The sequence below is a fragment of the Hylobates moloch genome, unplaced genomic scaffold (genome assembly GCF_009828535.3).
Source record: "Hylobates moloch isolate HMO894 unplaced genomic scaffold, HMol_V3 SCAFFOLD_13, whole genome shotgun sequence".
Taxonomy (NCBI): domain Eukaryota; kingdom Metazoa; phylum Chordata; class Mammalia; order Primates; family Hylobatidae; genus Hylobates; species Hylobates moloch.
This window is the reverse complement of record NW_026652288.1, coordinates 86,255,341-86,327,429: the sequence shown is the minus strand read 5'-3', so window position 1 is coordinate 86,327,429 and position 72,089 is coordinate 86,255,341. Positions and strand designations below refer to the sequence as shown.

General features: G+C 36.2%; 1 long non-coding RNA gene across 1 annotated transcript; it reads left to right on the top strand.

Annotated features, from left to right (window-relative positions):
• The first annotated feature begins 19,711 nt into the window (after positions 1 to 19,711).
• LOC116480987 (uncharacterized) lies at positions 19,712 to 55,335 on the top strand. Its single transcript, XR_004251397.2, has 3 exons — positions 19,712 to 19,817; positions 20,727 to 20,917; positions 54,797 to 55,335. It is a non-coding gene; the product is annotated as an uncharacterized LOC116480987 (long non-coding RNA).
• The last annotated feature ends 16,754 nt before the right edge of the window (positions 55,336 to 72,089 follow it).

Here is a 72,089-nt window from a genome sequence, read left to right as displayed (position 1 = left end):
TGTGTATTTTTTGAGAAGGTGTATATTATTTATAGTGTTTTCTCTGGAAAAAATAATTATTCCTAGTTAAATAGAGTAAATACATATTATTTCCTACTTTAAACTCAAATTCCTGTGTTCATATTTTATGAAAAGGTAGCAACTAAGAAAACAAAGCTCTGAACAACTTGCTACCTGTAGAGAAATTTATAGCATTTGTACTTATTAGTTACCAAAAAGAAAAAGGTAATAAATCTGCTATTTCCTTGTTTGTCAGAGGCCAAGGGAAAAGAGCTTCATTAGCATATTTGTCAGGCAGATGTGAAATGAGGCAGAAAACTGCTAGAACAATTGGGAGAAATCTAGAATATGAAGTTCCAGCACAAACTTAGATGGCTTCTAACTATGTGAAGGTTTGAACAGCAACTTCTGACATAGAAAAATAACCACAGCAAAAAGAAGTGAGGGAAAATTATGAACATGGTAATGTGAAAAACAATGATAGAATCTTTGCAATTTAGATTGGCCTTTGAGATGTGCCATATTGCATAGTTTAATTTTGGAAGGTCAATTAAGCAGAGTTAATTGCCTCTGTTAAGTTGGATAGTCAACAAGGTTTGTTCAAATGCTTGGTGCACTTTAGGTTTCAGAATTACAACACAAAATTTGTTTCTTCTTAGAATTGACCTGATAGATGGGAGCCACAAATGTTTCCATAAATGTCTTCTGTCTGGTGTTATATAGTCTGGTAAATGCTGGTAATCCCAGCACTTTGGGATGCTGAGGCAGGCGGATCACGAGGTCAGGAGCTCAAGACCAGTCTGGCAAACATGGTAAAACCCCATCTCTACTAAAAATACAAATATTAGCTGGGCATGGTGGCACACGCCTGTAATCCCAGCTACTCAGGAGGCTCAGGCAGGATAATCACTTGAACCCAGGAGGCGGAGGTTGCAGTGAGGTGAGATCATGACACTGGACTCTAGCCTGGGTGACAGAGTGAGACTCCATCTAGAAATTAAAAAAAAGAAGTTTGGACAAGAAATGGAGGAAAGAAATTCAACGATAGATCAATTAGGACCAAAGGTGGAGGAAGTTTTTAAAATTGTACTTTAGAAAGGGAGATAATTTGTTTGTGTTATAAATTGAAGAGTTGGAACCAGTATAAAGCGAGACATGAAATTTTATAAAGATTAATGACTTATTTAAAAAGACCTCTCCAAACCAAGGAGGGATACAAAGATGCTGAAACAACTGGTAAAACAAGAATTCTAAGATGTTATGTGTCACTTCTGCATCCACCCCAGCCATAAATAATTTTCTGCTGCCCATACAATAAAAAGAAAATATTTACTGACAGGATAAAGATACCTCGTGACAAAGCCTCTTGGGTATAATACTCCTAGTTATAAGTTGCAGAACAATGCTTATGTTTTGTATAGCTAATTGCTAAAAGTCTGTAATGAAAACCAAGCTTACAGTAGTTCAACACATAGAAATTAAAAATAAATGAGTCTTGTAACTTTGCCTTTTGGTTTTGTTTGTTGGCTTTTTACTTAAAATAATGATTTTAAGAGGTGATGGATGACTGTCCACATCTATTTCTATTTGGCCTAGAACAATTAATCTGCTATAAGTCTTTTGACTCTTAATGCTCTCCATGATAGGGAGTCCCATCGAGGGACAGGGTGGTCGTGGGGCAGGTAGCCAAGCCATCCTGGCAACTCTATGGGACAAAATAAAGATTTGCTGGCCTTTGATGTTGCTTCTGGCAAATCTTGGCCAGAAGCGGGAGCATGTAAACCAAAAATAAAATTACATTTAAGAAATCCATTGGTTTGGTCCAGAAAGGTGGAACAACTCACAGCTGGAGGGTGGGGGGATGCTTCCAGCTTATAGGTGTATTTTTACATTTTCTGGTTGACAAGTGGCAGAGTTTATATATTGAACTAAAAGTTCAGGTTATATATTTGCATTTCCACTCTCCCCCACCCCGCCTTCCCGGGCCAACCATCTGAATGGACATCCTTCATTAAGGGATCTTTTAAAATTTAACCTGAGAGACTGTTTCAGGCCATGACTGGAAGTGGGGGTTGGACATGCCTCATTATACCTCTCTGGCATTAACAGCAACACAGACTTTAAGTCTGATAAGTCTGATAAGAAACAAGAAACATTTTATAGTCTATTCTCTCTGAAGTCTTTTATCTGAAGGGTTCCTTTGCAAATAAGAACTTGGATCTCCATAATCCTTTATCTTAATCAAGACTTTTCTTTCTGTTGATCCTGGGTCTTTAAACTCTGCCACTTGTCAACCAGAAAATGTAAAAATTCACCTATAGGCTGGAAGCATCCCCCCACCCTCCAGCTGTGAGTTGTTTCACCTTTCTGGACCAAACCAATGTATTTCTTAAATGTAAAAATTGACTGAAGTCTCATGCCTTCCTAAAATGTATAAAACCGAGCTGCACCCAGACCACCTGGGGCACATGTTCTCCTGAGGGCTGTGTCACGGGCCATGGTCACTCATCTTTGGCTCAGAATAAATCTCTTCAATATATAAAAAAAAGCTATCAAGGAGGCAGTAGTAGATGGGATTAAGGATTCAGAGGTCATTTAAATTTAAGTGCTTGTTCACTAATATTCTGATTTTCTATTTTCTGGCAAAATAGTAGGATACACTTCTTCATCCTTAGGAGTACACACTTCTTCATCCTTAGGAGCACAGAAGAATTTGCCATAGAACGTGCCAGTCAATAAAATGTTAGTGAAAGTGATATGTATCACTACCAGTTATGATTTGCCTTCTTCTCAACCTTCTGCCAGAATGCCTCATCATGGTTGAGATGATGACGTCACCGTTAGCTGGAGTCACTGAGCAAGAATGGTGTGAAGCAAGCTCAAGGCTGGCCTACTAAGGTCTACAAACTGAATCTAATGTCTGAGAAAGTGAGAAAAGATCCGCCATGACTTGTCATGCTGTAAATGCCCTGCCTGTGCCTTTCACTACAATTTTAGGAAATGTGAAAAATACATGGAAGAAATGAGTGGATGGATTGTGACTAGTTGTGAAAGACTATGTTGCATGTCATGTAGCAGGAGCAAGAAACAAACCTTTGTTGTTTTAGGCTTCTAAAATTGTAACGTTGCTTGTTTACTATAGCAGGATCCAGCCTGCCTTGACTGACACATTAGATAATATAAATCATTCATGCTTAAGTATTATTGATTTATTGGGTCTTTCCCACATCAAGCCAGGCAATAATTGCAGCTCTAAAACAGAATATACATAAAAATCAAAATCGATTCTTTTTTTTTAAGATGGAGTGTCCCTCTGTTGCCTGGGCTGGAGTGCAGTGCCATGATCTCAACTCACTGCAACTTTAGCCTCCTGAGTTCAAGCGATTCTCCTGCCTCAGCCTCCTGAGTAGCTGGGATTACAGGTGTGCGCCACCAAGCCCAGCTAATTTTTGCATTTTAGTAGAGATGGGGTTTCACCATGTTGTTCAGGCTGGTCTCGAACTCTTGACCTCGTGTTCCACCCACCTCAGCCTCCCAAAGTGTTGGGATTACAGGTGTGAGTCATTGCACCCGGCCAAGATCTATTATTTTAAAGTACATTCAAGTTGATGTGTGATGAAGGGTGTGTGTGTGTGTGTGTGTTTCTGTGTATACTTAAACAAATTTTACATAGTAATAGATTCCTATACACATATTTCACTTAACAGTATATTGTAAAACCACTGCATATCACTGCAAAGAAATCTGACATTATGAACTCAATTTATTCAACCATTTTTATATTAATGGACCTTGATGTTGATTTAAATTTCTTCTAGTATGAACAATATTGTTATGACCATCCTTTACATGATTTTTTTGTGTACACATGTAAATACATCATTTGAATGTTATTTTAGGTGGAATTTCTGAATCAAAGGTATATGCATTTAAAATTTTAGATGTTACTCAATTGTATGCCATAAAAGTGCAATGTATAAGAATACTTGTTCCTACCAATATTACCAACATAGTACATTACCTGCTGTATTTTCATCTTTGAAAAACTAGTTTACAATAATAGAATTTTCATTCTAGAGTAGTTGGTATTTCTTTTGTCCTTAAAGCTAAACATCCTTTAATATTATTTAAATCCTTATGCATTGCTTTCCTGTGATCTGTGTATACTCTTTGTCCATTTTTAGGTAACATTTGCCTTTTTCTTGATCATTTAAAATATATATTTTATTTTATTTTATTTTTTTCTGAGACAGGGTCTCACTCTGTTGCCCAGGCTGGAGTGCAGTAGTACAGTCTCAGCTCACTGCAGCCTCCTGGGTTCAAGCGATCCTTGTGTCTCAGCCTCCCAAGTATCTGGGACTACAGACGTGCACCACCATGACCAGCTAATTTTTGTATTTTTAGTAGAGAAGGGGCTTCAGCATGTTTGCCAGGCTGGTCTCGAACTCCTGGCCTCAAGTGATCCACCCACCTCCTCCTCCCAAAGTGCTGGGATTATAGGAGTGAGCCACTGCACTTGGCCTAAAATGTATTTCTATATATTAGGGAACTCAGTCCTATGTCATAAAATTTTAAATTGTTTACTCCAAATATTATTTTTACTTTCACTTCAATTTATGATCATTTTTGTCATATAGAAATATCAAATTTTTATGCAGTATTCAAATCTATTTTATCTTATTGCTTATGCATATCAGTTAACTTCTTCACTTCTAGTTTATAGGAGTAAAAATTTTTAATTTTTTTTCTAGCATGTCTATAACTTCATTTATATATTTTAGTCTTTACTCCATTTGGAATTTATCATTGTCTGATGTAAGGTAAGAGATAAGGCTCCAACTCAATTGGGTTGAATTAGTGTTGTTTTTGTCTCTTATTGGTAAAACTGCATATGGTTTATCTAAAATATATATATTAAAATACCAGATTAATATTACTACAAATGATTTATCATTTTGGGAAATTTATGAACATTATTTGTTTTAGACAGAGGTTGCTGAAAGTAATCAGGTGAGAATTCAGTTCAAGCAAACAAATTACTTAATTTTAATATAACAAAAGCATTGACTTAACTCTGGAGAATGCATCAGCTAACTGTAGTTCCCTGCTCAGACATACTTAACGATATATTCCTTGATGAGTAATTCTTTCCTTGATGAGCTGTATTAAGTTTTTAAATGATATTAATCAAAATCTCTCAAAGTCTTGAGGACCTGGAAACTAAAACTACTTCAGAAAACTGGTCAGAAGATACTCTTATTTTGGTAATCAATGAGTTATCAGAAGTGACCTGTGGAACTTTTGCTAGGGTAAGATAACTTTTTATGAATGTAGTCTCAGTTAAGGCAAGCCAGAGCAATTCATGATATGCAATTGAATGTCTCTATTGATATTGGCTTCCTTAGAATATTTTAAAATAAACGTTTAATTTGAGGCCAGGTTTAGGATTACAGAATTATTGTGAAGACAGTACAGAAGGTTCATTAACTGAAACTCGTACTTTATTCAGATTTCTTGTTTTTCCCTAATGTCCTTTTTCTGTTCCAGGATCCCACCCAGAATACCACATCACACTTAGTCATGATGAATCTTTATTTCTTTTTGGTTGCGATGCTTAGAATTTCCTTTGTTTGATGACCTTGAGAATTTGAGGATCATTGGTAAGGTCTTCTGTAAAATGTCCCATAATTGGGATTTGTCTGATGTTTTTCTGATGGTTAGACTTGGGTAATATGCCTTTGTGAGAAAACCACAGATATAAAATGCCATTCTCTTCATATTACATCAATATGGCTTATCACTATTGATGTTAACCTTGGTCACTTGGCTCATGGCAATATTTGTCAGGTTTCTCTTCTGTAAATTTATAGTCAGCCCTTCATATCTGTGGTTTCCTGCAGATTCAACCAACCACAGATAAAAAATGTTCAGACAAAAAAAGCACCAGCAACAATAAAAAATAACGATACAACAATAAAAAGTAATACAAGTAAAAGCAATATAGTATAACAACAATTTACATAGCATCCACATTGTATTAGGTATTATAAGTAATCTAGAGATCATTTAAAGTATGTGAGAGGATGTGTGTAGTTTATATGCAAATATTATGCCTTTTTATATACGGGAATTGGGCAGCATTGGATTTTGGTATCCATGAGGTCCTGGAACCAATCCCTTGTGGATAACAAGTGATGGTGGTGGTTCTTTTTTTTCCACTTTCATATGCTACTCTTTGAAAGAAAGTCACTATGTGCAACCCACCCTTAAGGAGTGGGTAGTTATGCTCAGCCTCCTTAATGGTGAGCATCTACATACATTATTTGGGGTTCCTCTACATATATTTGTTAGTTTTTGTTTATTTATTTATTCAAATAATTGATTTACATCAGCATAAACTCATGGATATTATTTTATACTTTGGGCTATAATTCAATACTAATTTGGTTTACTTTATTACTCAAATTATTCCAGGTTTGGCCACTGGGACCTTTTTCCGTTGGTTTCTATATCCCTTTGACATAACTACATCATTGTCTTTTGTTTCTTTGTTTGTTTGGGTACTACAAAATGCTCAAGGCCCTTCTAGTATAAACTTACCCCTGTCCTAGAATCAGCCATTTCTCTAGGGAGTTCTGGTTCCTTTGATTAAAGACTGATGTTAGAAATCAAGGTTTGGATACTAGGTCTGTTCTTTGCTACTGTGGTCTCCTTCCTTCCAGGCCTTCTTAGCTGACCGAGCAAGGAAACCTATGTATGTATATGAATGGACATGTATCTATAAATATTTCCATATGTAGATATCTTTATTAAGCTAACAATTGATTCATATTGATGTCTCCAACTCTAATTCATTACTATATGGGCCTCCTTCCCTTGCTTATCTTTAACCTCCCTTTCCATCATCCACTTGGCTCACCATCCATCAACCATTTACATAATTGTTCATTTCCAATATAAGTGTATATTGGCTTAAGAATTATTAACCTGTAGCTTTGTAGGAATCAGTTCTATCAATGGAAGTACAGTGCTGACTATAGTTCCTTTATTCTTTCCAAAATTACTTAGGTCAGCACTGTATTCCACTACCCCCTTTAGTAAGGTTGATTCCATCCTGTTATTCCCCAATCTCTTAAATGAGTTTTTTAAAATTTACATACATTAAGGCTTACTCCTTGTGTTGTAAATTTCTCTGGATTTGATAAATGTTTAATGTCTTATATTCAGAATTATTGTATTATACAGAATAGTTTTACATCCTAAAAAATATCCTATGCTTCACCTATTGAATTCCCCTCTGCCACTGAACTCCTGGCAAATATTGATCCATTTATTGCCTGCGTTCTACTTTTTCCAGAATGTCATAAAATTGAAATCATACAGTATATAGCTTTTCTATATTAACTTTTCCACTTAGCAGTGTATATTTAAAATTCATTCAAGTCCTTATGTGAATTTGTAGCTTATTTCCTTTTATTGCTGAGTAACATTCCTTTTTATGGGTGACTACGGTTTATCCGTTCACCTGTTAGAGATCATCTTGGTTGCTTCCACTTTTTGGTGATTGTGAATAAAATTGCTGTCATCATTTACATTCAGGTTTTTGCATGGACAGGAGATTTCAAATCAATTGGATAAGTACTGAAGAGTGCAATTGCGAGATCATATGGTAAAACTATATTTGGTGTTGTAAGAAATCACAATGGTCATCCAAAGCAGCTGCACCATTTTGCATTCTGAATAGCAATGATTGAAAGAGTTGTTGTTGCTCTCCACCCTTACCAGGAATTGGTACTGTCAGTTCAGATATTAGTCTTTCTAATGAATCTATAGTGGTATCTCATTTTTGTTTTAATTTACAATTCTCTAATGACAAATTATCTTTTCCTATGCTTTTTGTTATCGGTATATCTCATTTGGTAAGGTTTCTAATCATATTTTATGCCCATTTAAAAAAATAATTTCAACTTTTATCTTAGATTCATGGGGTACAGTGCAGGTTTGTTCCATGGATACATTCAGCGATGATAAGGTTTGGGGTAGAAATGATCCCATCACCCAGGTAGTGAGCTTAGTATCCAATAGGTAGTTTTTCAGCCCTTGCCCCACCCTTCCCCCTTTAACAGTCCCTAGTGTCTATTGCTGTCAACTTTACATGCCCTAGTACCCAATCTTTAGTTTCCATTTACAAGTGAGAACATGTGGCATTTAGGTTTCTGTTCCTGCATTAATTGTCTTAGGATAATGGCCTCTATCTGCATCCATGTTTTTGCAAAGGACATGATTTTGTTGTTTTTTTAATGTATGCTCATTTTTAAAATTGTGTTGTTTGTTTTCTTATTGTTGAAATTTTCGTATATTTTTAAATACAAGTCCAATGTCAGAGTTTTGCAAATAGTCTCTTCAAGTCATTGGCTTCTTTTTGCATTGTTTTGACGGTGTCTATCACAGAGGAATTCTTAATTTTAATGAAGTCCAACTTACCAAATTTTCCTTTCACAGATAATGTTAATGGTATTATATTTAAAATCTCATCACCAAACCTGAGATCATGTAGATTTTTCTGCTGTTTCCTTCAAGAAATTTTAAAGCTTTAAATTTTACATTTAGATTTACAATCCATTTTGACTTCATTTTTGTGAAAGGTATAAGTCTGTATCTGGATTCATTTTCTGTGGTGTGTGCACATTCCGTTGTTCCAGCACTATATTTTTAAAAAAGAATACCCTTTATCCATTGAATTGTTTTTGCTACTTTGTCAAAAACCAGTTGACTGTATTTGTGTGGCTCTATCTGCGCTTTCTTTTTTGCTCCATTGAACTGTGCGTCTATTCTTTTGCCAAGATCACAGTCTGTGTTACTGTGGTCTTATGCAAGCCTTGACATTTGATAATGCAAGTCTTCTAGGTTTGTTCTTCTTCAGTACTGTGCTGGCTACACTGGGGTCTTTTGCTTTTCCATATAAACTTCAGAATCAGTTTGTTGGTTTCTGGAAAATAGTTTGTTGGGATTCTAATTGGGATTGCATTAAATCTATAGATCAAGTTGGGATGGCTTGGTATCTTCATAATATTGATCTTCTAATCCATAAACATAGAATATCTCTCCATTTATTTACGTCTTCTTTGATTACTTTCATAGAGTTTTGTTGTTTTATACATATAGCTCTCATATATATTGTTAGACATACACCTATTTGATTTTGGGAAGTGCTAACATAAATGATATTATTTTTTAAATTTTAAATTTCAATTATTCATTGCTGGTTGTGATGGTCAGAAAAATGGCCTCCAAAGATGTCAATGTCTTAATGCCCTGAATCTGTGAATATTTAACCTTAAATTGCAAAATGCACTTTGCAGATGTGATTAAGGATTTTGACATGGGGAGATTATCCTGGCTTATCTTGGTGGATCCAGTGTAATCATTAGGATACTTACAAGAGCGAGGCAGAAGAGTCAGAATCAGAAAAGGAGATGTAATGATGGAAAGAGAGTCCAGAGAATCAAAGAAAGCTTTGCAGATGTGGTGCTCCTCATTCAGAAAATAGGTTGAGTCCATGAGCCACAAAATGCAGGTGGCCTCTAGGAACTGAAAAAGGCAAGTAGATGGATTTTTCTGTAGCGTCCCCAGAAGGAATGCAGCCTTGCTAACACCTTGATTTTAGCTCATCTAAAACAATTTCATACTTTCACCCTCCAGAACTGTAAGAAGATACATTCGTATTGTTTTAAGTCACTGCATTTGGGGTAATTTGTATACATATGTATAGGAAAGCATTTGTCTTTTGTATATTAACCTCATATCCTGTGTCATTGCCAGACTCACTTACTGGTTTCAGGAGTTTTGTTGTTGTTGATTTTTTTGGATTTTCAGTATAGACAATCATGTCATCTGTAAACAGAAAGAGTTTTATTTTTTCCTTTCTGATCTATATATGTCTTATTCTATTTGGGCTGCTAGAGCAAGATATCATGAAGTGTGTATCTTACAAACAACAGAAATTTATTTCTCAGCTCTAAAGGATAGGAAGTCCAAGATCAAGTGCAGGCAGATTTAGTGGCTGATGAGGGCCCTCTTCCTCATCGACAGCTGTCTTCTCTCTCTACCTCACATGGTGAAAGATGTGAGAGATGTTTCTCAGGCCTCTTTTATAAGGGTACTAATCTCCCAAATGAAGGCACTGTCTCCATGATCTAAATCACCTCTCAAAGGCCCCACCTCCCAATATTTTCACCTTAGGAGTGAGGATTTCAATATATGAATTTTGAGGGGATATAAACATTTAGACCATGGCAATATACCTTTTATTTCTGTTTCTTGCCTTATTGAACTAGCTAGGACTTTCAGTACAATATTGAATAGGAGTGTTAAGAAAGGACATCTTTGTCTTGTTCCTGAGCTTAGGGAGAAATTGACCAGTTTCTTACCTTTAAGTATAATGTTAACCGTGGGTTTATTGTAGCCTCATTCTTTCTCAAATTAAGGGAGTTTCTTTCTATTTTTAGTTTGGTGAGAGTTCTAATCATGATTTGATGCTGGATTTTGTCAAACGTTTTTGTGTGTTGATTTATATGGTCATATGATTTTTCTTTTGTTTGTTAATATGTTGCATTACATTGATAGATTTAAAAATTTGGAATCAGTCTTCCATACTTAGAATAAATCCAGTTTGGTCTTGGTATATAATAATTTTTATGCAATGTTGGATTTAATTTTTATACAATGTTGGATTTAATTTGCTACAATTTTGTTGAAGATTTTTGCATGTTCATGATAGATATTGTTCTTAAGGTTCAATATCAACAAAAATTTGTTGTAATGTTTTCATCTAGTTTTGGTGTTAATACAGTACTGACCTCAGAGAATGAGTTAGTAATCTTTCTCCTGCTTCTATTTTCTGGTAGCGATTTAGAGGAATTGGTATCATCAATGTTTGGTAGGATTTACTGGTGAAAACATCTGGGCCTGGTGCTTTCTTTTTCATAAAGTCATTATTTATTGTATTAACCTACTTGGGCTGCCATAAAAAATACAATAGATTGAATGGCTTTAACAATAGAAATTTGTTTTGTCCCAGTTCTGGAGGCTGGAAATCTGAAGAGAGGTTGCCAGTATGGTTAGGTTCCTGATGAGGGCTCTCTTCTGTCTTGCAGATGACTGCCTTTTCACTTCACTGTGTCCTCTTGTGGAAGAGAGGAGAAGAGAGGAGAGGAGAGGAGGGGAAGGGAGGGGAGGGGAGAGGAGAGGAGGGGAGAGGCAAGTTCTCTTGTGTTTCTTCTTACAAAGCACAAGTGCCATTATGAAGGCCCCATCCTCAGGACCTCATCTAATCCTAATTTCCTCCCGAAATTAAATCTCAAATGTCATCACATTGTGGTTAGGAGTCAACACATAATTGGGGGTCATGGTGAGGGTAAGTCACAAAAAATCATTCTGTAGCAATTATTGATCTTAATGGATTTAGGACTAATGCTACTTATTTCTCCAGTGAGTTTTAATAATGTGTATCTTTCAAGCAATTGTTCATTTAAATAATCAGTTTTTGGGCCAAGAATTGTTCATGCTATTTCTTTTTTTTTTAAATATCCTTGGGAACAGTAGCCATGCTCTTTAATTCATTTTTAATATTAATTGTTGTCTTCTTCCTTTTTTATAGTTACTTGGCAAAAAGTTCATAAACCTTATTGATGTTTTCAAAGAATTAGCTTAAAAAATATTTTTTGAGAAAGGGTCTTACTCTGTCACTCAGGCTGGAGTGCAGTGGTGTAATCATGGCTAACTGTATCCTTGACCTCCTGAGCTCAAGCAATCCTCCCACCTGAGTCTCCTGAGTTGCTGGGACCATTGGTGCACACCACCATGCCTGGCTATTTTTTTAAAATTTATTTTTATTTTGTAGAGACGGGGCTTCACTATGTTGCTTACTCTGGTCTCAAACTCCTGGGCTTAAGTGATCCTCCCATCTCGGCCTCTTAAAGCACTGGGATTATAGGTGTGAGCCACCATGCCAGGCCAGAATTAGCTTTTGTTTTCATTAATTTTTGCTATTGTTTTCCTATTTTCAAGTTCATTGTTCTGCTCAGATTTTTATTACTTATTTTCTCCTGTTTGCTTTTTAGACTTAGATGCTCTTTCTTCTTTAGTTTACTTATGTGGAAATTTAGGTGAGTGGGTTTGGATCTTCTTTTCTAATATATACATTTAATGCTATAAATTGTCTTCTAACTACTGCTTTGATTCAATCCCTCAAATTTTGATAAATTGTATTACAATTTTCCTTTAATTCAAATACTGTTTATTTTATCTTGAGATTTCATTGACCAGTGTTATTTAAAACTGTGTTGTAAATAACCCCATTAAAAAGGGGGCAAAAGACATTAACAGACACTCCTCAAAAGAAGACATACAAGAGGCCAATAAACATAAAAAAAGTTCAACATCATTAATCATCAAAGAAATGCAAATCAAAATCACAGTGAGGTAACATTACACACCAATCAGAATGGCTATTACTAAAAAGTCAGAAAACATATCCTAGCAAGAATGCAGACAAAAGGAAACCCTAATACAAGATTGGTGGGAATCTAAATTAGTTCAGCCACTGTTGAAAAGTCTGGATATTTCTCAAAGAACTTAAAATAGAGCTATCATTCAACCCAGCAATTCCATTACTGGGTATATATCCAAAAGAAATAAATCATTCTACGCAAAAGACATGCACATGTTTGTGGCAGCACGATTCACAGTAGAAAAGACATGGAATCAACCCAGGTGCCCATCAATGGTGGACTGGATAAAGAATATATGATATATGTACACCATGGAATATAGTATGCAATCATAAAAAAGAATGAAATCATGTTCTTTGCAGAAGTGTGGATGCAACTTGAGGCCATCATCCTATGTGAATTAATACAGAAATAGAAAAGCAAATACCACATGTTCTCACTTACAAGTGGGAGCTAAACATTGGGTACTCATGAACATAAAGATGGGAAAAATAGACACTGGAAGCTATATGGGGGTGGGAAGGGGGAAATGGTTTAAAAACCAACTACTGGCTACTATGCTCACTATCTGATTATGGGATCGTTTGTACCCCAAACCTCAGCATCATGTTGTATACCCATGTAATAAACCTGCACATGTAGTCCCCGAATCTAAAATAGAAGTAGAAATTAAAATTATAAAAAATAAATAAATAAAAGTGTGTTGATGTGGTCTTATTTCTGAGATCTCTATTCTGTTCCATTGGTCTATGTGTCTGTTTTGGTACCAGTACCATGCTGTTTTGGTTACTGTAGCCTTGTAGTACAGTTTGAAGTTGGGTAGCGTGATGCCTACAGCTTTTTTTTTTTTTCTTAGTATTGTCTTGGCTATGCAAGCTCTTTTGTGGTTCCATATAAATTTTAAGATAGTTTTTTCTAATTCTGTGAAGCATGTCAATAGTAATTTAATGGGAATAGCATTGAATCTGTAAATTACTTTGAGCAGTATGGCCATTTCATGATATTGATTCTTTCTATCCACGAGCATGCAATGTTTTTCCATTTCTTTGTGTCATCTCTTATTTCCTTGAGCAGTGGTTTGTAGCTCTCCTTGGAGAGGTCCTTCACATCCCTTTTTAGCTGTATTCCTGGGTATTTTGTTCTCTTTGTAGCAATTGTGAATGGGAGTTCATTCATGATTTGGCTCTCTGTTTGTCTATTGTTGGTGTAAAGGAATGCTTATGATTTTGCACATTGATTTTGTAGCCTAAGACTTTGCTAAAATTGCTTATCACCTTAAGGAGCTTTTGGGCTAAGAAAATGGGATTTTCTAGATATAAGATTATATCTTCTGCAAGCAGAGACAATTTGACTTCCTCTCTTCCTATTTGAGTACGCTTTATTTCTTTCTGTTGCCTGATTGCCCTGGCCAGAACTTCCAATGCTATGTTGAATAGGAGTGGTGAGAGAGGGCATCCTTTTCTTGTGCCGATTTTCAAATGGAATGCTTCCAGCTTTTGCCCATTCAGTATGATATTGGCTGTGGGTTTATCATAAATGTCTCTTATTATTTTGAGATATGTTTGATCAATAGCTAGTTTATTGAGAGTTTTTAACATGAAGGGATGTTCAATTGATTGAAGGCCTTTTCTGCATCTATTGAGATAATCATGTGGTTTTTGTCATTAGTTCTGTTTATGTGATGAATTATATTGACTGATTTGCGTATGTTGAACTAGCCTTGTATCCAAGGGAAAAAGCTGACTTGATTGTGGTAGATAAGCTTTTTGATGTGCTGCTGGAGTCAGTTTGCCAGTATTTTATTGAAGATTTTCACATTGATGTTCATCCGGGATATTGATCTTTAACAAACCTGACTAAAACAAGTAATGAGGAAAGGATTACCTATTTAATAAATAGTGCTTGGAAAACTGGCTAGCCATATTCAGAAAACTGAAATTGGACCCCTTCCTTATACCTCATACAAAAAGTTAACTCAAGATGGATAAAAGACTTAAATGTAAAACCCAAAACCATAAAAACCCTAAAAGAAAATCTGGGCACTACCATTCAGAACATAGGCGTGGGCAAAGACTTCATGACAAAAATGCCAAAGCAATTGCAATAAAAGCTAAAATTGACAAATGAGATCTAATTAAACTAAAGAGCTTCTGCACAGCAAAAGAAACTATCATCAGAGTGAACACACAACTTACAGAATGGAGGAATACTTTTGCAATCTACCCATCTGACAAACGTATAATATCCAGAATCTACAAGGAACTTAAACGCATTTACAAGAAAGAAGCAAACAACTCCATCCAAAAGTGGGCAAATGACATGAACAGACATTCTCAAAAGAAGACATTCATGTGACCAACAAACATATGAAAAAAAGCTGAACATCACTGATCATTAGAGAAATGCAAATCAAAACCACAATGAGACACCATTTGATACCAGTTAGAATGGCAATTATTAAAAAGTCAAACAGCAGATGCTGGTGAGGCTGTGGAGAAATAGGAACGCTTTTACACTGTTGGTGGGGATGTAAATTAGTTCAACCGTTGTAAAAGAAAGTGTGGCGATTCCTCGAGGATCTAGAACAAGAAATACCATTTGACCCAGCAATCCCATTACTTGGTATATACCCAAAAGAATATAAACCATTCTATTACAAAGATACATGCATGTATATATTCATTGCAGCACTATTCACAATAGCAAAGACATGGAATGAACCCAACTGCCCATCGATGATAGACTGAATATAGAGAATGTGATACATATACACAATTGAATACCATGCAGCCATAAAAAGGAATGAGATCATTCCTTTGTGGGACATGGATGAAGCTGGAAGCCATCATCCTCAGCAAACTGTCACAGGAACAGAAAACCAAACACCGCATGGTCTCACTCCTAAGTGGGAACTGAACAATGAGAACATGTGGACACAGGGAGGTGAACAACACACACTGGGGCCTGTTAAGGGAGTGCGGGGAGGGAGAGCATGAGGATAAATAGCTAATGCATGCAGGGCTTAATACCTAGGTGATGGGTTGGTAGGTGCAACAAATCACCATGGCACATGTTTTCCTATGTAAAGAACCTGCACATCCTACACATATATTCTGGAACTTTAAAAAAAGGTGTATTGTTTAATTTCCAAATATTTGATGATTTTTCAGATATCTTTCTTTCTGTTATTGATCTCTAGTTTTAATTCCCTTGTTGTCTGAGCTGATACTTTGTATGATATCTATACTTTTAAATTTGGTAAGATGTGCTTTATGGCCCAGAATGTGATCTAACCTGTTGAACATTTTGTGTGATCCAAAGAAGAAAGTATATTCTAGTGTTGTTGAATAGCAAATTCCACAAGTGCCAGTTAGAAAAAATTGACTGATATTGCTGTTTAGGTCAATTAAATCTTTACTGATTTTCTGCCTGCTTGATTATCAATTGCTGAAAGATAGATGTTTAAGTCTCCAACTATAACAGTAAGTTTGTCTATTTTGCCTTAAAGTTCTATCAGTTTTTGCCTCACATAGTTTGATGCTCTATTGTTAGGATTGTTGTGACTTTTTGGATAATCAATCCCTTTATCATTTAATCATTGCCTTGTTTATCCATGGCATTTTTTCTTATTCTGAAGTCTGCATCATCTCAAATTAATCGAGTTACTTCAGCTTTCTTTGGATCAGTGTTAGCATGGTGTATCTTTTTCCATCCCTTTACATTTATCCTATCAGAATCTTTATGTAAAGTAAATTTCTTGTATGCAACATATAGTTCAGTTCTGTTTGTTAATTCACTCTGACAATGTGTCTTTTAATTAGTATATATGGATCATTTGTCTTTAAAGTGATTATTAATATACTTGGATTAATATCAACCATGTTTTTACTGTTTTTTATTTGTTGCCAAAAGCTGTCTTTTCTGCCTTCTTTCATTTTAATTGAGCATTTTATATAATTCCATTTTCTTTTCTCTCTTAGCATATTATCTTACTTTTACAAATATTGTTAGTGGTTGTCCTAGAGTTTACAATATAAAATTTTAACAAATCTAAGTTCACCTTCAAATAAAAGTATTTCATTTCACATGTAGTCCTGATTTGTCCCTTGCATCTCTTGTGACGTTGCTGTCATTCTTCTGGTTATCCAGAAGATAGAAATTGTTATTATTATTTAGTAACAATAAATATACAATAAATAGTTATCTTTTAATCAATTAAGAATATGAAAAATAAAATATTTACTTTTTCTTTATTTATTATTCTCCCTTGCTCTTCCTTTTTAATGTAGACTAAAGTATCTGGCTTACTTAGTTTTCATTCTATCTAAAGACAATCTTTACACATTTTTTACATGATAGATATGATGGCAGTGAAGTCCCTCACTTTTTGTTTTATAAAATATTTTTCTTTATTTATGAAGGATAACGTATTTTGATATATAATTCCAGGTTTTTTTTTTCTTTTAACACTTTAAATATTTTGCTTTTTGTTACTTTATTTTAAATACTACTTGCATAGTTTCTGGTGAGAAGTCCGCTGTGATTATTATCCTTGTTCCTGTATAGGTAAAGCATTTTATTTCTTTCTGGTTACTTTCAAGATTTTCTCTTTGCATTTAGTTTTCTGCAGCTTGAATATGATATGCCTATAGATAGTTTTTGTTTTTGGAGGGAGGAGAGGGAGGTTATTTATTCTGCAGGTTATCTCTGAGCTTCCTTGATCTGTGGTTTGTTGTCTATAATTAATTTTGGAAATTTCTTGGCCATTATTGCTTCAAATATTTCTTTTGTCTTTCTTTATATTCTGGCATTCTGTAATATTACATCTTTTGAAATTGTCCCATAACTATTGGCTATTCTGTTTTATTCTGTTTGTTTGTTTGTTTTTCTTTTTCATCTTGTCTTCTCCTTGCATTTACTTCAGGAAGTTCTGCTTACGTTTCTTTAAGGTCACTGATTATTTCCTTGGGTTGAGTCTGCTGATGAGCCCATCAGATAATCTTCACCACTCTTGTTCTGTTTTAGATTTCTAACATTGCCATCAATTCACCAAAATTATCATCTAAGTCAGGAATGTCCAAGCTTTTGGCTTCCCTGGGCCACATAGAGAGAAAAAGAATTGTATTGGGCCACACGTAAAATACACTAATGATAGCTGATGAGCTTAAAAAAAAAATTGTAAAAATATTTTAAGAAAGTTTACAAATTTGTGTTGGGGCTCATTCAAAGCTGTCCTGGGCTGCATGTAGCCCGTTGGGCCGTGGATTGGACAAGCTTGATCTAAGTGTTGCTACTAGTTAGTGGTTCCAATGGCTTTTGCTCCAGATGATCTTGGCTTTGGGTTCCAGTTTGCCCTGGGACCTATGTTCTCAGATGGGTTTTTAAGAAGTCACTGATTTTCATTTTATATAGCCCAATCTAAAAATCTCTGCTCTAGAAGTTTGCACTAAAATATACTGGAAAAAAAAGATTAATTCAGAACTTTAGGATCTCTGTACCAGGAATTTAAGATTTAAAAACTCAGGAGTTGTGTGATTTTGGGGGTGAGGGGTGCACATACATCTTTCTTTTTTTAAACTGATTTAAAACTGAAATTTATCATGTCTTTCAATTATAAGCATAAGCAACAAAGCACAACAGTATTGGCAATAGCTGTAACATTGTTACCAGTGGAACTCACACATATTTTCATATTACATTTATAGTTTTTTTAAATAAAATGTCATTTATGCTAAACCCTTTGAAAAATATACTAGTTAGTAGACTCAGCACTTGATCTTATTATTTAAAGCATTAGTGAAGATGCAGACATATAACTAAACCACGAATTTGCTTAAATATTCCTTTCACTAACTATATTTTTATTTTATAACCACATTTTTATTTTAGTCTGGCGTGACCTGTACTGGACTTCTGACCTACAGAAATATAATAACCTGTTGTTTTAAGCCACTAAGTTTGTTCTACTTTGTTACAGCAGCAATACTAAACTGATACACAAAGGATCCCTGTACTTCATCAAAATATCAATGTTGTCCATGACACACAAAGAACCCAGCTGTAGTTTAATTCAGCATCACAGTCCCAACATGTTTTAAAACGTGTTTCAGGTAAAGATCTTCTTCCTTAAGGTACTTTACTGCTTCAGGCCTCTGTGGTTTGCCTCTTTCCCTAAAAATCCTTAAATGTTTGGCACCCATAAACATGAACTTGAGTTTTCAGCATTCAATTCACTCATTCATCCAACACTATTTGAGTGTCTGCTGGGTGCCAGTCATGGGGCTAAGCTCTGCAGGTACAAGGATGAATAGGACTCTGACCACATTCTCAGTATAAGGGGAAAATAAATGTGATGGAAATAAATGTTATAGAATTAAATAATTGATGATCATTAAGACACCCCAAATTTTGGCACTGAAAACAATGATTCCATCTATGTTAATAAAGGCATAAAACAATTGTAATAAATTTCTACCTTATCTCTTCCAATTTGGTTCCTAAATTTTCTAACTATGTCCATGGCTGATTATGACAGCTCAATTTTTTTTTCTGAAAACTGTGATGCATATATAAACTTAGGCACGTAACTCAAGAGTAGCTTTTAAGGAATTGATTGCCATAAGCAATCAATTGAATGTAAACTTATATCATTGAAGAATGCATATGGGTGGAAATGTTGTACTAGCAAAATCTGATGAGGAAAATGATGTATTAGAAATACAGAAGAGTGATGGCTTGTTCTGAGTATGCCTCTTAGGTTGAAATAAATTATCTTCTGTTATAATCTCAATATCCTTCAGTAAGAGTAACTCTGAAAATGTATGTTGGTGCCAAAGCAACATCACTGTGTATTCTTTATGATAATATGTTTTAAAGTAATAATCAGAAGACCATGAAACTCTTTAAACACCTGTTAGAATTAGGGAGTGGTAGAAATCTAAATTAGGCTGTTGGAATATTGCAGTATTCCTACCGGATAATAGAAAGTCCATAGGCAATTATATGAAGAGACAATTCTTGAAAAACAGAGTTGATTTTTTTCTTGGAATACACTTTCTAATTAGTTTTACTTGAGCACCTTCCTTTTTTATAGTTTGCCAAAATGTACTATCTTTTATTTACAGCTTTTGGTCCCAGGATCATTCAGCCTAGCTCATAAAAGATAACAATATTGCATTTCTAAGTACTTGCTCCTAGAATTGGCAAGTTTAGTCGAGAAAAGCTGGAATGCCATTAAAACAACACCGTCATCTTTCAATCGGTCCTTAGCTGAAGTTAAAATCCCACTCATTCTACATGATCCAGGTAAAGATCTTCTTCCTTAAGGCACTTTACTGCTTCAGGCCTCTGTGGTTTGCTTCTTTCCCTAAAAATCCTTAAATGTTTGGCACCCATAAACATTGAGTTTTCAACATTCAGTTCACTCATTCATCCAACACTATTTGATTGTCTGCTGGGTGCCAGTCATGGGGCTAAGCTCTGCAGGTACAAGGATGAATAGGACTCTGACCACATTCTCAGTATAAGAGGGAAATAAACGTGAAAAATGATAGTTATAGTACACTGTGATAAGCACTGTCATAAAACTTGGAAGATTATCACACATTGACAATTATAAAATTATGGAGATGTGTTCTCTTTTGTTGTTTTTTAAGTCCCTAAAATGTTTTATGCTTTGTCTCCCTGTATTACCATGCTGATCTGTTCATAATGCCTGTTCTTAATTAAGTCTTCTTGATAAAATGTTTTTCTCTTACTGTGCTCTTCTCTTATTTTTTCCCCATTCTTTCCATTTCTTACTGTGAACAGTGAGAAAGCATTTCTTCTCAGCCCAGTGCTACTACTTTGAGTTAGTAGAGGGTAGTGGTTAAAAATTCAGGCTCAGGGTAGAGATTACCTGCATTTGAATCTAGGTCCAGCCACTGGATAGCCTTTTAACATAGGCAAGTTATGCAAACTCACAGTGCCCAAATTTCCTCATCTGCAGAATGATGAGGAATAGCACCTATTCCACAGTGTTCTTGTTAGGATGAAATGAGATACTGTGTGTAAAGTGCTTGGCATATAATAAGCACTATGCAAATAGTGGCATTATTATTTGACAGCAGAACAGAGGCCAGCCATTTCTTCAGTTTATAATTTAGGGCCAAATAGAAATGCTATTAATAAGAAATTTATTGTTTTTATTTTGTATTGCACATGACTGCTGGGAAGCCTCTGTAGCATAGAGTGAGTAGCCCCTTAACAAGAACCAAAATGGAGGGTACGGATGAGGCTCAGATCATCACCACCTGGAGAATAGAGACGGTGCCTGAGTCACCAGGAAATCTGTCCCCTGCTCATCCCAGAATCCCCGAGCTTTGACTTTTTAAGAGAACATATGACAGATAATGCCATCTGAGAAGGTAAGCAGCAGATCTTCTAAGTGGTAGAATTGAGATTTGAATCTTCGGCTTTCTGACTTTAAAACATGTTTTGTTTTTTTTTTCCCCTCTATAAATAAAGTGTGTTCCCAATGGGACAAGGATCCAATGAATGAGTACATAGGAAAGGGACTTGTACAAGAGATGCTGTGATAAAGTGGTCTTAGCAAGAATTGGGAGCAGACATGGGAGTGTGGGATGTCATCCGCTGTCTAGGGCAATAACAATGTAGAACAGGGACGATATTTCTTAGTGGTGCTGCCATATGCTTAGATACACCCTACGCTTTGTTGGTATGAAGTAGTCTGTAAGATGATTGGTTGTTGGTAAAACTACAATCAGTATTTGCCTTTAAATTATACCATGCTGGCCGGGCGCGGTGGCTCACGCCTGTAATCCCAGCACTTTGGGAGGCCGAGGCGGGCGGATCACGAGGTCAGGAGATCGAGACCACGGTGAAACCCCGTCTCTACTAAAAATACAGAAAATTAGCCGGGCGTGGTGGCGGGCGCCTGTAGTCCCAGCTACTCGGAGAGGCTGAGGCAGGAGAATGGCGTGAACCCGGGAGGCGGAGCTTGCAGTGAGCCGAGATCGCGCCACTGCACTCCAGCCTGGGCGACAGAGCGAGACTCCGTCTCAAAAAACAAAACAAAACAAAAAAAAAATTATACCATGCTGATATTCAGTATTTACTCTGCTGGAGTGTCATATAGATTTGCTTTTTCCTCTCAATGTTGTGGCACTACATTGCCTTAAATTCTAACACATTATTAGTGTTTTAAAAGAGCCTGTCATTTTATATTCATATTAATGAAATTCTGATGTTGTTAAGGTTCACACAAGAGTGTCAAGACAAGGCAGAATTCACACAATGAGCTTCCTGCTTCCTACAATGCTCTCGGCCAAAGGGCTCTCTCCACTGGCAGGACCTTGTTACAACAACCCCACCTTCCTGCATTCCCACAGCCTGGACCCTGAGGGCTGCGTGGAGCCAGGCATGGGTTTGGGGAAGAAGCCAGGCAGGATTCTTAGCAGGAATATCAATTGTGTGAGGAGTCATAAAAACTAGAAAAGGAATGTGTTGTTCAGTAGTTAAAGATGTGCTGGGGCCTTGGTTTAACTATTTTAAACCCTTGGAAGGATTTGGAAAATGAATTGAGAGCTGGTTTGTTATTTTTGCCCTCATGGGCCTTTCTTTGTGTGTCTTTTTAACAAGCACAACAGCTTTAGAAATCCTTTCTCTAGTGATGTTTACTTCTTTTCTACTTGGGAAACATTCTAAGGCTCACAGTGGTACTTGTGGCACCCCAGCACATCTCCCCACCTCTTATCCCCCATCTCTCCCAATCTCAAAAGAGAAAATGAAAAGCTACTGACCATACCTGAAGCTTTGTCAAAACTCTTTGGCACAATTCAGTGCCTGCAAATGTTACAGGAGTGTGTGCAGATAGATGCAAAAGGGCGTTAATCAAATCAAGAGAATGCTATTCAACCGAGACTCATTTCCAGCTCTCTGTTGTGTAGTTGCCTTGAGAATAATTATGTGCAAGCACTGCTTGGATTGTATGGTGACCTGGCTAGGGGAAGAAGATTCTGGGAATAAACAGCAGCTAAGCAGCAACAGCGCTTGCCGTCTGTTTAAATAATGCTCTGTAAAATCTTCAGGTAGCCTGTCTAAACCCTGGGATTTTATTTTCTTCAGGGCTACTAACCACCTCTGTGCTACCAAACTGTACAGGAGAAGCCTTCGCATTTTATCTTTTAAAAACCTGCTTCTCACCCCTCCCTAAATACAACTACCATCACGCTTTTTCATGATTATCTCTGACTCTTTTAACATTTGCATGTGATTAGTTTTCTTTCATTATTAACTAGCCTTGAATGAATCTGTAGTCTTTTATATTTTATAGATCTTATATAAAATACATCATATTTGTTTCATAAAGATCTTGTTTTTCAACACTAATGACTGTAGATGCCTAGTTTTTGCAGCATGCTAAATCTTAATCTCAATTTTGTATCTGATTAAAATCATCTCCTTAAAAAATCAATAAAAGAAAGAACACTTTTTTTTTCCAGGTGCTCCCAGGTTGATCTTGTATAGTAGGAAGGTACAAGTGTTTACATATATTTGTCCAATCTAGAAAAATTTATTACACATTCTGATTCTGAGTGAAAATACAGAATTACTATCTTTAACTTTCAGGAAGCAAGGACTATAGTAGCATTTTTTTTTTTTTTTTTGCTAATGGAAAATCTCCATTATTCCATAATTTTTGGAGCCTATTGCCAAATTTGGTGGAGCATGAATAGAGCTCTGCTTTTATCTTTATGGTGCTTGAATCTTTGCTCTCTTTCTTGGCTTTGGAGAAGTGTACAGTTGTTTTTTCCTTCTTCTTTTCTCAGTCCTTCTCTGAAATTCTTGGATGGCTTGTCTGCCTCTGTTCACTGTTTTATGGCTTTAGAGATCAATTTTATATCTCTTGCCCTGACATCTCTCATGAGCTCCAAGTCTACATTTTCACATACCTGGTTTAATTTCCACCTTAGACTTGGCCTGTCTAACATCGACTGAGCTCACATCTTCCTCACTCCATCTTTTAGCACATTTGTGCCAAAGTTGTTTGCTGCCTCCTTTAGTCAGGCTCCAGGGGGCTTTACTAAGATTTCTATCATTTATCTTGATTGTTCCTGATTTAAAAAATCATTTAAATAATAAACTAATCTTACTTTTAATTCTAAATCTTCCTGGGTGGGTTTGAATTCAAAGGTTTATTTTGTTTATTCAAAATCCACTGTCTAAAAATTTTCACTTGTGTTGAAGTTTTATGAAAAACTGCAAAGTATGAAAAAACTTAAAAATACATACTTTCTACATGCTTAGAAGAGTCTTAGAAGTCATTTGGTAAATTACTCATTACATAGATGAAGAATTCATTATAGACTGTAGTGAGTTGGGTTTCTAGGCCCTTGGTGAAGCTTTGCTTCTACTAAATATAATGAGAAAAGTATGGTTGTTAATGAATTACAAATTCCACATCTCTGTGTACATTCATCTTTATTTCTTCATTCATAACATTTTGAATCTTCAGACCTATGAGAGGAGCATCTTTTGGGAATTATATGCTTTATATTTGCAAAAGTCCATTTCTAAAAGTCTGACTTGAGTTTAATATAACTTGAGTATATTGCTTTCATTCAGAGAACATGTGTCTTTGGGCCTCATCACATGTTTCTTGTGTAGAGTCACTGCCTCAGACCTGTCACACGGCCAGTCTCAAATCATTAGCCAAGTCCAAGTTTTGCAATAACCAACCCATTAATAGTGACACAATAATGGGAATTTAGCAGCAACATAAATTATTTTAGATTGATCAAATCACATGTTATGAACACATTAAAAAAAGAAATGCTGTTCCACTTTTAGAATGACCTTATTATGTGATGAAAAAGGACCTGAAGAGAATGTGGGCGCTGCTAACTTCTAGAAGTAAGGAAAGTACACTTAGATATGGGCATAATTTTTGGTGAGCTGAAATTCCTGTCCACAAACTAATAAAATTTGATTCATTTCTCTAAATGATCATCTCTAAATAGATCTATACAATACTAAGTACGTACTGGCTTATATGGCTGTAGTTACTCATAGTTATTTGAAATGAGCCTGTGGTGATGGTTTGAGGCTAATATAATTATTTTCTTCCACTGTGGGCAAGGTATAAATCCTCCAGGACTTCTGAAATGCCCTTTTATACCCCTTTCAGGAAGGTAAAATGATTGCTTTATCAAATCCATGTCTGTAGGAATTATATTTCTATGTATGCTATTTGATCTAATAAGATCAAATAGCACTTTTTATGGAGCAACTTGTCTCAGTCTTCATTTATCTTAAGAGGAAGGAGTTATAAAGACTACGGTGGGGACATTTCACTTGGTTTGCACACTATTGGTAAAAGGATAAATGTTAAAAGAGGATATAATCATGACTTATACAAATACGAAATAGATACATGTCAAAAATTTTATTTCACTCACTAATTAGTGAAGGAACTGGAAAAGTTGTTAAAACTGGTTGCTACAAAGGAGAATTTAAACAGCCAACTAATACACAAGCTCTTCAGAAAGGCTGATTTAAATTTGCTTAATAGATGCAAAACTAGCTTCTTCAACAGTGGGAGAGGGAAGTCAATTGAATTTCCACTGGACAGAGTTTATTTGCATGCCTCTAACCAAGAATTATTTGCATTGCTATCAGTTTTCTGCAGGTTAATGTCTACCTTTACAGAATTATAAAATAGCTGAAGACAATGAAAAGCACAAACTTCACAAAATTAGATAACCTTGGGTGTGTTCTAAACAATGCATTGTTTTGCATTAATGACACCCTTAGTAACTTTTGGTCTACTTCATTAGCTTTCCCAGTTTTTCCCTACAGAGTGCCCTCTTCTTTTGGCTTTAATTTTTTCAATGATTTTGGGGAAGGTAACACCCAATTTGTGTTTCAGAATAATTTTTATTATCTCTGCTTAAGCCTTTTGTTCCCTTTTCTTCAAGTCCAGCTTAGGCAACTCAGTCATCAACGTGTCCTTGAGAAGAGCATATCCCCAAATTGGAAAATAATCCTGTAGGGCATCTGAACATAACCACATTTGGCTTACTTGGTGAAGCAGTTGTCTGAATAGAATAAAACTGGCTTGGAACAGGCGAGCGTTAGACATTTTAAAATGCATTTTAAGAAACATTAATTTTGGGCCTTTTTGCTTACCATATTTATTTGCTATTTTTTTTTTGTTTGTTTTTTGAGACAGGGTCTTGCTCTGTCACTCAGACTGGAGTTCAGTGGCACAATCATGGCTTACTGCAGCCTCTACCTCCTGGGCTCAAGCAATCCTCCCACTTCAGTTTCTTGAGTAGCTGGGACTACAAGTGTGTGCCACCATGCCAAGCTAATTTTTAATTTTTTTGCAAAGATAGGGGTCTCACTATGTTGCCCAAGCTGGACTTGAACACCTAGGCTCAAGCAATCTTCCCACCTTGACCTCCCAAAATGTTGGGATTATAGGCATGAACCACCATAGCCACCATACACTGCTATGCATTTTAGAGTAGTTAATACAACTGTGACAAATTACAGTGGGAGGTAAATCAATTAATATTGTGAAACATTAGCAAAAATTTAAGGTCATATGGTCCAAGCATCTAAACAGTTCTATTGTTACTTCACTAATGAATTAATTCATTTATTCACTAAATCAGAAGCTCGGTAAAGGCAATAACTTCATCTGTTTTGTTCCCTGTTGCCTCCCCAAAGCCTTGCACAGTGTTGGAGGCATAGTATATTTGTGATATACACTTACCCAGTGAAATTTTAAGAGTAATTTATTAACCACCTACTCTTTGTCTGACACTATGATAGGTGCTGGGGATTAAAAATAAATATATAATGTGCATTATGATTAATATTTTAGAAAAGTTCATCATCTTTTATTGGATCTTTTCCCCAAAGGAATTTGTCCTTGATGAGAGAATTTTAGGCATTATGGCAGACTAACTGGAGAACAGTCTGAGTTTTCCCCAAATCACACCATATAGGTAGGTTTCTTTTGAATGTGTGCTTAATATTATCTCTAGTGGGATCTCCTCAAGCAGTATGCTTGGTGTCACCCACATAGGGACATTGGAGGTTGCTGAGATATAGACCACTGGCTTCAATAGCTGCAGTTCTTCAAGTTCTCCTAGCAACCCTTCACCATGTTTCTGAGCCTGATCAGAGATTCTTCCTCTTATAGCAGCCTAAGAAGAATAGTCACCACTACCAATTAGTATGTGCCAGAATCTAGGCTAAGTACTTTGTAACTTTTATCTTATTTAATCCTTATACCTACCCTATGGAGTAGGTGAGAAGTTAAGGATTATGATTTCAATAATGCAGCTAGTGAGTGGCAGGGTTAGGACAGGATTTGAGGTCTGCCTGAAGTCAAAGACCATACACTTGGAACTGTGTAGCCTCAATATCTAGAACTGATGTGATGAGAATATGGGTGAGTCTATGTTGAGTGTTTTTGGGTCTACATGAGTGGAAGTGAGAGAAGCAGGAATTTTTTTCCTTCCTTCATGATGCAATAAAGAAAAAATGTGCATTATCCATTTTTGCTCTGCTGTAGACTTCTCTCTGTCTAGGCTCCTGTACAATGAAAAATTGCATAGTGACTCTGACAATGGAATCAATACTTCTATTAGCTGCAACATGCAATTTGAAGGTTCAGAAGGTGATTGAATTATGTTTTGTGGAATTATTATCCTCCATTGGTAGAGCATGTGCTGCCATAGCGGGACTGAGTTTTTCAAATGTGTCTAGACCCCAGAGAGGTCAGCCTTTCATACAATGGCATTTTGACCCTCTCTTCCACCCTCAGCCTGAAGAGTTCTGAAATAGGTGCTGTCTGCCCATAAATCATCCTTCAGATCTTTGTATTTACAGGACAGCTTGGCATTTTTCTTCTCTCCATCTTTCAAAATTTCTAATACCCTTAATGTTTGATTTTTTCCCTCAGAATTTTCTTCTCCTAAAATGTCTACATTTTGGCTTCCTTTAGTTTCGTTTCCAATTTTGAACTCAGTGTGCTCCTCTGAAATCATTTCCCTCCTTCTAATTAACCTGACTCCATTACACACACATTCCCTATTCTTAGCTTCATTGTATCATCTACATAAATTACTAAAGTTATTTCAGCTTTATCTCAGACCTCCTTTAACACCTACTCTTCAGAATTCTTGGTTTCTTGCCATTATCCCTGATTAGCCTTAAATCTCTCTCCTTTTCTTTTCTTTTCTCTTCTCTCTTCTCTCTTCCCTCCTTTTCTTTTTCTTCTTTCTCTTTCTTTTTCTTTTTCTTTTTGATGGAGTCTTTCTCTGTCACCCAGGCTGGAATGCAGTGGCACGATCTCGGCTCACTGCAACCTCTGCCTCCTGGGTTCAAGCAATTCTCCTTGCCTCAGCCTCCCTAGTAGCTGGGATTACAGGCACATGCCACCATCCCAGGCTAATTTTTGTATTTTTTTAGTAGAGACGGGGTTTCACCATGTTGGCCAGGCTGGTCTCGAATTCCTGACCTTGTGATCCACCTGCCTCAGCCTCCCAAAGTGTTGGGATTACAGGCGTGAGCCACCGCGCCCTCAAATTCTTTTGATTATCTCTTTCTAATGTCCCACTAATGTGAACTGAGGGAAAAAAAAAAAAAAGAATGTGTGGAAAGCTAGAATAAATTCTATAAACATTTATATAGTCATTTAGTTTTTAAAAACAGACTCTACCCAACTTTGTTGGTCTAAGTTCTAAAAGGTCCCTTTGGGGTAAAAAATAACTACATAGCATATTATAGCAAAATAACTGTTTTAAGAGTTTAATTTTCAAGTTTTATTTGATCTGTGACTATTTCAGTGCAATAGTTTATGTATGCTCCTTTAGTTTTAACTTTTTATTGTAGAAAATTTTAAAAATATACAAAAATAGGATAGTATTAACTGCCATGTAGCTGTCACTTAGTTTTAACTATTTATAACTCATGACCAATCTCATTCTATTTACTTCCTCCTTCCCCTTGAAGTGTTTGGAAACAAATTCCAAACATCGTATCATTTTATATAAGTATTTCAGTATGTATTGCTAAAGGAAAAGCAGCACTTTGGGAAAAATTATAACTACAACTAAACATTTTCTTAAAGATCATCAAGTAATAGCCAATGTTCTAATGTCCTTGTCTCATTTATTTTACAGTTTGTTTGTTTCAATCAAAATCAAGTTCATGAATTGGATTGGTTGCTATATTTTGTGTCTTTTTAATATGTAGACTCTCATCTCTTTATTGCCATCAATTTATTTATTGTAGAAGTCAAATTATTTGCTTTATGGTGTTGCCAACAGTTTGGATTTTGTTGATTGTATTCCTGTGGTGTGTTAAATGTATTGCTTTATCATTTGTATTTTCTCTAAATTGGTGATCTGATTCAGATCACCGTAACTAGATTCAGGTTTGACTTCTTGGGAAGGTTACTTCATAGGCAGTATTGTGTACTTTCGTCAGGAGGTAGCACAATGCCTGGTTGTCTCTCTTTTTATGATGTTAGTCACCATTGATTTTCACATCCTAGATTCACAGAGCAACCAAATAAAGATGATTGAGTGAATGGCTAAAGAAATAAATATATTCAAATCTGTACTCATCTCATGTCTTTCCTGATGTAAGTATAGAAATTAAGATTATTTAAAGATCATAATAAATTTTACCTCCTCCAAATAAATATAATTTTATTCAATAAAGTTTCCAAGGACCTAGAGAATTTAGGATCGTTATCTTGTCCAAGGAGACCTTGGAATATTTGTTTGGAGTCACTGTGGAAGGTATATGCACATACTTTAGAAAGCTGAGGAGCAAGCTGGCATTCTCTAGAAAAGATTAAAGAACATGGCTAGATATATACTTTTTTAGGTGAGGGAGGGAAGTGGTCTGGGCATGATTATCATTGGTGAGAATGAGTGGGGGAGGTGGGAGAGTTTGTCATTTTATTTTGTACTTGTCTATTGTTTGAACTTTCCCCATGATTATCTAGATGGGATCATGTTCATTTCGATTTTCTTCCTTGTATTTATATAGTTAAAAACGTAGTAAATGCTAAAATGAATGAACGAGTAATTAAATTAAGAAGCTTTTTCAGACACTTGTCTGGATAGAGATGCTTCCCATTCTTGTTTTTTTTTTTTTTTTTTTTTTTTTTGAGACAGAGTCTTGCTCTGTTGCCCAGGCTGAAGTGCAGTGGCTCCATCTTGGTTCACTGCAAGCTCCACCTCCCGGGTTCACGCCATTCTCCTGCCTCAGCCTCCCGAGTAGCTGGGACTATAGGCGCCCGCCACCATGCCAGGCTAATTTTTTGTATTTTTAGTAGAGACGGAGTTTCACCATGTTAGCCAGGATGGTCTCGATCTCCTGACCTTGTGATCTGCCCGCCTCGGCCTCCCAAAGTGCTGGGATTACAGGCGTGAGCCACCATGCCCGGCCGATGCTTCCATTCTTAAGGCACTTACTTGGTTGGAGAGAAAAAACAAAACTAGGACATAGCATTTATGTTTATCAGCACACTTACTGCATGTATACTAAGCACTGGGGGGTTACAAGAGAAAGGATCATATTTCTTTTTAAGATTTCCCATAGGGCTTTCATCAACTCTACCGTGTAGGAGAAGCGATCTATCATCAGGCCTCTGCCCATGCCCCCGAGCACATCATCTATAGGCTGTCAAAGCCCCAAGGTCTCAACTGGCTTCCTGTAAGCCTCTGTATCAGCTGCCTTGCACCCTAACCTAACTTGAAGGCATCCTGCCCCAGGCTGCTTCTCTCCCACTGCAATTCTCGTCTGCACTGCTCTCCTTGCTTTGTACAACTCCAGACTCCGTGGAACCTCTGAACATTGCTTTTTACCTCTTGTTTTAATTAAGCCATTTCCCCCAGTGGCATGGCTCTCCTTTTTGGTCTCCTTAAGGGACAGGTTGATTTTACTTCTTTGGCCAAATTCCCCTTAAGAAGCTTGAGGTGCCTTCAAACTATAAACTTATACATGATAATTTTTCTTCTCTCTTAGTAAAAAGATAATTTTATAATGGCTCTGTTAACTAGGGTTTTTAATAAGTTACACCAATATTTGTGTGTACCCTTTTCCTGGAAGATATATTTTACTTACAGAAAAGAATGAAATATGTTTTTTCAAATTTTTTGTAGGAATTTTCCAGCCCCAAGTCATTCTGGTTGTAGGTTTAATGTGGGACCTGACCGGTGAGCCCACTTCAAATAAAGTAGGGAGCTATGACTCCCCTCACTGCACACAAGAACTTATGTCCCAGGAGAAGAAAGGGACGAGGACTGGTACAGCTCTTAAAGCTGGTGGAACCCATCCTCAGTACCACTCTCCACAGGGCACTGTGTTGGGAAAGAAGTCTAGATCTGCTCAGACAGCTGAAAAGAAAAAAGAGAAAAAGAAACCTAACAAGCTGAGTGCTAAAATCGACATGCCCATTGTGAGAGAACAATAAAAGGTGCATCCCTTGTGAATGTATTTAGTTTCCAATAACAGAAAGTCCACCTAAAAGACTGACATAGGTAGGCATTTATTCTGCTCATAAAGCAAAACATCCAGAGGTGAGATTTTTCTGGTATCAGTTCAGTTGCTCAAGTTATCATCAGAGATCAGATTGCTTTCTCCTCTTTTGTTCTGCTGCCTTACTTTGTTGATTGTATATATATATACACACACACACACACACACACACACACACATGTTTGCTGCATCTTTATCACAAGATGTGCCAGATATTTTGTCCACCTTGACAGAAGAAAGAGGAAGCACATCCAATCATTCTCAACCTCTCTCTTCAGGAAGACAAAAGTCACCAACTTCCTCAAGCAAACATTTGTTTATGCCTCATTGGCTCACGCTGCATTCTCTCGGCACCCTCAAATGTAAGAGAAGCTAGGAGGCCAGGGATCAGTCATTGTCTCACCTGACACTGGATGTGTAGCACATTAGGCAGTGATCTGTTAGCAAGGAACAAGCTGTGAAGCGAGGGTGGCAGGTGGAATTACAGGTAGGCAACCATGAAGGACAGCAGAATCACTTTGTTTGACTGATCCCTAGGCCTTTTGGAATCCTAGAGTGTCTGTCCTCACTACTTGTTTTAAAAAATCTCAAATGAAGCTCAGACTGGAATATGAAGTCACTGATTTTCACACGTGCCTAAGATTATTTGACACTGAGGATTTTGGGGATATGTGAAAAGCAAATCCTAGGTCCAAATAAACTCCCTTGTGTTGAGCTGGGAGGTGCCTTTTCCTGGAAACTGGGGAGAAAGATGATGTAATGAGTTAGAGTTTACTTTTTTCTCTTTTTGGCACTGTCTATCCCAAATGCATGTCTCTTCTTTTCATGGGAGTATGGTAGGAAAAGTAACTCACTCATTTCTTATCAATTATAACTATAAACTTTGTTTTTATATATGTGAGTTAATTTTTCTATTTTTGTCTGTGATTCTGAAGAAAAACTGTGATCTTGGAATCCTTTTCTTTATGCAAACATAAAAGAGGCTAATTTAGCTACAGTTGTGTTTATAGAGATCAAGGGTAAAAATGGTTTTGTGGAAAAGATGACTCATAACTTAATTGATAACATAAAGCACCTAAGTTTAAAACATAAAGTTATGTTTTAAAGATTCTAATTGAAAGACAAATGGGTGCTAGCTAGTCCAGGAAAGGATGAAGAAGCTCATGTGAAATATTAGGTGATTGTAATCTTTATTATTTCCAAGATGCATTTCCACTGAATGGGCTAAAAAATCCTATTATGAGTTCCATCCTCTGTATCAGAACATTTTGAAAGAAACCTGCCAAGATGAGGGAAAATTCCCTTTTATTTGCCAGGATCTAATTAATGAATTGGGGGTTTTGGAAAGCAGCGAGACATGCATTCAGAGCTCTAAGAGATAGAAATTAGCTAAAAGATTTGTGTTCCATCCAAATTCTTCCGTAAGTTTGGAGCTAATATGATACAGTCTTCCAAAATCTAGATCATCAACAGCTAGGATGTCCAATCACAGCTGTTTTTATTTGAAATATTGAAATGTGTAGGAGTTTTTTAATGAAATATTTGAAGCAGTAAGCATACATATATTTTCTTGACTTAAATAGTAAGAAAATTTTCAGAACATTATATAAGTTCATTTCTATTCCTTGTTTTGAGTCAAATAAGTTATGTCTTGGGATAAAACAGGGCCTTGGTTGGGAACTAGGCTTGCTTGTTTTTCTTTTTTTTTTTTTTTTTTTGAGATAGAGTCTCCTTCTGTTGCCCAGGCTGGAGTACAGTGGCACGATCTTGGCTCACTGCAACCTCTGCTCCTGGGTTCAAGCAATTCTCCTGCCTCAGCCTCCCTTAGTAGCTGGGACTACAGGTGCCCACCACCATGCCCAGCTAATTTTTTTTTTGATTTTTAGTAGAGACAAGGTTTCATCATGTTGGCCAAGCTGGTCTTGAACTCTTGACCTCAGGTGATCCTCCTGCCTTGGCCTCCCAAAGTGCTGGGATTACAGGCGTGAGCCACCTACCTGGCCAGGCTTGCTCATCTTTATTGCACATTTCTCTGTACATCCGTATGCCTCCACCCAAGTGAAAAACCCATGCCCTTGAGAGGCTTGTGAGTCTGGCATACTCTACATCTCTGTATTGTTGTCATCCTTGAACACTCAGATGCCGTTTGTTGAAGTCTTCAGCAGTAAACTCACAGATGTCACGTCCATGTCCTGTCCTGTCATCATCCTGGCTCCAGCTCTCTGGCCATTCAGTCCTAGAATATCAATGACTTTGACCTACCTCTGCCTCATGTCTGTCAGTGTTCAGTCCATGTTCAGTCCACATATGCTTTACAATAGTTTTAGATTTTTGGGTTCCCCTCACTCTGAAATCCTCTCTTCTTGGCACCTGTGGCACTTTCTAGCTTTTTCCCTGTTCTCTGGATGGGTCTTCTTAGTCTTTTTTTAAACCTCCTAATTCTCCATGCCTCCCTTGAATCTTGTTCCTCAGGCTTCAATCTGTAGGCCAGCTCATCTTTCGCATGGCTTCAATTAGCACCTAAAACAAAATCTACAGCTGCAGTTCAGTACTCATCCTTGAATTCTAGGTCCCTATCAAACTTCATCCTGGGTCTCTTAATTTGGAAGTCTAATCTCAAACTCCTCATGTACCTCCTGCACTCATTGCCTTTGCCTTCCACACCGCCATTTCCCCATTGCCCATTCTACAGCTCTGGCTCCTGTTTTCCATGTCTCAGTGTTGGCATCTGGTTGCCCAAGCTATAAATCTAAATGTTTTCTTTCACCCTTTCCTTTCCTCCTCATTTCCTCTATATAAAATCAATCCAGTCCTATGAATTCTCCTTTCTAAATATATCCATAACAGCTCTCAAATGTGCTTATTACTTTCTGTTTTTCTTGCTATTACCCATTTACATGTGACTACTGCAATAGGTCTTGCTGCTTTCATCCTCCCTTTTTCTACTGCAAAAAGTAATTATAACAATTAGTTTACTGCCTTTTGATAGTGCCCCAATTTTTTCTTAACCAAATTCCTAACTCTATAATTCATTTACAACACCCTTCCTGACCTGGACCTTCACTTCCTTCCATTCCTCTCCTTGCCAACCTCTAAGACCCGGTCCATGTTATTCTGTCTTCTTGAAACAACTTTCTATTATTCCCTCTTCCATGAAGCTTCTTCCTGAGCCTTCAAGTACTGGACTTCTACAGACTTTTCACTTACTTGTTAGACATAATTTTCTCTGCAAAACCTCTCTTGTTCACTCCCTGTCTGCATCTTCAGTCCTGCCTCTCATGCATTCTCCTGGTTATAGCACTTGTTGCTCCATAACTATTCATTGTCTTTTATCTCCATTACACCATAAGTCCAAGTTTTTTGTTTTGTTTATCTTGTTTACCACTGCTTTCCCTTTGCTAAGAAAAGTGATTGGAACATAGTAAGTGCTCAATAAAAAAGTGAAAGAATGAACAAATTAGTAAGGAACATTGCTGGGGATTCAGCTACTGAGATCTGGAGTCAAGTATGTGTGTTAGAGTTCCCTCTTCATTCTTACTAGCCCTGTGCTATCTGAAACATTTATTAATTCCTATAAAAATATGTTTAGTACATTTCTTGTTGTTATGCACCATTCTCATGGAATGACAATACTAATGAGCACCACAGGTCATGAATAAGTGAAAAATAAATGAATTAATTTAAAAGTGATGGTAACGTGTTGGGAAAGTGCTGTGAGAAAAGTGAGATGGAGTCTAACTCTGTGGGGCAAGGGTGATGAGCAAAGGCTGAGAGGAGGTGGAATTTAGGCAGGGACGTGATGGAGAAGGAGCCAGCCATGTGTAGAGCTAGGGGGAAAAGATTCCAGGAGGAAAGCACAGCAGCTGTGAGCTCCTCTGAGCTTTGCGCTTGTCTTCCTTCATCTGTAAATTAGCATAGTAATAATAAATGCCACATAGAATTACTTTAAAGTTCGAATCAGATCAATCATGGAAAGCACCTGTCCCACTGTCTAGTTGATAGTGAGCACTAAGCCAATGTCAGTTGGTTTTATTATGAAGAATAAAGTAGATCAAGTTGTCCTTTTTTAAAGGGGGTCTTTAGTTATGGATATTTTATTTTACATAGAGACCCAGTTTCTCTTTACTTATACCCTAAACAAATTATTATTGAGCCCCTACCATGTGTAAGGCAGTATGCTGGCGGCTGTGGAAGGCTAAAGAAGTATCTAGGAACTAAGGTCTATTTTTTTACACTCTACATTTCACTTCTGTTATTTATTACTGCTTTGTCTTACCATCCAATCTAGAAGTTACCTCCCCAAACACACACACGCACACACACAAGCACACACACATCTCTCTTTATATTTTCCCTCTATTTGGCAGCTAGAAAATTCAGTGTACATGGCTTTTCTTGGGTGATGACCTTATAAATCATTTGAATCACAGTTGGTATTTCTGAACATTTGAAATGCTCACGGCAAGGAAGCCTTCACATTTCTGAAAGAAAGGCTGTCACAAATACTGAACTTTATTGAAAAAGGAGCCAGATGCTAATAGAAAATATAAATGTTATCCAAGAAAAGATTTGCATTTGTATATTAGGAATATTTTTTGTACATAATAGCTACATGTGGCTACATTTCTTTTCTCATGTGGGTGTCCACTTTCAAGGAAATGATGATTGAAATGTTAGAAATGCAAAATTAATTAACACCTTGTATAGTTCATTTGGCTCCTGCAGACTCAGTAATGGCTTTATTTGTATATAACTGTGTCTGTTGCCTATTTTTGACAAGTTTGGACAAAATATCTGCTCGGCACTATTTCTGGATTTCTGATGCTGCTGAGAATAGCTGCAAGGATAAGAGGTAATGAAAAGAGAACGAAAGACTCTAAAATGTTATTGAGAAGGATTATGTTTTTATTTGTATGATTATGGGTCAATCCTGGGTTTTTATTTAAAAAGAAAATATATTTTAAGGCTAATGGCTTGTTTTAAAAAACAAAGTAAATGACATTTTAATCATAACTTTTAAGACATAAAAATTGCATCTTTAAAGATGTTTTTGTAACTTGATACCAAAGACAACCTCCTTCAGTAAAGCAAGACTGATCTAAATATGATATGTGGAAAAAGGGCCCTGAAAGCTTACCTTTACTCTCTTCTCCACTATTTAATTGTTCTTTTGTCTTCATCATGCTTAGTTCTTTCTCTTTAGACAAACAGTGCCTAAACTATCCCAAACAGGAGAGATCTTATCCTTTAAACTTACATTTTGCCTGATAAAACAAGTTTGTAATGTGTATAAAATAAGGACATTTTTAGTATGTAGTTGTAGGGCTGATTGCAAAACAGATTTTATCAAGTTTATGGTTTGGTGACTATATTACGGTATATTTCTCCGATACGAGAATGACCATTTGTTATATGTGTATACGTGTGTGTGTGCATAAATATTAATGTGTGTATATTTGTGGGCATAAATATAAATATATACATTAATGTGGGTATATGTGTGTATGTTTAAACCTTGATGAGAATTTTTGATTACTTGTAAACTTTCTCAATTATTTTTTACACGATGTTACCATTGCATTTCCAAAGTCATAGGTTGCAAGTATTTGGGGAACGGTTGGTTTATAAAGTATCAGAATTTAATGCTGTGAAATCTGAGGTGAATTATTGTTGGTAATTGTCTTCAGAAATACAATATGCTGGTAAAGTTGTTTTTAGATCCTAAGAGCCCTATAGAACAAAGAAGAACAACTACTGTTTGTTTATTGATTTAATATTTTTTGAGCACCTATTAACTACCACATGTTGTGCTAAGTTCCAGAGTAGCAAACTGTAGTTGCCCTGGTCTTTAGCTGCCTATCATATTGCCATCTTTCCTCTTTCTCTGGATATCAGCACGTCCTTTCCTCACTTTGGATCCTGTTGGGGTAATAATTATGATGCCCATGTCTCCTGAGCCCATGGTGATAGGCATTTGACTTAGGTTGGGCTAATCATAGTACCTGACATAAATTCACAGAAGTGCCTGTTAACTTATAGGGGAATTAATCTTTGGGACATTTGGGAAAAAATGATTTGCTTTCTTTTGGAGTTACTAATCTGAGTTTATGTAATCTAGAATGTATCAGTTAGTAAACTAGTAATTTTCCTTTTATTCCTAAATTAGAATTTGATTTCTATCTCTTGTAGCTAAAAGTCTTGATTAATGAAATTGTGGATGCAGAGATGTACAAAATAAGGTTTTAGTCCTTAAGTAATTCTGTTTGATTAGAATGGACTCATAAAGCAATAGCTCCAATGTAATATGAAAAGCATTATTTTTGGTGTATGTACAGCAAAATGGAACCAGAGAGGAGAAAGAAACTTGGCTGGTGAAGGCTTCAGAGAATGATATTTGAGCTGGGTGTTAAATTATGTGTGGATAGTCATGAAAGCAAAATGAGAGAGAAGGGATAAGTAAGACCTAAGAAACAGCATGTCAAAACATAGGAATCAGAAAATACATGGTGTGTTGGGGAATTGCAAGAAGCTCTATATTTTTGCTGTTGTATAGACTGTGAACAGAAGTGGATGGTATATGAAAGAGTGGTGGGTTGGGTTGCTTTTGGTACAATTTGAAATATATGCACCTGTGGAAAAATCCCACTCCCAAAAGTAACAATAATACCAGGGGAATTTTTTGAAATCCTGTTAAAAATAGGATTTGAAAAAAGTTAAAGTGTGAGTCTTAAAAACCTACTACCATTTCCCTGCCTTTTCTGTATGTACCGGCTGGTTTCCCAAATTTTCATACTCTGGCACAGGTAATGGGTGAAGCAGGGTACTGGAAAAGGCAAAGAAGACAAATTATAAATGCTAAAGACATAATTGGGGGAGCAAAGATTACTTCTGGAGAAGTGAAACAATGGAAAAACGGAAAAGGGTGGGGGAAAGCCAACGAAAGTTGAGTTTTAAGAGCTTTTGAGGCTTTTAAATACATGAGTCTAGAACCTAAAAACCAGACATTGTGGGTAGCTGTTGTATTGTGCGAGATGAAAAAGGATTGAGAGATTATATTTAAAACCATTGCTATGTGTTTTGAATGTAATGTTTCCCTTTGCCAGTGATATTAGTAAATGTTTTCTCAGTGATCTTCTTTCATTGTTATTGAATACATGTTTCTGTGGAACAGGACACCCATATTAAAGCTGTCCAATTTTTATCAGGTTATATAAAAACAAAGGACTTCTTTATGAATCTTCATTTTAGAAAAGGTCAACTGTACATTTCAAATCTTTAGTTTAATGAGGCTAATATAGAGAAGAGTGTGATGGTTAATTTTCTATGTCTACTTGGCTAGGCCATAGCACGCACACATTTGGTCAGAACCAGTCTAGATGTTGCTGTGAAGGTGTTTGTTAGACAAGATTAACTTTTAAATTAGTAGACATTGAGTAAAGCAGTTACCTTCTGTAATATGGGTTGACCTCATCTAATAAGTTGAAGATTTTAAGACGGGGAAAAAAGACTCAATTTTTCTTTTTCCAGAAGAAAAGGATATTCTGCCTGCAGACTGCCTTCTGACTTGAGTTGAAACATCACCTCTTCCCTTATTCTTTAGCCTGCCAGCCCACTCTGCAGATTTCACTTTTTTTTTTTTTTTTGAGACGGAGTCTCGCTCTGTCGCCCAGGCTGGAGTGCAGTGGTGCAATCTCGGCTCACTGCAAGCTCCGCCTGCCGGGTTCACGCCATTCTCCTGCCTCAGCCTCTTAACCAGCCCCCACAATCACTTGAGCCAATTAAAAAATAAATCTCTCTCTCATACCCATGCACACACACATACACACACGCACACACATGCATAACCTTCTTTCTGTTTCTCTGGAGAAAGCTAATATAAAATATAACCATCCAAAATGAGCAAATTAATCTATTTGAGCCTATTCGGCAGTATGTAACTTAATGTCTGGAATAGAAAAGATTGACAGAGGTGTCTAGGAGTCAAATCCTGAAATGCTTGACCAGCCACATACCATAGTTACCATAGTTTTACCACTTCACTAGGTGCCCAAATAGATGCATGCATAGAAAACAAAGGCAAGTGAATCACAATGATGATAGGGGTCGTGAAGAATTCATACCTTTGTAGAGAAGATTGGTAAGCTGGAATGATATCATGTGTTATCAGCTATGGTTATATTTTCTTTTTTTTAATTTCTTTCCTTTTTCTTTTTTTATTATTATTATACTTTAAGTTTTAGGGTACATGTGCACAATGTGCAGGTTTGTTACATATGTATCCATGTGCCATGTTGGTGTGCTGCACCCATTAACTCGTCATTTAGCATTAGGTATATCTCCTAATGCTGTCCCTCCCCCCTCCCCCTACCCCACAACAGTCCCCAGTGTGTGATGTTCCCCTTCCTGTGTCCATGTGTTCTCATTGTTCAATTCCCACCTATGAGTGAGAACATGCGTTGTTTGGTTTTTTGTCCTTGCAATAGTTTACTGAGAATGATGTTTTCCAGTTTCATCCATGTCCCTACAAAGGACATGAACTCATCATTTTTTATGGCTGCATAGTATTCCATGGTGTATATGTGCCACATTTTCTTAATCCAGTCTATCGTTGTTGGACATTTGAGTTGGTTCCAAGTCTTTGCTATTGTGAATAGTGCCACAATAAACATACGTGTGCATGTGTCTTTATAGCAGCATGATTTATAGTCCTTTGGGTATATACCCAGGTTATATTTTCTTCTTCTGTCTTAACACCTACAAAAGTGTTCCCTACTTTTGCATATTTTCTCCAAAGCCTATATCCAAGCTCAGTCCTCTTGATTTTGCTACTCTGATGGTGAGAGAAGTCAAGGTGAAAATTCCAAGGAGAATATCTTCAAGGCAGCATGGGAATGTTGATCTTCAAGGCAGCATGGGAATGTTTCTTCCCTAGGTCCAAAGAACCGTTCTAAGCATCTTTCAAAGATGGAGCTTATTCTGAGAAGAAAGTAGACTCAGACCCATCTAAACAAATTTGAGAAGAGAGAATCAAAACAAGGTGGGTCCAAAATGCAAATTCTAGGGGAACAAGCTACTTGAAATAAAATGATTTAAATATCTTCTCTCCAAACAAGAAAAGTTTAAATTCTTTCTATTAGTTATGGGTCGTAGTGTCTTGATCACTACTAATATATTCTTAGGTCGAAAATTTATTGGTGGGGGCAGGATGGTATGGGAAGGAAGAAGTTTTGAGTTTCTTCCAGAATTCAACGTAAATTTTAGGTATCTGAAAAACTCAATATGTGTCATCTGCTTTCCCAAAAATTCTATGATTCTGTAATATTCTCAAAGTTTTTAAACACTCATTTTTTTTTGCTTTGCCTTTTACTATAATTCTCCCTAACAACACTGTCAACATAGAATGGGTTAGAAAGAATGTCATTAATTTAGGTGCAGAAATAAATATTGAGTATATTTCCTGATATCACAGAGGAGCTTAAAAATTTTTAAGACTAAGTCTCAAGGTCTTCGGAGAAACTCAAATCAATAATCTAATATCGCCAAATGCTTTGGGATAGTTTCAAGACACACCCAAGACTATTTAAAGACATTTAAAACACAAATATAAAACCATATCCAAACTCTATGTAATTTGTGGCCAACCAAGCTAGATCCAGTATTAAACAGGGAGTAGAAATAGGAAAAGAAAACTAGTCTTTCAGAGGTTTATATTGTTCATCTTTATTTCTTCCACTGCTTTTAGTACAATTATATATATATAGAGTACAATTATATATATATTACAATTATATATATATATTTAGTACAATTATATATATTTAGTACAATTATATATTAAAATATATAAATATATAATTATATACATATACAATTATATATATAATAGTACAATTATATATATTTAGTACAATTATATATATTTAGTACAATTATATATATAATATATATATTTAGTACAATTATATATATAATATATATATTTAGTACAATTATGTATAATATATATTTAGTACAATTATATATATAATATATAGATATATATCAGATATCTTTGGAATTAAATTTTTAAATAAATTTTAATTTCAAGATGATGCTGGTGATTTTTATACTGATAAGGACAATTATCTTCTGAATAAGGACTCTGCAGACTCTCAGAACTTTACAGTGTGCTTTTCAATGAAATAAAATAACTTTTCTATTCCCCTTAATGATAAGAGCAATCAATGAATATTTTCCATGTCCTCTTATATGCACGTTAGTAGCATCCACTCCATGCCCAGCTGGGAATGAGCGGCTTTATTTAATAAAGTTCCTGAAGCAACGCTGACCCTTTGTGACGTCTTTGAGAGACAGAAACAGCAAATCCCTCTGGAATTATTAGGGAAGAATACTGGTGAACCAACGTAACAGACTTCCTTTTCAAAGAAAAAGTAGACTCATAATTGGAAAAGTGTTTTGGGTGCTGCTGACCCTACAAAAGATTAAAATTAAACTCTAAAGTAAAAATGACTCAAATCAGATATCTTAAAACATTTTTTTCTTCTCTTTTGCAATTGGTGTTCTCACAGATATGCTATAAAACACAATTATGTAATTAATATATGATAATATATCATTTGGATATATGATATAATCAAAGTAGATATAATAATTGCTATCATTTTTGAGAACAGGCTATGTGCAGGGAACAGTGTTAGGCTCTTTAAACATATTCTCTTATTTATTGATCTGAACTAGTATATAAAATAAATTTTGTAATTCACATTTTAAAAGTGAGGAACTGAGGCATGCTGCAATTAAATAACTTGCCTAGAGCAGCAGAGTTAGTAAGTTTGTGGAGCTGGAAATCGGAACTAGGTCTGTAATTCCAAAGACCACGCTCTTTATTCAGTAGCTATTTATCATTGCCATCATCTTTGATGACATGTAAAGTAAGTAAGTGAAACAAAAACTCCTATATGCAACATGATGGATACATTTTTGTTTATCAAGTAAAAAAATGAGAATACACTTCTTAAAGAAAAGTTTACTTGGCCAGGCACAATCGCTTACCCCTGTAATTCCAGAACATTCGGTGGCCGAGATGGAAGGACTGCTTGAGGCCAGGAGTTAAAGACCAGCCTGATCAACAAAGTGAGATCCCCATCTCTATTAAAAAAGAGAGAGAGAGAAATTTACTGTATGTTCCAGTAAATAGAAAAACAGAAGATGCAAGCTACATAAACCTCTTTTTGACTTTGGGTGCATTACTGATGATGTTGGTTCAATGAGCCTACATCAAACAAAAGAAAGATCAACAAACCTTATTTTTAGAAATCTGAAAACAATAAATACTGGTACTAAGACTATAATATATGATCATTCTTTTCTACTTTTACTTGATTCTGTTGTCCTCTAACTGAAGAAGTGTTTTCCAGAAATCTCAGACTCTACTTCTATTAATCCACACTTGCCTCCTGAGTGGGATCAGATATTGTATGCTGCTACTGTATTTGAAAATCATTCTAGAATTTACTTCAGACTAAGCCCTGTTATGTAGTTGGAACTATGTACACTTGGACATGCTATATGACAACACTGAAAATGGGTGTTATATATAAACTTCCCTCCGTCTGGATATGTTTTAAATTCCACAGCAAATAGAAATATTGCCAAGACAGGAAGAATACTAATGAATAAACATTTCAGCCCTTCAGAGGCTATAATTCATTTAGTCATTCGTTCTCATACACTCATTCATTTAACAAGTATGTATTCAGCGTATGCTAGAAACCAGGCACTGACATAGGCACTAAGGATACACTAATGAACGAGAGTTCCCTACCTTGTGAAGCAGGTAACCAGATATATCTGCTAATAAGATATATCCTCAACATACCAAACTCTTACTAACATACCCCTAGACCAGGGGCATGTTAATGTACCAAAATTTTTCTGTGAAGGGTCAGATAATAAATATTTTAGGCCTTGTGGGCTATGTAGTTTCTATCGTAACCACTCTGATCTGCCATTGTAATGTGACAGCAGCCATAGATAATGTGTAAACAAATGTGGCTACATGTCAATAAAAACTTCACTTACAAAAACAGGTAGTGGACCTAGACTGTAGATCATCTAGTCTGGGTCTCTGACTTGATAACTTAGAGAGAGCAGAGACAAAAAGCTGCACAATACGAATAGTTACTTTAGAAGTCAATCCAGAAATCTTCATTTTGCAGATGAATTAAATGAGGTCTTGAGAGGTTGAGTGATTTAGCTCCAGGTAACAAAGTAAACTAATGGCAGAACCAGAACTAGAACCTATAACTCCTGACTCTTAGTATAGTTTCTTTCTATTTCACTAGATTGCCTCTCCTGTGCTGGAAGTCATAGGACTTAGTACAATGTTGTTGTCTGTGTGAAAGAGAGTATTTTTCTTTGGCTTCTTGGGGCCCAAATACTACTAGTTTTAAAAACACCTGTGTACTACCATCACTATTACCAGTATCATCACTATCATCTCTACCATCATCAGCAGCCTCACTATCGTCACAACCACCACCACTACTAACATCACCAATATCATTATCACCACCATCATCATCACAAGAAACAACCAAAGACCACCACAAATACTCAGAGTCACAAAGTTGGGTTTATTTTTCTTGGTGCAGCAGGATCTGAGAGTTCATTTAAGTATCATTGTGAAAGCATCTCAGTAAGGGGGTGTTGAGAGGAGCTTCTTAGGGGGTTGGGTGTGTGCCGATGGTTCTAAGGATGGATTACAAAGCAGAAACTCATTCTGGATCAAATGCTATCAAGAAACAGATACTTTGTTTTGAAGTCCTTGGGATTAAAAAAAAGAGAGAGAGAAAGAAACAGAGATGGGTGTTGATTGAATTTCTTTATTTTGTCTAGCAGGTGGGAGGATTATAGCAGGGGTAGAGTTGTGTTGATAAAGAAGTACCAATCTCTCAGCTTAGCCAGAAGAGGGGCAAACTAGTCATTTTTGTGGTGGTGAGTGGCCATGTTACTCTTTTGTTTCAAGCATCAGTTTTTTTACTTTCTTACTTGTATTTTCATACTTCAATAGCAATAAATAAAATCTAGTGTTTAAAAATTATAAAATTCAGATAGGAAAAAGAAGAAAATTAAAATCCTCCATCCATATATAACAATAATTAACAACTTGGTACGTACCACTTTTCTATGTGTACATGCACATGCATATATTTGCACAAGATATGAGATAACAGTATACATTCCAATTTAAACTACATTTTTTCTTAATGTATAAAACAAACATGCTTCCATAAAAGCATCATTTTTAATGACTTCAAAGATATTTCACTATGTGAGTCTGCCATAATTTATTTAACCAATTACTTATTATTATATATTTAGAAGAAGGTTTCCAGTCTTTGCTATTATTAAAAACGTAGGCATTTTTTTGTGCAAGTTCCAAATACTTTCCTTGGGATAAATTCCTAGAATTAAGAATGTTAGATCACTGCATATACATATTTGAAGACTTTAAAAAAATCTTAGTAAATTTCCATCAGAAAATTTGTATAAATTTTTGCTCATGCATATAGTGTATGAGAATATTCCCAACCCTCTGAAAATAAAATATCCATTTTACTTAAAACTGACTCTAGCATAATGTCCTAAGGGCATAATTTTATTCTTTTTACATAGAATTTATTCACATTTCCCATCAGTCCAATAAACTTCCATTGAGTGTTAGTGTGGGCCAGTCACTGTGCTAGGTGCTGAATATAATCTGTGATTTTTCATAAAGTCAGTATCTTTACTTGTCACAGTCTAGATACATGACCATTAACCACTTTTATAGAAAAAGGTAAGAGGAAATGTAAATCTTGTTAGATGAGGTTTTACAGGAGGAGAATTCTATCTGGATTGTGGCACCAATAACAATCCATTACAAATAATTTATCATCATCATCTTGGATGTGTGACATGAGTTAACATTTTCTCCAAATATTTTATTTAGTTCTATACTTTAGATAAGTTAATATAACTTTTGTCTGTTTTTTGTCCAAATATTTATTGAACTCCTAAGAAAATATTAGTAATCACCATAAAATACATTACTGACTCATAGGTAAACTCTGAACTAGATGTTCCGGGCAAAAAAAAGTTGCTGGACTCATCATTTTTTATGGCTGCATAGTATTCCATGGTGTATATGTGCCACATTTTCTTAATCCAGTCTATCGTTGTTGGACATTTGGGTTGGTTCCAAGTCTTTGCTATTGTGAATAGTGCCGCAATAAACATGTGTGCATGTGTCTTTATAGCAGCATGATTTATAGTCCTTTGGGTATATACTCAGTAATGGGATGGCTGGGTCAAATGGTATTTCTAGTTCTAGATCCCTGAGGAATGGCCACACTGACTTCCACAATGGTTGAACTAGTTTACAGTCCCACCAACAGTGTAAAAGTGTTCCTATTTCTCCACATCCTCTCCAGCGCCTGTTGTTTCCTGACTTTTTAATGATGGCCATTCTAACTGGCATGAGATGGTATCTCATTGTGGTTTTGATTTGCATTTCTCTGATGGCCAGTGATATCCTTTGTAGGGATATGGATGGAACCGGAAAACATCATTCTCAGTAAACTATCGCAAAAACAAAAAACCAAACACCGCATGTTCTCACTCATAGGTGGGAATTGAACAATGAGAACTCATGGACACAGGAAGGGGAACATCACACTCTGGGGACTGTTGTGGGATGGGGGGTGGGGGGTGGAGGGAGGGGGGAAGGGACAGCTAAATGACGAGTTAATGGGTGCAGCAAACCAACATGGCACATGGATACATATGTAATAAACCTGCACATTGTGCACATGTACCCTAAAACCTAAAGTATAAAAAAAAAAAAAAAGTTGCTGGATATAAGTTCCATATCCTTGTTGTTCCACTGTTCAATTAGGAATATTTGTCAAGTCTCTACCAAAAGAAATAGCAACACAAGTATTAATATGTGAGGTTGCACTAGCTATCTTGAAAACAAAGCTTCATGTTGCAAGGAAAAATTAAAACTGGCAATTGAAATGTCTAAAATACAGTTGTAAAGTGAGATAATTTTTTTCTTTAATTTTATTTTCTGCTGCACTTTCTTAAGATTAGGGAGAGGCTTCATTATTAACCAGATTCTTGCTTTCTATTAAAACTGGGTGAGCTTGGGCATATACACTGTCTTAAAATTCTATTGAACGTGTACACTTTTCATTTCCCTGTATCTTTTATTCCCAATTCAGTGCATGTCAATAAACACTATTAGAGTTTTGTACTAAGTAGCTGTAGCTATTTTATAAATTAAATTCATAAAAGTTTATGCTTTCAAAAGATAATTTCATTTGACATTGATCTATGTTCAGAAGTGAAATATATCTGCTAATATCACACTTAGGTTGTTTTCTCAATACTTTCTTTTGCTTTTTGAATTATTGTTGATTTCTTTCACATGAAAGTTATTTAAGCTGTAATGATCTGTTTTTAAAACAAATCATGATAATGACTGTAATTTGTATTCTTTACAAGCTACTTTAATTTTTAAAGTAGCATTGGATCATTCTACAAAAATTTGGATTAAAAGTAAAATATAAAATGCATTCAGCATATGAAATATTATTCCTTTGATATAATTTCATTGTATCCACATCGTTCTAAAGTAATTTTATATATTTTATATTCATCAATTATAATAAAGATGAATTTTAATATGTGCAGAAAATCATAATCATACATAATATGTATAAGTCTTAGTCTTCTTTTTCATTATTATGTTTTTAAATTGCTAATTTATAACTTAAAGTGACAACTAAAATTATCATTGGCACCCTGAATTTTAAATATGCTAATAAATTAATTGAGTTGGCTTTGTTGCTTTTATGTAACTTTGCAAGTTTTGTGTGTTGAGAGTGATATAAGTTCAAAGATCTCAATGTGAATCATTACTGAGACAGTTATAAATATCATTAATTGTTTAATTTTGGTATTTATATTTTGCAAGTGAGATTAATTTGAAGTCACTGGTATACTTTGTTATTCTCTTATTCATTTGGACTTAACAAATGCATATTGAATAGCTACTCTGCATAAAACACTGCATGAGGGGACAGCCCATACTTCCCATACTTTCATAAAAGAACCATTTTTTTTTTTTTTTTGGCAAAATCTCTTTCTCTTTACTCTCTTTTTCTCTTTCTCTCTCACACACACATACACACACACAGAATTTATTCAGCAAAAGTAAAAAATACATATAATCAGTTTTTAATGTTTACAATTTTTTATTCTTTAATTTACAGTAAACTTTTCTGGGGGGTGTATAGTAGTATATATTTTGCTAGTAGATAGAATCCTGTGTTCACCACCACAATCAAGCTACTAAAGAGTTTCATCACACACATACCAATTTCTCCTGCTGCCCTTTTGTAATTGGCCCGTCCTCCACTTCAATCCCTGGGAACCACTGATCTGTTCTCTGCCTGACAGTTCTTGCCTTTTCCAGAATGTCATATAAATGAAGTCATACAATGTGTAGTCCTTGAATGGGGTTTCTTGCACTTAGCATAATGCATTTGAGATCATTCATGTTGTCATACATATCAGTAGTTCCTTTTTATTGATGAGCAATGTTGCACTGAATGTATGTGCAACTGTTTCACTAATTGGGGGACATTTTGGTTGTTTTCAACTTTTAGCAGTTATGAATAAAACACTTGAAAACATTACCTTACAGCTATTTTGGTAAACATAAGTTTTTATTTCTCTTGTACGAACAGGAGTGGGATTGCGGGTCATATGGTAAGTGTATATTTAATTTTAGAAGAAACAGCCAAACTGTTTTCCAAAGTGGCTGTGCCATTTTACATTCCTACCAGCAATGTGTGAGAGTTCCAGTTGCTCTGCCTCATTGCCAGACTTATGACTGTTAGTTCTATCGATTTCAGCTATTTAAATAATTGTATGTTGTATTGCATTGTGGTTTTAATTTTTTCATTGTCCTAATGACTAATGACACTAAGGTTATTTTCCATTTGTATATCTTCTCTGGTGAAGTATTTTTAAAAAATCTTTGACCATTTTAAAAATTGGGAGATTTTTAAAAATGTTGAATTCTGAGAGTTCAGAATTCAGAATGAATTGGATACAAGTCATTTGTCAGATATGTGATTTGAAAACAAATTACTTAAATATTCTTGCTGTTTTATTCTCTTAACGCTATTAAGAGAATAAACCTTATTTAACAATTTTTTATTTTAGGGCTCATGCTTTTGGTGTCATACCTAAAATCCATTTGCCTAATCCAAGGTCTTAAAAACTTTCTCCTATGTATTCTTGTAGATGTTTTTTAAAGGATGGCTTAATGTTCAAGTCATCCTAGACAGAACCTTGCTGATTCTGTTAGGTCTTTGGACACTGAACCTGACTGTCTATGTTTCTTCTTGGTTTTGAGACCACCCAAGTGAAAGTGCTATGTAAATTCTAGAATGCTGTAGACTTTTTACTTATGTTTCCTTACATTTAACATTATGAAAACAGGAACTGCTATGTACTTATATGTGGATCACAACCTTGTGCATCATTTCCCAAGTTACCTGCACCTCTGCTCTTTCTAGCTCAGTAAAATACACCATGGTGCTTATGAGTTCTGGATCTAAGTAGCTCTGCCTTTTGATAAATCCGGCTCTGGGACCGACTAGCTGAGAGAATTTGGGAAGACTATGTAGTTCGAGTTTCAGTTTCCTCTATGAAGTACAAGATTCAATTATTCCCAGTGTTTTTTAGCAAATCTGTTACTGTTAGTTAGTAATTGTTGTCATTTGTATTGAAATGCTGCCTTGCTCCTTCCATTCTCTTTCAGTTATTAAATCACACAACAGTCCAGGAGCTGAGGTTCTTTCCTTGCTGCCAGTCTTTCCTGTTGTTGGCCAGCATTCCAGATACCCCACTGCATGCACCTCTACCTACAGAGACTTCACCCCAACCAATTGCCTCTCTGATGATGATAATCACCATTTGTGCCAAAAGACACCATGTGTCTCTAGACATTAACTTCCACCTGCCCAATCTGTCCCTCTCCACCACCTACTCCTCCCTGAAGTTCACTACAAGTTAGAGCAAATGCTGATTCCCAGGTCCCAGCTCCTTGTGAGGCTGCCTGTACTTCACTCTCCAACTCAGAAACTCTCTCCGATAGATCTATTTTGCCTCTTTTCAAAGCTTTCAAAAAAACTTTGTCAACTCTTTTTTAAGTTCTTAATTAAAAGACAAAACTCATATCATAAATTCACCGCTGGTTTCTACTTGCATGGGATTGAAATCTCTTAAGGTTAGGAAGTTCATAACAGACTGTATAGGTAACTTCCTGCCCCTCTTGATTTAAAATGGCTGCTATGCATAACACATTCCATTTCAGTGGAATGGGATTGAGGAAATTATGGGGTGGCAATAATTTGAATATGATGGGTATTGAAAAGTTTCATGTTCCAGAACTGTGGGTATGTCAAGGCAAAGCCTGACTATTTTAGCTATAAAACCAACTGCTGAACTGTACAGAGGTTTATTGTCTCGGGTCACATAAGATTTCTTTTGTGAAAGGTTCTTTTATTTGTTTGGGAGTTGGAGATACTGCTTACATTGCTCTGTAGTGTTTTGAACGCCATCATTTTTTCCCCTTTGTAAATACAAGAGTTTTCTGTGTGTTTTGAAGTCTGGTTTCATCTTCTTTCATCTCTTCTCACTCTCGAAACTAAAGTAAGGATGTGAGAGATGTAACATCTCCACTCGCTTCCCCACCCAGGAGCTGTGATTTTTCAGAGGAAGAGAGAGAATTGCCTTTTGATTATTGTTCAGGGGCAATTGCGACATCTTCCTGGAAAGTTAAGCACAAGGGGAGATCAAATTCTCTGGTTTGAAGTCTAGTTGTATTTGCAGCTCACGTGAGAAAAATGTGAAATCAAGGAAAAAAACACCTGAATAAGTAAACTATAATCCAAATGATAGTGAAGTTTGAGCGAAATATTGTAGAAATGTGAAGAAATGACGTGCTGTAAGCCAGTGGAAGATGGATACTAATAATTTATTATCAAGTGTATGGATATGTTAAAAAACAAAAAACAGCACCAGGTAGAATCCGCTTCTTAGGCTCTTGGACCACCATGCAGTTAGCTTCTGCCTGCTGTTCCATGGAAATTCTCTCTGGAATCATCTACTACCTCATAGGTAGAGGCAGAGTCAAAGTGGGTGCCAGCTGCCCATCTTAATGAATCAGTGCTGATGGGGTGCCAGGAAATAAATTTCTTATCCTGGGGATGGTTAAAAAGTGAGATTTTTAAACAAAATTTTGCCTGAACCATTGAAGTCTTTGGTTAGCCCATCATGGTTTTGGTTGTCCTTTCGTTTGTTCTCCTAGGAAGGGCTGTTATCACTTTTCAACATCTTGTATTCTCTTTTGTTAATACTTTGGTCTCCTTTTATGATTATGATATGGTTTGAGCTGTGATTTTTATGATTCATGTCACTTTGGTGTTTATCAGAACTGCATGTTGCTGGGTACAGTTTATCAAAACTGCATGTCTCAGGCTTGGGCCTGTACTTACAGCATTTTGAGGGGCTGAGGTGGGAGGATCACTTGAGCCCAGGTAAAGTCCAGCCTGTGCAGCATGGCAAAACTCCATCACTACAAAAAATACAAAAGCTAGCCCGGTGTAATGGCGTGCACCAATAGTCCCAGCTACTAGGGAGGCCGAGGTGGGATGATCAGTTGGGCCTGGGAGGTCAAGGCTGCAGTGAGCCGTGATAGCACCACTGTACTCCAGGCTGGGTGACAGAGCACGATCCTATTTCAAAGCAAAACAAAACAAAACAAAACAAACACCCTGCATGTTGTGGTGGTAACTCTTGATGTCAGAATGAGCAGAGCACCTAGCTCCATCTTGGGGATTTTTCCATTGCCAGTGACCTGGAACTCTCTCTTACATGATGTCAACAGCCCTAAAGGAGGTAAGATACGGAGTGAGACCCACCACACCACTGGATAAACATCTGAAAACTGAGGTGAAGGTCACAGATGTTAGTTCCGGCATCTTGTAGTGATACCTTTACTCCCTAGGAGAGGTTGTCAGATACGAATGATTGGGGACACCCTTAACAGTATGGATGGTGTGAGTAAACTTGTATCCCTGGAGCAAGATGACCCTACTTATTCTTGCACGGTGATTAAAGAAGAGACTATATGCTGAAATGCATTAGATCTGTATATGCCTCATTCCTGGGCACAGCTGGACTCACAGTAGAGCAATGCTCTTGGGAAGGGGCTCTAACTCTCCTGTTACTATCCTTTGTACTAAATGGAGAGAGCAAATAATATGCAGTATAGATCTGCATACCAACTACTCAAGGAGTCACAGACAGGTATCTTGCAGCTGGCTACCTGCTATCATGGATATCAAATCCCTGGCGTGATAGAACCTGGACACCTTGTGCGAAGCTGAAAATAATAGAAACCCCTCCCATTGGAGAATGAGGAGCCACTAATCTCAGGCAGCTTCTTGTCAGGCAATGTGGAGGTAGCCTCCAATATTATACAACAGAAACTCCTATTTACCTCTCCGAAATAATACATTCAAAGGATAATACTACATTGTGAGGACATGTTAATTTTTGCATTTATAGCAAGGGAAGAAGGATAGAATATGGGTATATATTCAGAAACAGATGAGGTTATGGGTGTGGTGGAGGAATTGAGGTAATTCCACACAACAGGTTTTCTTGTTTTGTTTTGTTTTGGTTTTTTTTGAGACGGAGTCTCACTCTGTCGCCCAGGCTGGAGTGCAGTGGCGCTATCTCGGCTCACTGCAAGTTCTGCCTCCCAGGTTCACGCCATTCTCCTGCCTCAGCCTCCCAAGTAGCTGGGACTACAGGCGCCCACCACCACGCCCAGCTAATTTTTTGTATTTTTAGTAGAGACAGGGTTTCACCATGTTAGCCAGGACGGTCTCGATCTCCTGACCTCGTGATCTGCCCGCCTCGGCCTCCCATAGTCCTGGGATTACAGGTTTGAGCCACTGTGCCCCGCAGCATGTTTCTATTTTCTTTATAAACAGCAGGTTAGGTCATTTGTTGAGAATGAAGTGAGCAGCATCTGGTTCAGAGGTTTGAGGAAGGTGGAGAAGTATAAAAATAGTCACTGTGGACAATAGGAAAGAGATTTGCCTGGAGAAGAACTGCAGGATTTCTGGACAGTTAGAGTTTGAGGCCATGAATTTTTAATGGTATCAATCTCAGTGGTTGTGTGATTTTTCTCTAGCAGTGATGAATGAGCAGTCCAGGTATAAATATGGAGAAGGCAGACTTTGGGATGAAGCAGGGTTGAAAATTTATCTTATGGCATTGTGTCAGGGTGGTTACACTTAATATTACCATTTTTTGCCATTACTTTTAATGGCAAAAACCGCTATTATTTTTGCACTAACCTAATATATTGGGTCGAGAAAAATTGTGATGATAAAAGTATTTAAGACATGGCCATAAGTTTGAAGTGGAATGGGAATAAAGATAATGAAATGAGGCAATGGAAAAGCTAAGAGTCTTAGAAATGTGGCTTAGACCCCAAAAGCAGACCAAAATACCAAGGAAACAGTGAAACATTTCTTGCTGAAGAAAGAATCAATTACGTGTAAAATTAAGGACATATGAAGTAACTTCATGGCAATAACTATTTCATGGTTATTTTTGCGGTTTCCTCCTTTTACTTGTACCCCACAGGGACCTCTTATTTCCTCCAGCTTGAACTGTGTCAGAGTTAGATGGGAGTCTGCAGTCGTTCACTGAGGAGCCATAATGGTTACAAATACTCAACTATCATACAGGTCGATGGTTTCTCAACTCACGGGCATGAGTGAAAAAGTAACCAGAAGCTGAGAGAAGAAAAGTTGGGCTTCCAATGACAGGAGAGAGTGAAATGAAGAAATGAAAGTTCTTGAAAGAGAGACATAGCCTTTAGTGAGGCCAATACAGCACGTGGTCAGGCCATAGACCAAAGTCAGTTGCTTAGCTCACCTGTGCTTATGTCTCTGCCCAGGCCCTTCCCACCTGCAGATCCATCCCACAGAGTGTTCCACCTGAATGTGAAGTACATTCACTGATTTCTCTAACTCACACCCTCGTACATCTCCCTATGTTAGAACAGAAGGTGGAACACTTAGATAGTGGGATGAGAAAGCCCTGCTCTTGATCAGGATTGAATTATATAAATCTGCTTCTGAGTTGTGGAACAGAAACTCACAAGACTCCTGCAATCAGAATTATTATTATTATTATTTATTATTATTATTATTATTATTATTATAATACTTTAAGTTGTGGGATACATGTGCAGAACATGCAGGTTTGTTACATAGGTATACACGTGCCACGGTGGTTTGCTGCACCATCAAATATCTACATTAGGTATTTCTCCTAATGCTATCCCTCCCCTAGCCCCCCACCCCCCGACAGGCCCCGGTATATGATGTTCCCCTCCCTGTGTCCATGTGTTCTCATTGTTCAACTCCCACTTATGAATGAGAACATGCAGTGTTTGGTTTTCTGTTCCTGTGTTAGTTTGCTGAGAATGATGGTTTCCAGCTTTATCCATGTCCCTGCAAAGAACATGAACACATCCTTTTTTATGGCTGCATAGTATTCCATGGTGTAATAGGGCCATATTTTCTTTATTGAGTTTATCATTGATTGGCATTTGGGTTGATTCCAAGTATTTGCTATTGTGAATAGTGCTGCAATAAACATATGTGTGCATGTGTCTTTATAGTAGAATGATTTATAATCCTTTGGGTATATACCCAGTAATGGCATTGCTGTGTCAAATGGTATTTCTGGTTCTAGATCCTTGAGGAATTGCCACACTGTCTTCCACAATGGTTGAATTAATTTACATTCCCACCAACAGTGTAAAAGCGTTCCTATTTCTCCAGCATCAGTTGTTTCCTGACTTTTTAATGATTGCCATTCTAACTGGCATGAGATGGTATCTCATTGTGGTTTTGATGTGCATTTCTCTAATGATCAGTGATGATGATCTTTTTTATATATATATATATGTTTGTCGGCTGCATAAATGTCTTCCTTTATCAGAACTATTTTTAAAGGTAGTTTTGAAAAAGAGAATTTGGGACTATACTACAGAAAGTCTTAAATTTCAAGATAAGGAATTTAGACCTTATTCTAAGATTCTAAACTAAGGCTCTCCCTTTGGGGACAGTAAGATAACATAGTGGAAGTAGCACTTTTAGAAGATTCATGAGATGCTGGTGGATGGATGAAGTGTGTGTTTGTTTCACCTTACATCAATGGGAAATTTATCTTTGGTTCACTATCAACAGATCTTGTAGTTTCTTCCTAAATAATGTCTTTAAATAGATTTCCCTTTTCTTCTATTATTCTCTCAATTTCATATACAGCCACTATCATTTTATGTTTTTTTCTCTTCATTTGCTCTCAGACATCCAATTTTCCTCCTTTAACTTGAAATTGCCAGTTATTTTTGTATTTTTAGTAACTTTTGTGGAAGAAGATCAACCATTGAACTAATCAAAAACCTCTCAGTGATCTCATTTTAAGTAAATAAAAATCTCCAATTATGAGTTCAAGGTACTTCTATCCATTCCTTATCTAATTTAATTTCCTTTATTTCTTAGGATTGCCTCCTTTACTGTATGTTTTCCAGTGAGATGAAGATTTTGGTCATTTCCTCATTCATATTCCTGCTTTTCAAAACCCAAGCAAGAAAGAAAACTTCTATAGTGACTTTCTCATTATGAAATCTTAGCATTCACTAGTCGGCCATAATGGAAAACCAGCCAAATGGACACATATACAATGGTCTGTACCCGCAGAGAAAGAACTGTAAATCTCTGTGATCAGAAAACTATCCTATCTTGTACATTGTTAAAAGTCTGCCTCCAAAAAGTTTACTTCTGGAATACTGTAATTGAATAGAATCAGGGATCCTACCTGTGTCCTTCAACTTTCACATCTTGTCTACTGAAGTAAGGGTTGAATTTGCATGACTATATCTAAGGTTCAAGGGCTTACCTGTTGGCAGTAGACCCAGTAGTCTATGAATGGAAATGGGCAAACCTGTGACCTCCCAAAAATTAAATGTGACAGTTTTGTTTCTGTATACTCATGGCATTATTCTTTTAAAAAAGAGATAATCTATATAGTTTTCTTTTTTAAAAGATACTTTTATTTCTTTATTGTTGGGAACTGACACAGCTAATTTCTTTCTGAAGAGGTTCTTTGGTTGAGAATGGTAGCAACTAGTTTGATGTGGCTGGTGAGAGTCAGCAGTCCCCCACAATCTTACTTTCAGGTTTTAATGAAAGAAATCTCTGACAAAATTTTTACACACATAAAGATATTTACTAAATAACCAAACATTAGTAAGCAGGCAGAAAATAGCTTCTATAACTGGGTCTGTCAGCTTGAAGAAGGCACGGCTCTTTGTTCTTTTAAATTCTTCAACCTCCATCCTAGATGAAAGAGTCACTCAGGATAACATGACAGGATCTCTGGAAGCTGGCTTTTGATATTCTAATAGTCACATTGATTTGCAAAGGTTGGGCATAGGGCTGCTTATTGATCAAGCTTTGGTATCTTTCCTAGGAATTCAGGAGACGCACCACTGTCTTCTATTTTGCTCATGCAAGGGATTGGAGGGAGGATGGGTCTCATAGTATTTTACCCAATAAACATTTCTTGAATGTATCTGATTTTACCAATACAAGCCCAATTCTAACATTTTCCATGTTAATTAAACCAATAATTTTACCAGTAAAATCATTTTTCTGACATTTTCTATGTTTAGGTGATAATCGAGATGTGGAAAACAGAAGCACTTGGAATGGTCACTTCTGATTTGTGGATTTCTGATAAGACTTTATAGAACCTTCACTAGAATATGAATTTATTATTAGGGAAACTGTCAGTCCCTACAGTGGGATCATAAACTAACTTGTATGTACATAATATACTGCCTCTACTTAAGTATTTTATTTATTTTTATTTTTAAAATAAAGAACAGAAATGTATTTCTCCACACTTCTGGACACTGGTAAGCCTAACATCAAGATGCCAGCAGATTCTGGGTTAGTGTATGTTGAAGGCTGCTCTCTGCTTCCAAGATGTCCTCTTCTCACTGCAGCCTCACATGGCAGAAGGGCAAAAAGGGACTAATGCTGTGTCCTCACATGCAGAGAGATGGAAGGGCCGGGCAGCTCTTGGAAACCCCTTTTATAAGATCATTAATCCCATTCACAAGGGTAGAGCCCTCATGACTTAATCACTTCCCAAACATGATTTTAAAATTTTTCATTTTTTCATTATTATGGGTACATAATTGTTATATATATTTATGGGGCACATGTGATGTTTTGATACAGGATACAACGTGTAATAATTATATCAGGGTAACTGGGTATCTATCACCTCAAGAATTTATTATTTCTTTGTGTTAGAAACATTCCAGTCCACTCTTTCAATATTTTAAAATATACAATAAATTACTGTTGACTGTAGTCACCCTGATGTGCTACCAAATACTAGACCTTATTCATTCTATCTAATTATACTTTTGTACCGATTAACCATCCTCACTTTTTCCCCTCCACCCTGATCCCCTTCCCCTTCCCAGCCTCTAGTAGCCAATATTCTACTCGCTGTCTCCATGAAATCAGTTGTTTTAATTTTAGCACCTACATAGGAGTGAGAACATGCAAAATTTGTCTTTCTGTGTCTGGCTTAGTTCACTTAACATAATATATCCCAGTTCAATCCATATTGTTGCAAATGACAGGAGTTTCTTCTTTTTTGTGGCTGAATAATATTTCTTTGTGTATATATACCACATTTTCTTTATGCATTCATTAGTTGAAGGAAACTTTGGTTGATTCCAGATTGTGGCTATTGTAAATAGTGCTGTAATAAACCCTGGAGTGCAGATATCTCTTTGATATACTGATTTCCTTCCTTTAGGATATATACTTAACAATGAGATTGCTAGATCATATGTTAATTGTATATCCATATGCAGAAGAATGAAATTTGACCTCTATCTCTTGCCATATACAAAAATCAAAGCAAAATGGATTAAAAGCTTAAATCTAAGACCCCAGTCTATAAAACTACTACAAGAAAACACCGGGGAAACTCTTTGGGACATTAGTCTGGACAAAGATTTCTTGACCAATACCCTACAAGCACAGGCGACCAAAGCAAAAATGGACAAATGGGATTACATCAAGCTGAAAAGCTTCTGCATAGCAAAGGAAACAATCCACTGAATGGCAAAAAATGTTTGCAAACTACCCATTGACAAGTGATTAGTAACCAGAATATATAAGGAACTCAAACAAGTCAAAAGGAAAAAATAAAATAATCTCATTTAAAAATGGGCAGAAGGGCCAGGCACGGTGGCTCACGCCTGTAATCCCAGCACTTTGGGAGGCCGAGGCGGGTGGATCACGAAGTCAGGAGATTGAGACCATCCTGGCTAACACGGTGAAACCCCATCTCTACTAAAAATACAAAAAATTAGCCAGGCGTGGTGGTGGACACCTGTAGTCCCAGCTACTTGGGAGGCTGAGGCAGGAGAATGGCGTGAACCCAGGAGGCGGAGCTTGCAGTGAGTGGAGATCGTGCCACTGCACTCCAGCCTGGGCAACAGAGCAAGACTCAGTCTCAAAAAAAAAAAAAAAAAAAAAAGGCAAAAGATCTTAATAGACGTTTCTCAAAAGAAGACATACAAATGGCCAACAGATACATAAAAAAATGCCAACATCATTGATCATCAGAGAAATACAATTTAAAACTACAATGTAATATCATCTCAGCCATTAAAATGGCTTTTATACAAGACAGATGATAACAAACGCTGGCGAGAATGTGGAGAAAGAAGACCTCTCAGACACTGTTGGTGGGAATGTAAATTAGGATAGCCACTATGGGGAACAGTATGGAGATTCCTCAAAATACTATGCTGAAGTATTTAAAGTTAATTACAGGTACCCTAACATTTATACATATAACATACATATATAAAATGTTACATAAATGTAGAGATCTCATCATATATATTTTTAGTACAATCTTTTATTTTATTGCTTGTTTAGTCTTCTCTTACATCTTCCTCAATTATGCGTTTTGCAAAGAAAAAAGCGATAATGTTATGGCCATTTTTCTATATCTTTTAAAAATGTCTTGTTTAAAAATTTTAAACAAAGTGCAATTTAAATAATATAAAATTCATCTATTTTGAGTGCCCAACTCAATGATTTTTAAATAACTTTACTGAGTTTTGCAATCATTATCATAATCCATTTTAGAACATTTTCATCACACTAATATGATCTCTGCTGGGATAAATAGTTAATCCCTGTTCCCATCCCCAGCCCTTGATGACCATTAATCTACTTGTATTGGGTACTTCCACTGTACCCAATTTGTAGACTTTTATCTCTCACTCCCCTTCCCACCCTTTCCCCCAAGTCTCTGTAGATTTGACTATCTTGCTTTCTAAAAATAATATGCAATGGAAATCCCTCCAACTCAAATGAGTGGTCTCTAATTCTTTGCTTTGAATGTCTGTACATTTTTCCAGGGTGTAGATACATAGCATTTTAGTCAGTTCTTTTGCTAATCAGTAAATGTGAGCATGTTTGCCCTATTTTAAGACCTTGGATATCTTCTCTGTGCACGTTCATTCATATGTCTTGCCATTTTTTCCTGTTGGGATATTTTCTTCTCTATGTCAACTTATAATGGCTCATATATCATCGATATGAGCCTTTTGTCTACTTGTTGTATTACAATTTTTTTCTAGGTCTATTAATTTTTAATTGTATTATATTATGCTGAGAATGTGACTGTAAAATCTTTACTTAAAAAAAATTCACTAGGATTGTCTTTGTGACCAAGACGACTAATTTTTGTAAATATTACAGGGATATACATTTACTGAAATCCTCTTGTTTCTTTTGAGGTATGTATAGTTCTTAATATATGTTAGCTCACATTTAATGAATTCTATTATTCAATTTTTATCTGACTGAAACCTACTACATCTGTCCATTTCTGACAGAAACATATTGACGACTCCCACAGTAATTAACTTTTTATTCTTTGCTATCCTGGCACCTTAAAAAGGTTTGATTTTGTGAGCTACCAGCTATATTAGTTGTTATATGCATGTTTATGACAATTACACAGCCACTTTTTTCACTGTCACATACTGATTCATAATTATATAATATCCATTTTATCTGACTAGTGTATTTAATGTTATATCCCATTCTGGTTGATACTGTGCACCCCTCCCCAGTTCATCCCACTTTCTCTTTGGTTTTCCTTACATGATACCTCTTTGCTTATACTTCATTAAGCTTTTAAAAAATTACTTATTTTGAAACAGTCTATAGCTGGTCTTCCCCCTGACTCTTTGACTACTACTAGAGTCTCTTTTAAAATTTATTTTGTCTCACTTTCTCTTCATTAGTTAGATTCTGTTTAAATTTCTTTCCTTTTTTTTATTTCCATAGGTTTCTGGGGAACAGATGGTGTTTAGTTATGAAAATTCTTTAGTGGTGATTTGTGAGATTTTGGTGAACCCATCATCTGAGCAGTATATGCTGTACCCAATTTGTAGTCTTTTATCCCTCACCCCCTTCCCACCCTCTCCCCCAAGTCTCCAAAATCCATTGTATCATTATTATGTCTTTGCTTCCTCATAGTTTAGCTCCCACTTATGAGTGAGAACATATGATGTTTGGGTTTCCATTCTTGAGTTACTTCACTTAGAATAATGATCTCCAGTTCCATTCAGATTGCTGTAAATGCCATTATTTCATTCCTTTTTATGGCTGAAGAGTATTCCATGGTGATATCTATCTATTGATCTCAAAAATTCTGTTTTTATTTCTATATTTTATTTTTCTTTATTGTTTCTGCTTTGGTCAAGTTTCTGTTCCGTCTGCTAGCCCTCCCCCTTATTAATTCAAAAGTATTTTTTAAAATCCTATTTATTGTTACACTTGGATTACATTTACTACTCTTTCTTTTACCTAATTTCTTTTATTTTGGTGAGATCATTTAGTAACAATACTAGTAATAACTACCAGTTATTGATTTTTTTTCTTGATTAGGAAATTTTCTAAAGTGTTTTCCTCAGAGATAGTACATAGGTGATATATTCTCTGATGTCTTGTACTTCCTAAAATATTTTTCTTTCACCTCAACCTGCAATTAATATATCATTTGCGTGTAGGATTCTTGGACTATAATCATTTTTTTCAGTGGTTCTGTGAATGCTATTCCACTGGCTATTATTTACTCTGGATTGAAGGTGAGATGTCTGGTACTAGTATGAATTTGATTGGATAATTTATTATATTTACATTGATAGGTAGGGACTTACTACTGCCATTTTATTGCTTCTGGAGTTTCCTCAAATTTCCTATTTTGAATTCTTGATCTGAAAAATCACACATTACTATCTCTTCAGGTTTGGTTACTGGGTCATTGCTTTTTCCATTTGCTAATGTCATGGCTCCCTGTTTTCTCTCTCTCTCTCTCTTTTTTTTTTTTTTTAAATAAACATATGTCTTCATGTGGAAGTGTTAGTTATTCCAGTCTTTGTTGTCTGGCTTGGCTTGATCTTTTACAAGTATACCTGTCTAAAGGATTTATGTAGATTGACTATTGGGTTCCATTTGTTCAAGACTGCTGCCTCCTTTTAGGCACTTGATAGGACACTAAGTCCAGGTTTACTGTGGCCCTCATGAAAGCTGGGAGCATTGCCCATCCCAGATGGGGTACTCTGGTTGTATGAGAAGACTGGCTAGGGGTTTGTGTCTAGAGGACCTATGGAGCATGGTGCTGCTGAACAGCATCTCTGATTTGGCATCTCCTTTGGCTGACATGAAGAGCAGCCACTGAGTTTCTCATGCCGGGGGTTGCTAGCCCCACCTCCACTCTTTATTTCCAGCTGCCCTCAGAATTATTCACCCTACAGGCACTCTTGATGCTTTCCATGGATTGAAGCAGGGACATTTTCCTGTGAAGGAACTCAAGGTCATGGGGAAGCTGGATGTCTGCCTCAAGCTCACTTTTTCCAGTGAGTCCAGGAGGACTTTTCCATGAAGTGTCTGGAAGTTTGGGTGAGAGGTGTTACGACTAGAGAGGTCCATTTATCTTACTTTCTGCTCGTAGTTTTTCACTTCTCTGTGGCCCCTGGGATTATCACAGACTCAGTTTTGAGTTCTGGAATATTGCTGGTGATAATTTTGGCACTGGATAGTTGTTGGTGGTTTTCTGTGGAGGAGAGTGAAGCCAGATTGCTTCTACTCCTCTATTTTCTAGTCATCCTCAGTTTGACTTTAATTTCCCTTTATTAGCTAAGTGATTCTTTCAGCTGGAAAGTCTGTGAATTTTTAAAAAAATTTATCTTCCAAGTTCATGAAGTTACCAAGGCATGCTTAGTTGCGCATCTTTTCTCATCAATCCAGCCCTTAGTGAGTCCCTTGAATTTTCAGACTCAGGTCTCTTCCTTTCCTTGGTAAATTTTCCTTCTAATATTAGTTTATTTTCTTTTCTTCCATCTGCTCCTCTTTTTCCTCTGGAGCTAACAAAATATTCTTATGTTAGTTCTTCTGCATTTATTCTTTAATTGTCTTGTTTTATTTTTACCTGGTGATTTTCATCTCCTTAATTTGCTCTGTATTTTAAGACAATGTGAGAGTTCTCACACTTAATCTTCCAAATCACTAATTTGGGCCTCAATAGTGCTTTATCCTTCAACTCATCTGTTGAATTTTTAAATTTGGAAATTGTAACTTTTAGTTCCAGGAGGTCTTTATGCTTCACTTGAAAAATTCTCAAGTGAATATATTTTTATTCAGATCCTAAGTTATCTCCTCTAGCAGTTCTATATCATAGGATATCTATTCTGATTATTTTTCTGGATCAACTCTAGCTTTTCAGCCCCTTTAGCTTAGTTGACGTTTTTTCTTGGACTTGCTGGGCTGAGGTTTGTCAAATATAGTATCGTAAACAGCAAGAACCTTACTTGAGTGTCTGCATTACTGGTACATAATTGTGTAGGTTTTCAGGTCCTGTTAAGTTGCAGATAGTTATTCCCTGATCTCTGCTTTTACTGCTCTCTCCTCATTTCAGGGTTAGCCTTTCCATCTTCTGGCCTTCTGTAGTCAGAGAAACCTACCATACTTCTTGGAGGCATCTGATCTCTGAGAATCAGTTTAATCCCAGGATCATAATCTTTTGTCTTTGGTTCTGAGCTCTGAAGCTATTTTTCAGGTGCTTTTATAAGTACAGGCAATAAAGTTTCTTATTAATTATTTCTGCTGTGGTGACAAAGGAGTTGAGATCTTATTTGAGCCAAGCTATGTTTAAGTCTCTGCAGGCCAGAGACACAGGCAGACATGATCTCAGACTGGGTCTGAAGAGATGTAAATATAGCATCATTATTTATGGAACATAAACTAATTGCTCCATGTGCTCTAAAAATACATCTCTAAATGATGTAGAATTGGGAAGAGACAGAAAGGAGCCACTGTCATGACGTCCTGCATTCCTTATCCCTCGTCTATTTGGATCCAAATAGACTGTAAACTGTTTCTCTGGATAGTAACAACATATGTGCTAAAGTCATGTGTTCTCCATGTCTTTAATGCATTTATCTGGGAATGACTTTCTATATGGATGACAATGCCTATTAAGATTCATAGGACTGTCCATCTAATCTACCAGACAGTGGGCTGTAGTTTCCTCCTACTACAACAAACTTTTTTTTCCCCTGTAGGGCAAAACATTATAAATCCAGCTTATTATACGGGCTCTGGCAGATACTTATCCCTTTTTAGGGAAAAAAAAAAAACAAGTACATAACAAACCCTCTGTAAGTCTTTGATCTTTAAAAGTGTCTTTATCCTAAATGGCTGAGCACTATGAAAAATTGATTTTTTAAAAAGCCTCTTCTATCTGCTAAAACATCTGATTGTTAGAAAGAGACATTTCAAAAAAAAGTAATAACTTCAGAAATCCTGACTGAGTCTTAAATCCCCTCACTACAGAATTTGAAGGAACATTAAAGATCCTTAGTCCAATTTCTCATTAATGCCAAGTGGTTAGTTGGTTTCTACCTGAATTCCCTGGAGAGGCTAATTTAATACCCCATGGGTAGTCAATCCATTTATTGGAAAACTGTGACTGTTAGAAAGGTCTTGATATATTGAAGTTGAATCTATCTCTTTGCAAACTATAACCATCGATTCCAGTTCCACCTTTGGAACATCTATTTTGCAGAAGAACATTATTCTTATAAAAGCAAGATTTTATCATCTAAAGAAAAGCACATGTACTTGCAAAGTTTTCTAAGAAGGTATATGTGCTTACATGCTCTTATTATTTGGAAGCTTAAATGCTCTTTTGAGCTTTCATGTAATTTTAATTTTGAATATTCTGAATTCACTGGGCAAGATAGGCATATACAGTTGACTCTTGAACAAACCAGGTTGAAAATCCACGTATAACTTTTGATTCCCCACAAACTTAACCTCTAAGACATACTGTTGACTGAAAGCCTTACCAGTAACATAAACAGTTGACTAAAACATATTTTTATATGTGTTATATACTGTATTCTTACAGTAAAGTAAGCTAGAGAAAAGAAAGTGTTATTGAGAAAATTATAAGAACGAGAAAATATATTTACTATTATTAAGTGAAAATGGATTATCATAAAGACCTTCATCTTTGTTGTCCTCACGTTGAGTAGAGTGAAGAAGAGAAGGAAGAGGCGGGGTTGGTCTTGCTGTCTTAGGGGTGACAGAGGTGGAAGAAAATCCATGTATAACTGCATCTGTGCAATTCAAAACTGTGTTGTTCAATTGTCAACTGAATATTGATCTAACCTTATGAAATTTAATTATAAAACTTAGGATTTTAGCGCTAGAAGTAACTTTACATATATACAACCTAGCGCATTGAACATTTTGTTTTTTTTCGAGACGGAGTCTTGCTCTGTCACCCAGGCTGGACTGCAGTGGCTGATCTCTGCTCACTGCAAGCTCCGCCTCCCAGGTTCATGCCATTCTCCTGCCTCAGCCTCCCGAGTAGCTGGGTACAGGCGCCCGCCACCACACCTGGCTAATTTTTTGTATTTTAGTAAGAGACAGGGTTTCACCGTGTTAGCCAGGACGGTCTCGATCTCCTGACGTTGTGATCTGCCTGCCTTGGCCTCCCAAAGCACTGCATCTGGCCAACTTTTTTTTTTTTTTTAAACCTAGGAGGATACTAAAGTCCAAATAAATCAATTTTCTTTAAAAAGTAAGTGCCATTCCTGCCTAAAATTCAGACCTTCTCACCTCTCATGTAACAGTTTTAAGACCTATACAATAACTAGAGATTAAAGAAGGATTCAATGGATGCTAAAAGGTAGATAACAAAGAGTATTGAAATGATTTATGAGTGTCAGAGACTAACATAGACAGATTTGAGATGCAGAAGAAACAATAAATATCATTATGGAAGACAAACTAGTTACTGCCACGTACTATAGCACTTTAAAAATAAGTCCATTAATAATAAACCATGTCTCTAAGAAACTTGCAAACTTCTTATAGAGATAAAACCTAAGTAATTGCCTAGTATTCAGTGCTGTCCAAATCTAGCCCAATATGGAAACTAATAAAATAATCTTGTAAAATTCACTATCGGTTGAAAACTAATAATAGTGTTAAAATTACTGAGCTGCTGAGTTATCAGTTTTTTGACAAGAAAGAAAATCTAATGCTAAAAGTTAAAAATAACATAAAAATTCTGTTACTAAGGGATAGGTAAGATAAAGTTTTTAATGTAAATATATCTTAATTAATGATTCCAGATGCCATGTGACCACGTCATTAAAGGAATTCACCTGTTGAATTATTTATGGGTAAAAAAGTCAGGAAGAATGAGAAAAGACTCCAAAGGAGACTGGAGAGTATAAGGAAAGATAAAACTCTTCTTTTGCTTGTTGAAGTGCTAAAGGAAGATGATTCAGAACCAGTGTTCCTTGGTGGGGATGTTATTCTTTTTAAGACGCTTAAGAGATCACCTTCCTGTTGGGTGGTTGGATATGCATGCAAGGGAACCCTCAGCACTTCAACACCATTGTGCTTCATGAGGAACTGAGAATTATTTCTCCTCTACCTGCCACACATGGTGGCATGAGGTAATACAGACGCAAGACCATTAAAATGGAAACACACAGAAGAAATTGACTAAAACAATTCTTTATTTTTATTATTTATGCCATTGTTGCGGGATACAACAATCTCTGAATTACTACTCCTTGGGGGCTGGACCCATGTTTTGTCTTTGTGTTATACTACACCACTGAGATGAAACCATAGTTTGTTTTCCCTCTCCTTCTTTCCTTAAAGCTTTTGAAGAGACTCTGGCCTGGCAGTTCAGCTTTTATTGAACGAAGCTAAAAGAAATCAAAATGAACAAAATACATGTGTGTGGTATCACCCCACATGGTACATAAACAAACTTCCTCCCTTAGTGAATGTAATATTTTAACTATCAAGAGGTAACCAATTGCAAGACTATTTCTCAGTTATACTAGTGGGTATAAAAATACCATGTGATTTCATTTCATCAATACACTGGGCAAAGAAGAATTATTGTTTCTTTTACTTTGTGGCTCTGGTGAGTCCTCAGGAAGTGTAGTTGAAAAATCAATTTTCCAGACCGAAGTCTTTGCTGGTCACAGTTCAGGGATTAGAGAAATCCAATTTGAGGAAAATACTGGCCTGCCTGAAGGCTCCCTTATAGCTTATCTTTTTGAAGTGTGAAGATGGCTTCCCTTCTGGGTGAATATACAAGCCAAGATTTCCATCTGTTAATGTAGAACTTCCTCCTTGCTCCTTATGTAATAGGTGTTCAAGACTTCTGGATTTTTACCTTCATTCAGAAACGAAAGGTATCTGTGCATCACCAGAGGGTTTAAATGTGTACCAATTGCCATTTAGGTCCTGCTAAGGCCTACTACTGCCTCTGCCTCTACTAATATAGGTGTTATTTGAAGAACCTTGGTTTAAAGGACATGTTTTCTATCCACTTATATAGGAAGACTAATTTCCATCCTCTTAGTGTCATTTAGAATGTAGTGTACTTGATCATAAATAAGCCTTGGTGACACTAAATTCTGTAATGGGGTCAAGAGTAAGGTCAAGTTGTTAGTTTTGATTACTGTATATCAAAATCTTTAATTTAATGTTTAGGTGGGGTATACTTCACAGAGGTTTCTGTAGGTAACTGCCTGGAGGAAACCAATTGACCCCAACAGAACCTACACTCTGAATGTGAATTATAAGTAACTTACTCTTTATATAAGCTGTGCTGCCCTTGCTAAGTAAGTAAAAATTGCTCAGTTTCTCTCCTGAATAAACAGAGCTCCTAATAGTGGCATACCCAGGCCTGTCTGTATAAAGGCTATACTGTTAGTACCTAATGGCTGATAAAAGAAGTTGCTCAATAATTATAAAAAAATATATCCCAGCATTAGTACTGTAAACACTTAGCACATAATTGATGAGCTTTTTAAAATTTTCTTTGCATATACTACATCTCGGAGGAACAACTGGTTTACAGTCTTATCATGGGACACTGTGTTGCAAGAACAATATTAGGAATCAATGTGTAGGAAAGACAATAGCATCTTAGTACAGGTTTGTCTCATAACTATGAGTTTGTTGAACCGATCTGGGTGTTGGAACGTAACATTGATCTACTTTTAATTCAATATCCCTACTGCCTCAGGTGAAGGGAAAAGTTATTAGCCACACATAATCAAGACAGTATCAGGTCTTTCTCTTTTTGTCCAATCTGGATGCTACATTGTCCTGTCTTGCCTGACCTGCATTGTAACTGTTACGTGTTCTAGAACAGACCAAACACTTCTTGATTTTTACTCACTCTCTGCCAATTGCTGTGATCTTTTTCTTCTTACCCCCCAAATGCTTGACTTAATCTTTAAATAATTTGATGTTTTCATCACACCATTCACTTTGAAGCCCCCTTTTTTTTTGATACTGGAGGAATTTGGGTGAAGCAGGAATTATGGTTGTGGCTGTGTAGCAACTTCAGGAATACACTTCTAGGAGCTGTCAACAAGACTGCATGGGAAAGAATTTCATAGTTTGCCATGGTTTTAGCAGGGAATGTGAATATTTTCTGGGCTAGGTGTTCTCTAGAAGGCCTATTTCCATTGCTCAAGCAGTGAACCTTTTCTTTACATTGCTCATACCTGTCTCTTTACATTGCTCTTTACATTGCTCTTACCTGTCTCTCACCATTGCACCTCTAAAGAAGAAAGAGTTCTAAAGAAGAAATTGTTCCTGGGACTGTGGATTACATAGATATGTAGCAGATTGTTTAATTTCTCCATATCTATATGCCCAGTTTGTGTGTGTGTATTCTTATATATGCATGTGTGTTAGGAATAAGCACACTGCCTATAATCTAAAGTTAAAGACAAAATCAATAATCATCATGAATCTGCTATAGAACTGGACATGACACTGTGGTCCTCAGTGCCTCAGTGTTCCATAAAGTGTTTTGCTCAAGAATAGTGGCAATTTCTGAGATTTTCCAGGTGGGAGCCTTTTAGAGCTTTGTCTTCTGGACTGTAATATTCATTGCCTCCTGTGCCTTTGGTCTCTCACTGTTATGGGTTTTTCTCTGCTCCTGCGTCTGCTGTCCACTGCTGGAAAATCCTTAGAGCCCAGTCCTCATCTCATCAGCAATTATTTTTCCTGTAGCAATGCCTAGAGAAATTTTAGGCACTCCGAGGCCAGGGAATTTTTCGGGAATCTCAGATTCAAAAGAGATCACCTGGGATCTTTGCAGCCCCTTATACAGGGGCTTTAGGAATCTCTCTTGACCTGACCAACATCTTGCTTCTCAAGAGTAGGTTGGGGCATTCCTTCTCCAAAGAAGCATCCTATATTCCTCAGAGTCTGACAAGGCACATCATGTTTTCTGGTCATGGGTCACTGGGTAGAAAACATCAAATCACCTGGATGTTCATTGACGAATACTGATATTTCTTCTGTTTCATGAAGCTGTGTTTATAGGAGCCCATACAGTTATAGTATTTACCCGGCTTCTAATTAATATTTTTTGTTCCATACCAGACTACTCAAGGACACACAGCTGGCTATTAGAAAGTAAGAACTGGAACCCAGCTCTCTGTCAGTTCACAGCAAACATGGCCCTGGCTGCTGGCAACAAAATTTATTTAATATATAGACATAAACTATACTCTCAGGATATGTGAGTCATAAAACAGGAAAATGACAGAAAGCATCTGGTTTATTATGTTTCCTTATTGTTCAGTTTCACTGAGGATTTTCAGTTTTTGAAAGAGAGAGGTGTTGTAGAGAATCCATAATGAAGAGATAATTTTGTTTTGTGTTTTGATTGAGCTGAAATATTAATCTACCTTGATTTTTAGCTCAAAAGCTCCTAAAATAATCAGCAGCTGTTCATTCAAGAGTGTACTACCTCTCTGAATACAGAACAAAATATATTTGTCTTTGAAATTTCACAAAGGTAATAGGAGAAACGATTGCTTCTTTGCGACGAAACAAACCTACACCGGCATGAGAAATCTGATCAGTACAGCTTGTTGAGTTTTCTTAATAATCAATACATTTCATTACATGAATGATGTGGCTCCTGCAATCCATTATGTAAATTGTTCTTATCTCTGGACAATTTTACCATAATGCTTTGTAGGTACTGATATTGACTAAACTTGCTTTTAAAAATAGAGAAAATACTAGCATGATAAATGCAGTGTGATAGAAAGCAAATATAACAAGCCTTTTCTTCCTATGTCTCAGCCAGTAAGAAAAATATTGGCTGAGAGGAAAGTTAATTTTGTTTAAATACCTGATAAGTAGTACAAGAATTGTTTAATATTGCACTATCTCTTTTAAAAATGAGTACGGTGTTCTATGCAATCGCAAATTTCTAAACTATTGAATGTTACAGATAGGAGTGGCCAAACTACAGCCAAAGGGTCAAATCTAATCCAATGCTTATTTTTGTAAATAAAGTTTTATTGTAATACAGCCACATTCATGCTTTTATGTATTGTCTATGGCTGTTGTCACACTACAGGGGCAGAGTTAAATAGCTGCAGCACAGACTGTGTGACACACAAAGTCTAACATATTTATTATCTGGCCCTTTACAGGAAAAGTTTGCTGATTCCTGGTATAGAATAGTAATTTTTATATTGTTATTTCATTGGCATTAATATTATTTTACTTACCCATTCTCTTAACCATCATCTTTTCTTTAAATGGTTAAATTATTCCCTAAATAGAACTGACTTTTTAAGTATGTGTGCCTATAAATGTAAATATTCAAAGGCTGAACATATGCCTGTTAATTTCTTTGTGTTCTTTTGATTAAAAATATAGGTCTACATAATTACAATAAAGCACATGCTTTTTTTACTAATTGGAATAAGTAAAAACATGGATAGTTAAGGACTGACTTTACTAGATTGTAGACAAAAATCTTATGACTAATTAAAAATACACCTTGTGTTATATTCTGTGTTTCTTGAGAACCAGTGAGGTTAGTGGTTGGCCTAAAGTCATAGAGCAGTCAAAACTGATACAAGCATAGTGTTGCCTGAGTCACCAAACAACTGTGACTTCCTTCATTTGTTCTCTGCAGAGCTAGACATGGCATCTTCCATTATGACTGTGAGGGTGCTGTATAAAATGCATCTCAGAAATCTTGGCAGGTTTATTTAGAATGTTAGGTTTTTGGAGGTTTTTGGAACAGGTTCAGTGTTCACTTTGCAGCCCTCTCTGCTAGGCCAGCAAAATTTAGCGGACACTGTTGAAATAATTGTTTGCCAGGGATGTTTACATTAGTGATTGGATATTTATGGTACATGTTGAATATCTACTCACTTTCTCTTTGCCAATAAATTTTGAGTGTAACTAATGTATTGGGTCTGTAGGTGTTACATTTCCCAGACTGCATTAAAATATGTCTGAAAATAAAATAACAGCAATGTTGTCCCAACTGGAATGCCTTTTTGTGACTAATATTTATTTATTAATGGATGATAACTTGTATTACAATTTAAGACCCTGGGTAGTTATGCAATGATGATCTATGAACAGGAAGTACAGTTTAAAATCTGGAAGTTAAGTTTAAAGTTTACAGTTCTGAAACTCTAGATCTCATATATTCAGTGTTGTATTTTGAGATGAGGATTAAATGTTTCAATCCTCTAAAATAATTTTATGCATTTGATCTTTGCTAAAAGCAGCAACACTTTTTTTTGTAAATGTGTGTAAAAAATTAGAGATACACATACTGATTTAGGTGTAATTTTTGAATGCCCAATATATATACCTTTGTGATTGAGGACTGTTAAAAATGAAAACAGTATTGGAGAAAGCAGCAGAAAATACTGGAAGGGAAGATATAAATAAAAGCTTATAGAATAATATAAACTACAAACCCTGTCTTCTAATTTAGTAAATCTTGGTAATTCTTTGTGTCCTTTACGATCGGTGCATCTTACACCAGACTAGATACATTTCCAGTGTCCAATAGCCAAATGTGGCTCATAGCTGCCATATTAGGCAGCTTGTCTCTAGACTAATGATCCTAATTACTATGTGGCATTAATTCTATAAATATTTAATCTCTTTTGATTGGCAATTAGGATATTTTCAATTATTTTGCCATGGTAAATGCTGCTTTGCTAAACTTTCTTATACATGTGTCATAAGTATGTGGAAGAATCTTCCACACTGTATTCATATTAGTGGATTTACTGGGTTAAGGGGATACTTAATTTCAACTTTACTAGAGAGGCGTCACAATGCTCTCCAATTTGGAGCAATTTCCATTTATTTGGGAGTTCCTATGGCTCAACATTTATGCCCAAGTGTATTCTTACACTTTAAAATACTCTGAGCCTGATGGATGTGAAACATTATCCCACTGTGATTTTAAAAGTTTATATAGTCATGATTATCAGTGAAGCCAAGCATCTTTGCATTTGCTTTCTGGCTGCTCAGGTTTCTTCTTCTGTGAATTATCTGTTCTTACATTTTGGCTAATATTTATCGGCTTGTTTATTTTCCACTTTTTGATTTATGTAAGTTTTTTAAACGTTCAGGATGTTAATATTTCATCTCAAGAACTGCAAATCTCTTCTTCCAGCCTGAGCCTTGTCATTTTTTGGTGTGTGTGTGTGTGTGTGTGTGTGTGTGTGTTTTGTTAAGTAGTTTTAAATGTAATAAAGCTAAACATATCAGTAGTTTCCCTTATGGGGCATGTTTATGCATCTTGTTTAATACTTTTCTGCCTCAGTTTCCTATGTTTTTGTCTAAGAATTAAGTTTTTCTTTTTCTACATTTGCATCTTTGATACATCTGGATTTAAAGTGTACATGTACACTGTATGATAGAGATCTGATGACTTATTTCTCAAAGGGTCATGTAATTATTTTCCAAAGTGATTATTATTTTCCTAAGTGATGATGGTCCATTTATTTTCCAAAGGAAAAATCAGTTGGTCTTCATGATTTATTGAAAATTATATCATTTCTCTGCTGATCTGTCATGTGTCAAACTTCCATGTATATATAGTCTCTTTCTGGGCTCTTTATTCCTTTCTATTTCTGTCCAGTCATAATGAATGTGTTTGATTATAAGTCTTGAGATCTGGTAGATTAAAGTCTTTCACCCTCTTCTTTGGTGGAGCCTTGACTAGTGTTGGTCCTTTAGTTGTCCATGTAAAATTTTAAATCAGCTTAGCAAGTTCTATGAAAACTTTGTTAGAATTTTCATTGTAATTATGCTAAGTTGATATATTCATTTTGGT